The 71,640-nt window shown below is 47.3% G+C and overlaps 1 protein-coding gene across 2 annotated transcripts; it reads right to left on the bottom strand.

The window, feature by feature from the left end:
- Positions 1–46,145: 46,145 nt before the first annotated feature.
- On the bottom strand, positions 46,146–70,345 carry HACD1 (3-hydroxyacyl-CoA dehydratase 1). Of its 2 annotated transcripts, none has more exons than XM_054171390.1 (7): positions 70,072–70,345; positions 62,078–62,195; positions 60,135–60,153; positions 59,965–60,053; positions 54,499–54,620; positions 51,504–51,682; positions 46,146–46,954 (listed from the first exon to the last, which is right to left on the bottom strand). In XM_054171390.1, the coding sequence occupies exons 1-7, from the start codon at positions 70,197–70,199 to the stop codon at positions 46,872–46,874; spliced, it is 738 nt and encodes a 245-aa protein (XP_054027365.1). In that variant the 5' UTR covers positions 70,200–70,345; the 3' UTR covers positions 46,146–46,871. The 2 variants fall into 2 exon arrangements, with proteins under 2 accessions (XP_054027365.1, XP_054027366.1); XM_054171391.1 differs by having other exon boundaries at positions 59,965–60,047.
- Between the last annotated feature and the right edge of the window lie 1,295 nt (positions 70,346–71,640).

Genomic DNA, 71,640 nt, shown 5'->3' with positions numbered 1-71,640 from the left:
CAATAGCTAAAGGGTGGAGGACAAGAGGCTGGCACTGGGCTCTTTCAATGATGCCCAGTGACCCAGCAACTGCCAGTGGGCACAAACTGGAACACAGGTTTAATTTGAATGTAATGAGGAACTTCTCTATTTTGAAGATGCTGGAGCCCCGGAGCAGGTAGCCCAGAGAGGCATCTCCTTCTCTGGAGATTTTCAAAACCTTCCTGGATGTGTTTGTGAGAAATTGTAATATTTGGCTTTCGCAAGGGGGAATTGCTGGGGACCATGGGGTTCGATCTTTGGGCTGATTGGTCGGTCATGGTCTTTGTTGTGTGGGATTCAATCCTGGTGCACTGGGAGAGGAAGGTGAGGCACCGACATGTCTGAAGACTGGCCAGGTCAAAAGTGCAGGTTTTGTCCCAGCCCTGGTGGAGAAGGGTGGGACAGTGCTGGGGAAAGGTACGAATATGTATGAGTATGTAGGTTTGATGTCTATATAAGTTCAACTCGTGTTGTTATGGTGCCTCTAGCAAACCTGCTCTGCACCCAGCACTGTTTTGCCTTTATTTTATGATAAACTGGTTGTATTTAAAATTTAACAGTGAGCTGGTTTCTCACAATTTGGTGACTCCGACGTGATTCCCCTGTCTGCAGCGGCTTTCGGGACCCTTCCGAAGGGTCGCCCCTGCCGATTTCAGAGGCCCAGAAGGAGGACCCTGGAAGCCTCTCAGAACACGGGTAGACAATTCAATGAATATTATAAGCTAAAGGCAAGGGAAAGAGCTCCTGCTTGCTGCGGCTGCCTGTGATTCTAGTGCACAATGATCCACACAAGAAAAGGGCTGTAAGTATTGTTCGGTTGGGCGGGAATTGAGGTCGGTGAGTGTGTGCATGGCCTGTGAGGGACTTGGCCGGTGAGCGGTTGGGAAGAATGGACCTTGGGAAAATGGGGCAGGGGTCGGGTATAGACCAGCCCCAGGAAACATGGGAGCAACAAGGGTACCCAGAAATATACCCCCAGACAGTCCTCTGGGGTTACAATTAGCATATTGAAGGCTTAATCCTAATATGCAGGATAAGGATAAGGCAAAAATGATAATGGAGGAAGGGCCTAGAGACAAAATTAGATTGTGGGAAAGTTGGGCATTTGAAAGGAGACTGCACAAGGAGAAGAGAGATCTCAAGGGTTTTGAGGATATAATATTTAGCTTATATAAGGAAGGAAAGAGAGTGAAACCACCTTATAAAAGTGGGACCTCAAGAAGAAATGTTAAAATGTTTAGTAGATCCAGGAGCTGAACATAGGGTCGGCTGCGGGACGCCCTGGCCACCAGCTGGCAGCAGGGCTGGCCCGGGACAAGGCGGAGCTGAGCCACAGCCTGGCACGGCTGGAGGAGGAACGGGACCGCAGCTGCAACCACGGCCGCACCAGGCAGTTGCTACAGGAGATGGGCCAGCTCCAGGCAGGCCTGGAGTGGGGCCACGGCAGTGGCACTGCAGAACTGGGGCTGGAGAGGGCTCGCAGGGCGGCCAAGGAGGGCCGGCAGGGGCTGTGTGCAGAGCTGCAGGAGCTGCATGGCCAGCACCAGCATCTGCGCCAGCACCTGCGGCAGGCGGTGCAGGATCAGGATGCGGAGGGCAAGGCGCTGGCACAGACACAGGCAGAACACGAGCTGCTGCAGGGGGTAGCTGCAGCGGCTGAGCCGTGCCCGCCAAGGACTGGCCAAGCATCAGGCCCAGGAGGTGGCCAGGCTCAGGTCAGAGAAGGAGGGTTACTCGTGTTACCAAGGTTCCTAGAGGGTGTGTGGAGAGCCAGTTTTAGGGGCAAAGGGGGAAAGGTTTAAAGTCCCAGTAGTTAAGGGTGTTAAACTGGAGACTGAAGCTAGAATTGGGCTAGGGTATATCTTAGTAGTACCAAGTGCAAGACGTAATTTACTAGGGAGAGAGAGTTCAATTGGACATAAGGGTAGTTCTCGAAGAGAGGCAGATGATGGTCAGAATATTAAACATTAAGGATGAGGCAGAGATTAACCCAGAAGTCTGGGCCAGTGAAGAAAATAGAGGAGGGTTAGGTGCAGATAAACTGGTTGTATTTAAAATTTAGCAGTGAGCTCATTTCTCACATGTTCTTGTGTGACCTGCCCTAGTTGATGCTGTTCTGGCAGAGGGGTTGAACTTGATGATCTTCAGAGGTCCCTTGCAACACATTGTGTGATTCTGACTCCCCAGGTAGCTGTTTCCCTGCCCATAGGAATGATCTGCACTCAGCTGCACACTAGCTGTCGGTAGGGAAGCTGAGGGTGGGTGCCGCTGTGCGAGCACTTCACACTTAGAGAATTGTGTTTCCAGCCAGTCCCTGTAGCAACATGATTTTTGTTTGCTTTGTGATCTCACAGTGATCTTGGATTAAATCAAACCAAAAGATATGTTTCTGGACTGTAGCTAATGTGCTCCAACCAGTAATGGCATTAGTAACCTCTGCCATCCTCCTCCGCCCCCTTGCCTCAAATACTGTGGACATTGGATCCTCAGTACCAACTGTTCCACTCCATGGATCATCTCCTATTGCAGGGCACCACTTGCTGGTGTGGGCATCCATTCAGACAGCCCAGTCAGACATGCTGATTTATGCCTCTGCTGATCCTGTCAGCAGGATGAGGTCTCTGCTGCTTCTGATTCAGTTGGAGCATGGCAGCTGACACATCTCCAGCTTTACAGATTGTAAACTTCACAGTCTAAACTCACAGATTGCATGTCAGGGTGTCCACACATTCCTCCTTATATACACCACCCCACCCCAGCCTCCAGCTCCTTCTTTCCTGACTCCCCATAACCTTTCCTTATCACTTCTTTACACTGGTGGATGCACTCAGGTCTATTCCTTCCCAAAATACAATTGGGAATCCTGCAATGTAGCAAAGCACCAAGAAGATAAAGTCCATGGAGTCAGCAGGCTTGAGTGCAGGCGTTATGCCTTAGTGAGTTCTTTCAGATGAGGAATTAATTAATACATGTACCACAGGTGCCGTCAGGTACGACCGTAAAAGGCAGACGAGGGGTCACGGAAACCGAAAGCGAGGCACCGCCCCGCGAGCTACCGCAAGCCGCACGCAGAGCCCAGCCCAAAGCCAAGCGCAGCTACATTCCCGAAGCGCTCAACACGAAACACAGCGATACCGAAGATCGTGGGATGGCCAAGCTGTCCGCTTCTCACCCGGGCGCGCCCCCGCGGAACCAAGGCTGCGCACAGCATCCGGGAAGCGGCAGACCCCGCCACCAGCGATATCCAGTTTAAATGGGGCCGGCGCCCCTGGGCCAAGACGTCCCGGGAGGCTGGGTCTTGGGCTCAAAGCCCCTCCTCCATTTCGCAATCACATCATACACAGTCCGCTCAGGGGTTCCAATGTCCCCCGCCCAGTGCTGGCCTTCTTCCTCTTCATCTTCCTCCAGGTCCACTTGTGCTCTACGAGGTGTTTGAAGGTCAACACATCCAATACATTCCTATCCCCGCTTTGCTTAGATGCCTGCTTAGGTACCTGCTTTGCAGATACCTGCTACTCCTAACTCCTATCAGGCAGCTGGGTACTTCTGATCAAACACCAATTAACCCTTTCCTGTCACACGTTATTACAGTGGAAGGCATTCTGGGTATTGTTCAACAACTCTTTCACCTAATTCAGTTACTCAACATAGTGCAGATGTTCTTCTGTCTTCTGCACTGCATTTTCATTGTTCCCAGAGTGAACAGATTCAGGAGTAGATGGCTTCCTGTAATCTGAGGACTAGCCAAAAGCCCAGATCCAGAAATTGCTCTGTTTCTGACAAGCCATCAAGGTAATACATGGACTTGAAAACTCAGCTATAAGAAGCTGTTCATCTCTTCATGGATGAAGTTCAATAGTACATCTTGCTTCTAAAATTGTCCTGACAGTACTGGGAATGTTGGCTCTGAGCAAAGGCAATGAGCAAAGCCAGCAGCAATGCCGGCCTGGGTGCTACAAGCGCTGCACACCCTGGTGCTGAGGGGAGGCTGATCACTCACCTCAGGCACTGCCAGCCTTCACTGGCCTGCTCCTTTCTCCATGGCATTGCAGTCAGATAGAGAAGGCATGTATCAGAAAGAGCCAGGAGCTGCAGAGAGAGGGGCTATCAGTGACAGGAGATCTTAAGAGCTTTCTGCTTTTCATGCTGAGGACAAGGTTCTCAGATGTTAGCAGGCTGTGGTCACTGCAATGAGAAGGGAATTTGATTGTCAGGTCACATCTCCATGCTGCTGCCTATTTCTTTGCTGCTTCTGCTCCTCAATATAGTTAGGGAGGTGCTAAAAAGACAATCATGTGAAGACAATAATTAGTAATTTGTTAACCAATAAACACTTTAAAATTGTTCTGAGTCAGAACAAAAATCCCTGACAGTACTTTGATGCAAGCTGCTTCTGAGTTTACCAGTGGCAGAAAAGAAGGCAAGAGCCCACCCCTGACTAAGAAATCTGTTTGCAGGTGCATACAAGACACTAAACATATTCTTATTTCCCTTAATAAAACCTACTTTTAAAACCTAACCAGCTCAACAAGTAGGACCATGTAGTTGTGACACTGTTTATCCAAGGGGAGACAGGGCTGCCTGCCTGGAGCCAATGACCCAAATCCAGGTCTGCCAGCAAAGCCTGTAACTTCAGACATTGCCAAAAGCTGTTGCAGCTTCACAGAGTTGTGTTTTTAACTGAACTCTTGGCTTGATGAAAAAAAAATTTGTTCCTCAGACTCAAAAACAAAACATTTTTTCCAACCCTCCACCCAGCACTGCAGGCTCAACACCGAACCACATCCCTAAGCATCAGCTCCACACACTGCTTCAACACCTCCAGGGATGGGGACTCCAGCACTGCCCTGGGCACAACATTCCAAGGCCTCAGAACCCTTCCAGGCATGAAATAGTTCCTAATATTCAGCCTGAATCTCCCCTGGGGCAGCTTGGAACCATTGCCTCTGCTCCTGTGGCTTGACATCAAGGAGCAGAGGCTGTCCCCTCCTCACTGCAACCTCCCTTCAGGGAGCTGTAGAGAGCAGTGAGGTCTCCCTCAGCCTCCTCTTCTCCAGCCTGAACACCCCCAGCTCCCTCAGCCCGTCCTCATAGTCCAGGAGCTCCAGGCCCTTCTCCACTGCACTTCTATAGACACACTCCAGCCCCTCAATTTCCTTCCTGCAATGAGGGTGTGGTATAGGATCAATAAACCCAAAATAAGCCCCCCAAACAAGTCCCCAAATATGTTTCTACCTGTCCAGGCACAAACCCCTTGCCCAGAGTAGGATCTTCAGCGTGAAGCTGAGCAAAAGGCATCAGGAAGCCTGATAAACATGTGTGGTGGTTTGAAAAGACAATCCTCCCTTCCCTCCCACCATGAGCAGGAAAAAAACAACCCTCAGATGGATTGCAGAAGTGGTGGAAAGTTTAAATAGAAAAGCAGTGAATATTTTACAGAGAACGACAAGCACAGTGACAAATGAGATCCCAAAGCATACCCAGAAGCATCCCCTCCCCACCTGAGGGTACATCCAAAATCCCCAGGGTTCCTTCTTCCCCCCCACCCCCCTTCCCCGTTAGGCTAATCTCAGCTGGCCAGATCTGAGACTGCCCTTTCCCCTCTCCTCCCAGTCTTGGGCCTAGCCAGGCCCCAAGAGGCCTTGGAGATGACTCCCCCTCCATTAACAGATAGGGGTCACCTCCATAGGAGTGGTGAGGCAAAAAAGAGGAAGTGCAGGATTCTGAAGGTAGTTTTATAAGGGAGCAGGACATTATGGGATGAAATACGCAGCTTCCTGTGTCCACCCACTGGGCTGGACCCCCGGGATGATGAATAGAAAATTCTCATTAACAGAATAACCAAGTAGATAAGAATTTTCCTCATTAGCTAAAATGCTGGAATGCAGGGAGGAGGAGAGGAGTTGGCAGACAGCCTCTGCATAGATAAGGAATAGCAGGATTTTTAGTGATTTACTTTTGTTAGTCCTAGATAAGATGGTTTTTGTATTAGATAAAGGACACCTGGATGATATGTATACTTCTGCTATTTTTAGATAGATAACCTTTGTATAGATAGGAAGCATCTGGACTTTTCTGTGAAGTATTGACATACCTCTGTCATGACAGACACAGAACTTTTTGTATAAAGGTTTGCCCAAAACTGTCTGAAGACACACAGGCCTTTTGAAATGATTCTACCTGTGTCCGGCGCTGAAATAGAAGCATAACACAAGAAACTTACTGAGTCTCTTGTGTACCTTTCTCTAAGTCAATTTGGCAACCACGGCAGGATGACTCTGTTTGGCTGCAGGACCTGCTGAGGAGCCGGACCTCTCAGGGCCCGCTGAGACATTCTTGAGGAGAGCTCTGCTGCTCACCAGATCGCTGCAGGAACAGAGCAGACTGCCAGCTAAGAGAAGGTTTACTTCTATACAAGAGGTAACTCTGTAAGGTGTGAGGGGACGCCCTGCGCAGGAGAGAGGCATTTATTGCACCCCTAGGGAAAAGAGCTCTTGGGTTGGGACCAGGGGGGTCCCAAAGGGAACTATAAGTATCGTTTAAGTGTGCAAGGGGCCAAGAGGGTCCCTAAAGAACATAAAGTATTAGAAATACTGTTTAGGTTTTGAATGTGTGGCTGAGTGTGTGTGGCCAATACCTGTGTGCTAAGGACCGGTCATTATTGTTGTAATTGTATTTGTATTTGTTTTGTGTTCTGTGTGCTGTAAAAAGACAGTACTGTGTTGTATTGTGTAAGATGGGAGGGAGGCAAAGTAGTGAGATCCCAAGACATAGCCCACTTGGTTGTATAATTGCCCACTGGAGGGAAATTGGAGGCCCCCCAGGAGGGTCAACAAATCAAAAGACTCTAATTAAATATTGTACCCGGTGGTGTCCATTATATAAATTAGACGGTGGAGAGAAATGGCCTGGAAATGGGAGTCTGGAGTATGAGACTTTACTGCAATTGATGTTGTTTTTAAGAAGAGAAAAGAAATGGGATGAGACAATATATGCTGATATGTTTTTCTATCTCTGAGAGCATCCAGAGTTTCAAAGGGACTGTGGTATCAGAGCTCCCTCTGATCCAATGGTTTTGGCCCTTGAAAAAGAATACAAGGCCAAGAATAAGAGGCAGACATGGTTGAAAAGGTGTTGCTCTGTGTGTAGCATAGGGCAGAGGTGTCTTAAACTTGAGGAATTAAAGGACCTGCCCGAATTTTATCAATCTCCAGGAAAATTGCAAGAGATAGTGACAGAGAGTTCGGAAAATAATGCAGGAAGTTCTGGGAGTGGCAGCAATTCAGAGAGTGACACCGGAGTCAGTTCCCAGAGCTATGCTCAGGGAAGCCCAGTGGCAAGAAGGACCCGAGGACAGCAAGCAAATGCCCCGGCTTCCCAGGCACTCATTCAAGCCCCCCTGTGACAAGCTGTAGGGCCTGAGGGGGACCCAGTCTGGATTGAGGTGCCTTTTACAAGTCATGATTTGGATAGTTGGAGAGAAAAGGCTAAAAATTATCGTCACGATCCCACAGGCACGGCTACACATTTTCGATTCATGATCAGGCAGCACAATCCAGACTGGGACGATATCCAGTTACTATTAGAACAAATGACTGAAACAGAGAAACAATTAGTTGAAAAACATGGATTGGAGCTAGCAACAGAAAGAATTCAAACCCGGGGGGGGGGGGGGGGCAAGCATTGGAGATGTATTCCCACTCCAAAATCCGGAATGGAATATGAACAATGCCCTGCAGAGGACTAGACTGGAACAACACCGGGAGTTTGTAGCCAGGGGAACAGAAAAAGCCATTCCGAAAACAATTAACTGGTCTGTGTTATACTCAGTCAGACAAGGACCTGGTGAATCACCCTCGGAATTCTTAGATAAGCTGAGGGAGGTTATGAGGAAAAACACCTCTCTTGACCCCGGATCAGAAGTAGGTATACAACAACTGGTATCACTATTTATTGGGCAATCTGCTAGTGATATCAGAAAGAAGTTGCAAAGGTTGTCACCCCCGCAGGGAAGGGATTTAGAGGCACTTTTGGATGTAGCATGGAGAGCATTCTCTAACAGGGAAGAAGAAAATAGGAGAAAAGAGAAGAGAATGTTGGTAGCAGCATTGCAGGAAAGTAAGGAGACTGAAAGGACTAATAGAGTACGGTTGGAAAAAGATCAGTGTGTGATTTGCAAGAGGAAGGGACACTGGAAAAGAGAATGTCCAGAGAGGAAAAAGAAAAATAGAATTCAGGCACAACTAGAAGAGGATGACTAGGGAGGACCAGAGGGGACTATAAATACCCTAGCAGATCCTCTGGTCATAATGAAGCTAGGGGGACAAGAAAATAAACTGGAATTCTTAGTGGACACCAGAGCAACCTTTTCAGTCTTAAATCAAGCGCTGCTGCCTTTGGATGAGAGCTGTGTTTCTGTGGTAGGGGCTACAGGTCAAACTGAGAAGGCATATTTTTAAAACCTCTTAAATATAAATATGGTAAAACATGGGGCTTACATAAGTTTTTATATACGCTAAATGCCCCCAAGTCATTGTTGGGAAGGGATTTGTTAGAAGCATTGGGAGCTGAAATAAAATTTAATAAGGGGAAGGTAGAATTCAGAGTAAGGGAGGAACAGTTGATTGAGGTTTTAAGTCTTGCATTAATGAGCCCTCGACAAGAGAAAAACAGAATAAGAGAAAGCATAAAAGTTTCAAGATATAAATTACAATTTGTGGAAAAGGAGGTAAAATATTTGGGGCATTAACATAGTCAGGGAAAGAAGAAATTAGTAAGAAAGCACTGCTGCAGCAGAAAACAGTTTCCCCCCTCCCTCCTGCTTTGTGGTTGCAGAGACCTTGCCAGCCCACACTTTCTCCCTGTTATCTTTCTCTTGCTAGCAGCTGTTTGGTTTTTTTTGTAGCTTTGCAGATAGAGTTGTTAGCTAAACTTTGTAGAAATTTTATTATAACCTGTGTCAACAATTAACAATAACTAATAGTTAACAGGAACTGTGGAAACAACTTATTTACAACAATTATTGAGATAACAAAGGATGGCAGTAACAAAAACAAGGATAACAGCACAGATTGAAACACCCAACAGTGAATAAACTAACACCCTAAGCCGCCTTCGACCAACCACCTCAACATCTGGGTGTAGCGTGGTGCGATGTGTGGTGTGAGCCCTCCTCCTAAGAAAAGAAGAAATAACAAAAATCTTTGATTTCTTTTGAATCAACCATGTAGGGTGAGAGAAATTTAGAGCCTTAACAGAACGAACCTCTGTGGTTGTTGCGGAGGGCAAAGAACTGCTCGTCTAGGCCTCTCCTCCCTGGAGGGTGACAGTGGCCTACCAGCCTAATGGTGAGAAAACATTACAGTGTCACAGCCAAGGTAGGAAATACTGTCTGGTTTTTACTAAAATACTGTAGAAAAACATTACCATTGGTGAACTGGCTGGCATCTCAGATGGATCCAGGGTGGTGTCATCCTCTCTGGCGGTGGCCATCTCTCCCAGTTCGAGTGGTAACACCTCCTGATTCGTGTGTGAGGATGCGCAACTCCAACCCTGCGCATGTGCTGTAACCCTCTATGGCTCAGCCATGATGCTGTGACACATGTTGAAATCAAGGCCATAACCAGCAAAAGAGTTTATGTTCTATATGATTGTTTCAATTGTGTTGTATGAATCTTTTAGATCATTCAGTCTCAATGCATAAGCATATTCAAGAACTGGAATAGAGTGTAACACATTTGCAGATTGATAATGAAAGTTGATTTAAAGGATTGTGTAAAGGATGGGAATTCTCTGGTTGGTTTCTTTTGATTGTTAAAACTGGGTTATTAATATTGTTAATTGTGATTGTAATGTTACTGATGTTGCCTTGCCTGATTAGTCTGTTGCTGGGAAATTGTGATGAAGTTGTGGACCCTTTGATGGGCCAAGAAGAGATTGACCTTGAAAGGATTGCTGTGTATCGGTGAGAAAATATTGCCATGTACCCCAGAATATCTGGCAAATCCCTGAAATGAATGTGTAGTTTGTTTAAGGTTGAGAAACTGCAATGAGAATAAATATACCGGTGGTTAAAAGAGTCTGGAATTTAGCAGTTGGAATCTCTTACACTGGTGGGTTTAGTATAATAAATCATTTAGCAGGGGTAAAGTGCAGATATTGTTATTGTAGGGGTATTGTTATAGTGTAGAAAATGTCAGTTGGTATACACTAATTTGTTAGATAAAAGAGGTAAGGAAAACTGGGCAATGAGAGTCAGTTCGGACCAGCTCCTAAGAAGCGGAAGAGGGCAAGGCCAAGGAAGGAACCAGTACCGCGGCTCAAGAAGGTCTGCCGAGGGCTGCAACCACTTAGGGCTGAGACCGCCAGGTACCACGGACCTGACCGGACCTCTTCTGATGGTATATGGAGCCTTGTTGGTCCTGGGACATGCACAAAAGTGCAGGTGTATCATACCATCTGTGACTGCACAGGAAAAATTAAATCCTTGCTCTATAAATCAGACTGAGTATGCCCAGTGTAATGACAGTGGAAAAATAACCTGTTATGATCCTAAAGAAGTACCCTGTCAGTGGTGGGTAGAAGCAAGAACTAATAATGAGAAAGGAAGGTTGATAGGGCAAAGTGGTATTAACACAAATCTCAGTAAACCACTATCTGTTAAATTTGACCTGTCACAAAAAGATTATTGTTCAGTTCTTTTTTTGTCATGGAATTGAAACAAGGACGAAGCATGAGATTCCAACTGCTGCTAAGAATTTATTTGTAAACCTTGCTGAAAATATTGCCAAAGCCTTAAGAGTAACTAACTGTTTTGTTTGTGGAGGTACTAATCAAGGTGATCCTGGGGTTACCGCACTCCTCTCTATATGCTTAACAGAATTATAAAAACCTGAGCATTGTTAACAAGCAGGTGATTGGAACCAGTGTGAGAGGGTTAGACAGACCATTCCATGATGTGGAACCTGGAGATTATGTCTGTGTCAGGTCTCTTTCAGAGAACCCTCTGGAGCCCAAGTGGACCGGACCATACCAGGTGTTACTGACATCCTTCACAGCCATCAAAATCAAGGAACGAGCTGCTTGGATTTACCACACCAGAGTCAAGAAGACCTCAGTGAGAGAATGGAAACTTGAATCCCAGGGACCCCTGAAGCTCAAGTTCTATCAATAATTGTGATTTGTTTGTTGGTTGATACAATTGAGGGATGGAAAGGAACTATGTACTTAAATGTTAGTCAAGAATTGGCTTTGTAAACTAATCTCTCTAACGGTTGGATAATACTACTGTTAGTTTTGATTAAGATAATTATGTGTACTGGGAAGAGTGGTGTAGAATCCTACCAGAAGTATAAAAATTATAAACTCAGACATGAGCTGGAAACAGGACATTATTTGAAGAAAATATAGTATAGGAATATACTCTTGGCTGTAAGAAAGGGGGGAATTGATGAATAGAAAATTCTCATTAACAGAATAACCAAGTAGATAAGAATTTTCCTCGTTAGCTAAAATGCTGGAATGCAGGGAGGGGGAGAGGAGTGGGCAGACAGCCTCTGCATAGATAAGGAATAGCAGGATTTTTCAGTGATTTACTTCTGTTAGTCCTAGACAAGATGGTCTTTTGTATTAGATAAAGGACACCTGGATGATATGTATACTTCTGCTATTTTTAGATAGATACCCTTTGTAGCATCTGGATTTTTCTGTGAAGTATTGACATACCTGTCACGACAGACAGATAACTTTTTGTATAAAGGTTTGCCCAAAACTGTTTGAAGACACACAGGCCTTTTGAAATGATTCTACCTGTGTCCGGTGTCGAAACAGAAGCATAACACAAGAAACTTGCTGAGTCTCTTGTGTATCTTTCTCTAAGTCAGGGACACCAGAGGTGTGTCTTATGTGGCAGCATCGGGGAGGGCACCCAGCCTGAACCACCACAACATGACTGGTCCAGACTTGTTTACCCACGTCCTCACCTTTTGGTGAACAAGAATCACACGCCAAACCTGGGGCTCTCCTTATGCCCCGTGTGTGCATTTGGCTCAATGCCATTCTACAGGTTAATTGCTTTATTTGCTGGTTTTGCCATTGGCCAACATTTATTCTCAGACATTGTTAAATAGAAGCTGTTTTGGTAAACAACTTGCCTTGTTTACCCAGAAAAAGCACAAGCGCCCTTCGCATTGTAGGCAAGCTTTTGACGACAGCGGACCCCAAACCACGGCAGCCTCAGCGCTGCAAGCAGCAGCCGCGGTTGTCGCTGAAGCACTGTCAAACCGGACAGCGGCGCCGGAGCCGACCGAGACGGTGAGAGCTGTTTGTGTTTGCAACACCTTTAGTGGCAAGCAAGAAGCCACCTTGCCGTGCAGAAAGGGCAAAGCTGGGCAGAGCCCAAGCGCCCCAGCAGAGCCCAGCGCCCGGGGAGAGCCTCCGCTGCAAGCACAAAGCTGCAGCCCTGTGAGCAGTAAACCACTGCCAGACTGCGTGCCCGCTTGGCGAAACCGGTGAAGTGCCATGCCGAACCGAGCAGGCCCTGAGGTGGGTGCATTTGCAAACACTGCTAGGAGACAGGCACTGGATTTTGGTCCGGTCAGTCTGAGCCGGTAAGCACGGAAGATACTAAAGGGCTATAATCACATCCAGGAGAGAAAAGTACTCTGGGAAGGTGTCAGCTTTAAAAGAAGAACCATCAGAGGGGAATAACCTCCGACCATGATCAGCAGATGTGTACCTTGCCTCAACTCCAAATACAGCCCAGGCTGTTCTGACAGTCACTGAGTCAGAACAAACTGCAGTGGGGATCAGATATCAAAATCAAGGGCAAAAATCTGAATCAGCAACCCTGAGTGAACCTGTAAAAAAGCAGAGATTACTTAGCATTAGCAAAGCAATTGCAAGTGTCAGAGTGTGGAGGGCAGAAAACTGAAGGACAGAGGAAAATGAAGGGATCTCAGGGTTTCTACAGGCCAAAGACTGAAAAGCATTGAGTCAGTGTGCACCTGCAGCAGTCTGAAAGCCCATGCAAGAAGTGTATTTTAAGTATCCAGGCTCTGGCCAGGAGTGTTATCTTTGTGGGGAAAGACATTGTGTAAAAGCTTGGATTTAACATACCTATAAAGAAACAAGAAGTCTGTCACAGGCTGCAGAGTGAAAAAGAAATCCTCAAAAGGGAATGGTGTGAACAGAACATCACTTTGAACAGTGGAACCCTTGTTAAGTGAAGGTTTGTATGGGCTTGATGCTCGCTTTTGAACTAAGCTGAGATCTCAAAAAGAAAAGCTCATGCTGCTGAGCAGAGCCATGCTGGGCACAGGCAGAGCAGCATGAAACACCTTGAACATCCATCTTCATGCAACAGGACACTGCATCTGCTCCAAGGTGGAGGACAGGTCAAATACCCTAGCTCATTAAAAAATAAAAGAGTCTATGAAGACACAAAGCAAATGAACAGATAAAAAGAATGATGGACACAATAGAGATGCAGAAGTGGCAGACAAAAAGTTGAATTCTGAGCAAGCAAAGAACAGAAATAAAATAACAAAAAAATACTGTTCAAAATGTAAAGAAAAGGGCCAAATGGTTTATGCAAAGTGTTCAACAAAGCACAAAATGAACTTATTTATGCTAAATGCACACATATATATACACACATACTGCATCTGGGTTGTTACTCTCACTGTGCAGAAGCAGCAGTGTGACAATGCAGGACATTATCTCATCCTTGCCTGTTGGCTTCCACCCAGCAGCTACGCTACCAATAAACACTGCCACAGGATTATCATAGAATGACCCAGGTTGGAAGGGACCTCAGAGATCATCTGTGCCATGGGCAGAGGCACCTCTCAACTCAAGCTCATCAGGCTACTCAAGGCCTCATCCAACCTGGCCTTGAACAACTCCAGGGAGGAGACATCCACAACCACTCTGGGAAACTATTCCAGAGTCTCACCAACCTCACACTGAAGAGCTTCTTCCTCAGCTCCAGTCTAACCCTGCTCTGCCTCAGCTTCAAACCATTCCCCCTTGTCCTCAAGAAAAGTCCCTCTGCAGCCTTCCTGTATGTTCACTCCAGGTATTGGAAAGCAACTAGAAGGTCACTACAATTGCCAAGAGGACACCTGAAGAGATGGGGCTAACTCCCCAACAGACTGGAGAGCTGGGACTAGGACTGTGGCTTCTTGCTTCACACAGACACTGCCTCCTTACTGAGCTTAAAAGCAGAGTATTAAAAAGTACTTAAAATGCAATGACAAAATAACATGTCAAACAGAAAACACACATCACAAAAGCCTTTGTAGTTATGGGAAGATGAATATGAATGTCTTTGCTGTGAAGAAAGGCTGAGAGCCCAGGGGCTGTTCAGTCTGGAGAAGAGAAGGCTGAGAGGGGACCTGATCAATATCTACAAATATCTGAGGGCTGGGTGTCAGGATGAAGGTGCCAGGCTCTGCTCAGTGGTGCCCAGTGACAGGACAAGGAACAACAGGTACAAGCTGGAACTCGGGGTTCCACCTCAACATGAGGAGAAACTTCTTTGTTGTGAGGGTGCTGCAGGCCAGGAGCAGGCTGCCCAGAGAGGTTGTGGAGTCTCCTTCTCTGGAGACTTTCAAAATCTACCTGTGTGACCTGCCCTGGGTGATGCAGCTCTGTCAGGGGGGCTCCTTCCAACCTGTCGTAGTTTGGGCTGGGTGCCCTCTGCTACAGCGGTGTTTCCTGTGTCCAGAAGTCCATCCCAGTGGGTGGACTCAGGAAATTAGGTATTTCTACCATAATCCCTTGCACCACTATAAATTTTGTGGTGGGGTCTGGCACTTCCTTTTTCCTTCCCTCTCCGAGACTTGGTAACTGGGGGAGAGATCTCCCAGCCATGGGCCTGACTGGGCCCAAGGCCACAGGGGGATGGGCAGTCTCAGGCCTGGCCAGCTGAGACTAGCCCAGCAGAGGGAGGGGGAAGAAGGAGCCCTGGGGGTTTTGGATGCACCCTCAGGTGGGGTTTGGAGTCTTTCTGGGTTTACTTTGGTTCCTTTCTTGTCACTATGTTTCCTTTTGTGCACACTCACTGTTCTCTATTTAAACTCTCCACTACTTTTGCAATCAGTTTGCCTGAGTCGTTATTTCTGCCTGTGGCGGGGAGGGGATCTGCCCCAACCCATTACATTTTGGCGACCAACGTGGGGCCAACTGCAGCTCGGATTGCAAAAGATGGAGAGTTTAAATTTAGTTCTGGGCGTCGGTTTGGGTTTGGAAAGTTGGGGCTCAGGTTTTGTGTTACCGGGGCGACTGTGTGAGCTCCTGTGGACTGCAGAAGGACACCTGGTGCGTGGCTGATGGCATGGAAGTCCCTCCTGTTGCTTGGGAACAGCGAGGGGTGGTTCTTTCTGTGACTTTCTGCCCAGGGTGGCTTAAGAATGCTCGAGTAGCCTAAGAAGGCAAGACCTGCCTTCTCCTCGTTCTCTGCGGAGCTGCAGGGAGCAGAGGAGGGGCAGTGGCAAGCAGAGCGTGGTCGGCCCGCGGCCGCTGTGGGGGCGGACACCCGTGGCGAGCGGGCAAGCGACTGCTGCCGTAGCCCGAGGGCAAGCGGGGACTTCAGCCGGAAAGCTGTTCTCAAAGGCACTGAGAACACGTTCGTGGCTTTGGCTGAAACGCCTGTTTGGATGCCCAAACGGCTGGAGGTGACTTGGACTCTGCATCGCGGCGACAGAGACGGCGGGGGCCGGGCCGGGCCGCGTTCAAGCGGTGGCGGCGGCACCACCCGAGCCGGGCTGCGTTCAGGCGGCGGCGGCAGCTGTAAATCTTTCCCTGGTGTTTTCGGACGTGTTCCGAAAATGGCGCCGAGCACCTGGCTCCGCCTCCCTGCTTCTTCAGTGGGCTGTGGCGCAGCTCCTCCCTCTTCCGGGGGTGGAGGTTGTGCAGCCGGATGCTGTCCTGCCTCGGTACGCGAGCGCCTAGTGGGGGGTGCGGAGTGCCTCTGACATGCATCCATGTAGCTTTGGTCCGCATGAAAGCGGTTGGCTGTGGCACCCTGGATGGATTGAAGAAGGCAGTCGTGGAGCCAGATTGTTCCGACTGGCCTGCCCCAGAATTTGCCGCTGAATATGAGAGTAAAGGCTTAGCTGAGAAGTTGTGAGGTATTTCCAGGTGACCAGGATGTCCCAAGGAGTCCACAAGGAATTCACACTGCAGGAGAAGGACTGCGTCGCTGGGAGGTTCCATCACATGGGGAAGAACAACTGGAATGGACTGATGCTTGAGCCTGAATGAGAGACTGTTTGAGTGGACGCCCAGATGAAGATATGGACTCCGCCGGACATGTCATCAGAAGTTTTCTGATCTGATGATGTGTTTGGGTGCAGGGATTATGGTATGAAATAAGGGGTGGCTCCTGTCGTAGTTTGGGCTGGGTGCCCTCTGCTACAGGGGTGTTTCCTGTGTCCAGAAGTCCATCCCAGTGGGTAGACTCAGGAAATTAGGTATTTCTACCATAATCCCTTGCACCACTATAAATTTTGCGGTGGGGTCTGGCACTTCCTCTTTCCTTCCCTCTCCGAGACTTGGTAACTGGGGGAGAGATCTCCCGGCCATGGGCCTGATTGGGCCCAAGGCCACAGGGGGATGGGCAGTCTCAGGCCTGGCCAGCTGAGACTAGCCCAGCAGAGGGAGGGGGAAGAAGGAGCCCTGGGGGTTTTGGATGCACCCTCAGGTGGGGTTTGGGGTCTTTCTGGGTTTACTTTGGTTCCTTTCTTGTCACTATGTTTCCTTTTGTGCACACTCACTGTTCTCTATTTAAACTCTCCACTACTTTTGCAATCAGTTTGCCTGAGTCGTTATTTCTGCCTGTGGCAGGGAGGGGATCTACCCCAACCCGTTACACAACCCCTAACATTCTCTGATCCTAATTTATGTACAACAGTGAGCATCTGCTCAGGAAGCTGTTTCTGACCAGTGTGGTGGTTTCTGAGTAACAAAAGACACAGTTATAAGACACCACCATGTTAGTTCCATTCTGACAAAAGGGAAAAAGAAGCATCCCTGGATCATAAAGACTTAAGCAGAAGGTCCAACCAGTTAGTCAACAGAACAGGTGAGAAAGTGAAGTAAGAGTGCAATTATCTTTAGACTTTTGTTTGAGGGGAATACTGAGAGGATTTCACAGTAGGAAACTAGGGCTTGCAGACAAGGAGGCTGCAGGTGAAGGCAAGCCCATTGTTTGCTCTGGTTTCTGCAGTGTGCCCATCTTACCCCTGGTCCTCCTTTGACTTCTGGAAGTTGGAGGTGTTTGTGTTGGTCATGATTGGGAATGACATGTGCAGAACAGTCCTAGCCTGGATTCCTGTGGAGTTTTATCCACCCAGCATTTCACCAAAGACTCAGCTATTGGCTGTGGCTTTTCTGCCTCTGCAGCCTGTTTCTCTCTTACACTCCTAAATCTTTGCCTTCTGTCTGTTTCCTAGGCGCCAGCATGAGGCAGCAGGATGCAGCAGCTTGTCCAAAGCCTGCTGGGACTGCCAGGGCAGCCAGCCTGGGCACCCCACTTCAGCCAGCAGAGGTCAAACCCAGCAGGCACCTGCCCAGCTGCTGCTGCCTTTCTTTCATGAGCATCTCCCTCTCTGGATATATTCAACCCACCTTGGATGCATTCTTGTGTGACCTGCTGCAGTGGTTTGAGCCTTACCTGGAGTTTAAGAGCTCAGATGGTAGCAGAAAACCTGAGAAATCCTCCTGTGCCCCCGAAGAGACTGGAGGTGACTCTACCAAAAAATAACCTGGAGTCAGTTTGGAAGTAGGAGAGGTAAATTTTTAACAAATTATATATAGCAGTACCAGGGAGGGGCTACAAGGGCAAGGAATGAAGAGAAATAGGAAAATAGACAAAACCACATTTGGATGCCTTGTATCTCCCTCGGGGTGTGTGCGTTCAGCCCTTTAGAGAAGCCTGGATGCAGCAGAGAGAGGCCAGGCCTGGCCACGTGGCAGAGCCGGGAGGCCAGCAGCAGCTGTTGGTCCTTTCGAGCAGGCGAGGCAGGAGCAAAGATAGCAAATGGCCACAGCATCTTCCTTTTGATAGGCTTGCTGGACAGAAAGGGGGAGTGAGACAGACCAGCTGCTACCCAGGGGGACCCCACCTGCTGGGAGGGGGAAGCCAAGTCCCTCTCCGTTCACCTGGATCAGGTTTCTTTTGTCCCCTGGGGAAGCAGGGCTCTTGCAACCCTCCCCCAGGATGGTTGTAACCCAGCTCACCTGCCCTAGGTGATTCTGCTCTGCAGGGGGTGGGATCTTTCAAGGTCCCTCGAAGCCCCTAAAATTCTGTGACTGTGATACTGACCTGGCTATTCCTTCTCTATTCACCCACCAATCTTCTAAAAGACTTTCAGGAACACAGTGTCTGTGGCTGAGATTCTCAACTGGGTTGAAAAGCCCTTGGAGACAGGGCAGGAACAGGCACAAACTGAATGTACAGCCACATGTGCCTCGCTCCTCTAAGAGATACAGGACTTTTCACTACTTCATAGACAAACCTTCAAAATATGGCATTGATTCGCCCCTTTAGAGATCATCTGCAGTGTTCTCCTCTGTTTGCTTCAAGTGGGGCTTCTAAGAGATCTCTCTTGGAGAATTTCTGCAATAAATAAATACATAACTAACTAACTAACTAACTAACTAACTAACTAACTAACTAACTAACTAACTAAATGTGTTATCCAGCAGGCAACCAGTCCTCTGATGGGCCAGCCTGTGAGCAGTGCAGATCCAGGAGGCCTTTGTCACTGTACCTGTAGGGATAGTGCCTGCAGAGCCAGGTATGATCCTTACAGCAAAAGGGCCCACGGTAGGATTCATCTCAACTCAAATCAGATGTCTACAAAAGGTTAAATGAACCAAGACCTCCCAGAGCCCATTTCTCCCCCCTCACTCTGAAGGGAAAACTTGCTGCAAACAGCAGCAGCATGAAAAGTTAGGTGAAAGGAATCTCACCTCACTGTCCAGCCAGTAATCTCCCTCTTATTTTGCTTCCAAGCAGCAGTACTCCCAAACAGAAGAGCAGAAGCAAACACAAAGCAACATGGCCAGGCACTTTTCTTTAATGCACCATCTTTCTCTAAAATGCATGGGTGCCAAATAAACACCTGTCCTCCAGGTGACAAAGCTTTCAGCATTATCTGGACACAATGCTCTCCTTCAGCCTGTGAATGTTGAAGTTCCAGCAGAGCCAGAGAACTGCACTTCATGAAACCCATTCCTAAGCACAGCTGCTGCCCACACCATGAGCTGGCTCTGCAGTTAAGACAGGGTAACCTGATCCCCTGAGGAGCAGGGTACAGGAGCCATGAAGGAGCAGAGTCAGGCCCAACTGTAAGCCAGCAAATACGTTTCTTTTTACAGCTTCCCAGAAGGGACATGGCAGGGGACATGAACAGACAATGGAGCACAACAAATTGGTGAAGGCTTTAGCATGAGCCTGCTGCTCTGTTAGGCTGAACTGATTTCACTGAGCTGTGCTCCACAAGAAGAGATCTGATGCTTATCTATGGATGTCTTACATAGAGATTAATATGGCTACATAGAAATGAAATCATTTCCTTCCAAATCACTGGGGCCACTCTTGCAACAGCCACTGCTGTCAGGAATGACCACTCCTGCCTCTGCCTGACAAAAGTGTTATAGAATTTTATTAAACACAATACATCACCGAATAGAAAATTTTGGCAATTTATTAAGTAGCAAGGCAGGAGCAAACACAGCGCTGGGGGACAGGGGAGTCTCCGCTCCGCCAACTGCCGCACTTAACACGAGTTCTCGTCCCCTTTTATAATTTTTCCTCCTTTGATTGATGCCCTCCTTCTCGAAACTTCGTGGCTCTACTCTGCGCATGTGCACCCAGTCTCTTCCAGGTCTCCCCCGCCTCCCGCTGGTCGCAGCGACAAAGATCGGCAGTCCCCCTCCAGCCGCTCCTCAGATGACAGCCCCGGTCCCGCCCCGTGGGCGTGCCCAGGCACGCCCATACACACAGAGTAAGGTTTTATGGACAAAACTAATCAGATGGACAAAACCAATCAGGATGTACATCCCATTCTATCACAATTCCCCCTCTGTCTTCATCCTGATTTGTTTTGTCCATTATATCTTCAAATTCTTCCTTATCAGGTAACTCCAATAGCCTCATAAAATGGTGGCCTAATATAATAACATAATCAGCACCCTTCAAACCAGGGCACATATAAAATCCCGTCGGGTTTAACATCTGATTACAATGGTCAGTATTAGTCATAAAACAGTTGATAACCAAAACCACTTGTAAGGACTATAAGGGTCTACAACATCAAAAATCCACTCCATGGTCCTGCTTTAAATGATTATTAGGGGTTCTTGATCTCCACTATTTTCTACTCCTCTGCCTCGCTCATCGACTCGGGTGCCTCGAGCCACGAGGGGTGTCATCTTCTCGGCAGCAAGAGTATTCTTCAGGAGTCCCCAGAATAACTGTCTCTGTTATTTGTTACAGAGGTTTGAGGATTATGGAGGGATTTTCTGGTTCTCTCACCCTTTGCCCTTTACAAAATATTTGATTTCAATGTTTTAACAAATACAGATGGGATTTGACTCAGGTCAGTTCTTTTTCTTATGTATAGTAAGCCTCAAGTCCCCTGGTCCTCGGGTTACTTGCCACTCTGGTCCTGAATCAAAGGCTTCCTTTTGGTCTGGTCCCCGCACTGGTCCTTTGATTCTGCTAGCATGTGTCCATCCCTTTTCCACTGTCCGAACTGTGGTTTCTGTGGTTAACAGCACAAGGTAAGGTCCCTCCCATCGTGGAGCTAGGGTAGTTTCTTTCCAAATCTTAATCAGTATCCAATCTCCTGGTTGGATGCGGTGCAGTTTTAGGTCCAATGGGGCCCTTTGTGCCAAAGCCCCATTCTTCCACAATTGTTCTCTATACCTCATCAAATTTGTTATATAAATGTTTAAGTCTTGTTCTTTTAGTACTGGATGATCCAGAGGTCTCTCAATATTATAGGGCATCCCATACAGCATTTCAAAGGGGGAAAGTCCCATATCAGTTCTAGGCTGTGTTCTAATGTTCAGCAGGGCCAGAGGCAGACACTTTAGCCATGACAATTTGGTTTCCATCATTAATTTTGTCAATTGTTTCTTTATTTCCCCATTCATTCTCTCTACTCGTCCCGAACTCTGTGGGTGCCATGGGGTGTGGTGACACCATCGAATTCCCAAAGCAGCCATCGTTTCCGTAATGATTTTGGACACAAAATGCGGACCTCTGTCTGAATCAATAGATTCCACCACACCATACAGGGGAATGATTTGTTCTAAAAGAATTTTTATGACCGCCTGGGCAGTGGCTTTTACTGTAGGAAATGCCTCCACATAGTTAGTAAGGTGATCTACTAACACCAGCAAGTACTTGTATTGCCCACTCTTTGGTAGTTCAGTGAAATCTACCTGTATCTTTTTGCTGCTGGCCGCCCTCCCTTCAGGGGTTGTCTAAGGCCAGCCTTATTAACCTTCAGACAGGTGATACATCCCCGTACTATTTGTTTTGCCAAATCATCCGCCCCAAAGCACATATATTTTATAGTAAATTGATCAACAAGTGCCTGTGACCCCCAAGGAGTTTTGCTGTGTATCTTCCTCATAATATCCATAGCAACTGGTTTGGGTAAAACTATCCTGTCACTACCCAGAAGCCTCCATTCCCCTTTTAGGTTTTCTCGTAAACCCATTTTATGCATCTTCTCTTTTTCTTGTGTGGTAAAACTGTATAATGTCCATGGAGGAGGTTTCTCTGTCTCCGGGGGCCAATCCTCATATCCTGGATCCTTGCATACACAGTCTACAACATACATCCTGTCTCCTCTCTTATGGATATAACAAGGCTTCTTCAAATAAATTCTCCCACAGTCCCCGCACTTTATTCCCTGCTGTACGTGTAGAGTTAGAAGAGCCGCTCTTTTTGCTTCCTGATCAGCTATGTTATTTCCTCTGCTTTTAGAATCCATTCCTCTCTGATGCCCTCTTACATGAACTACAGCAATTCTCTTAGGTTCTCTCAGAGCCTTCAATACTGCCTGTATCAATTCCCGATGTATTAAGCCCTTTCCTTGTGAATTTCTCAGTCCTCTTTCCTCCCAAATCTTTCCAAACGTATGTACTACCCCATAGGCATATTTGGAATCAGTATAGATGGTACCCTCTTTATCGGACAGCATCTGTAATGCTCGTAGCACAGCATACAATTCACACGCCTCTGCTGACCGAGACTTATTTAGTGGTCCTGACTCTATTACGGTTAACTCTTTCCCTTCAATTATAGCGTATCCTGACACACGCTTTCCATCCACCACTCGAGATGATCCATCAACAAATAGTTTTTCCCCTTCCCCTAATTCTTCCTCCTCCAAGTCTGGGCGGATTTTTGTCTGTTCTTCTATAACTGACAAGCACTCGTGTTAGGTTCCCTTCCCCGGGTGTCCCATACAAAAATTGATCTAGGTTCTGTAGGGCGGTTACCTCCAAAGATAATTTGGGGGAGTCAAGCAGTATTCCTTCATATTTTAGAAGGCAGGAGTCCGTAATCCATTTTTCTGCCTTTTGCCGCAATATCCCTTGGATATTGTGGTGGGATAGTACTCTCAACTCTCCATTCAAGGTAATCTTATTAGCCTCTTCAACAAGTAACGCACATGCCACTATGGCCTGTAAACAAGTAGGCCATCCTGGACTCACTGGATCCAATAATTTAGATAGGTACCCCACAGGTTTCTTTCTCCCCGCCCAATCCTGGGTTAGTACCCCATAAGCAGTTCCATCTTCTATATTTACAAACAAGTAAAAGGGTCTCTTTGTATCTGGTGAGCTCAATACCAGTGCATTGACCAAATCCTGCTTCAATTCATCCAAACTGTTTTCATCTTCTTTACTCCATTTCAATAATCCTTCCTGACTTAATTTGTTATACAAAAACTTTACCTTTGCACTATAATTTGCAATCCATTGTCGGCAGTATCCAACAAGCCCTAACAATTGCCTCACCTGCCTTTTATTTCTGGGAGCTGGCATCTCTAAAATTCCTTTTACCCTTTCGGGGTCTATCTTCTTCTCCCCCTTTCTAAGGTAATGCCCTAGATACTTCACCTCTTCCTCAACAAACTGTAATTTGGCCTTTGACACCTTTAATCCCTTTATACTCAAAAAATTCAATAACTGAATACTTTCCTCCTGGACTTCTTCTTCTGTGTCACCGGCAAGGAGTAAATCATCTACATACTGGATAAGAACCACCCCTTCCCTGGTCTGGTATTCCTGTAAGATTTGCTCCAAAGCTTGTCCAAACAAATTTGGGGATTCTGTAAACCCCTGGGGAAGCACCGTCCACCTCAACTGCTGCCTTCGGTGTGAGATAGGGTCTTCCCATTCAAAGGCAAAATAATCCCTACTTCTTTCATCTAGGGGACATGCCCAAAAGGCATCTTTCAAGTCTATGACACTATAATATTGTTTTTCTGGACCCAGTCTACTCAACAAAGTATATGGATTAGCTACCACTGGAAAACGAGCAATGGTTCTTTTATTAATTTCCCTTAAATCATGCACTAATCTGTATGACCCATCCGCCTTCTTCACAGGCAAGATGGGGGTATTGAAAGGGGACATACAGGGTTCTAAAAGACCCTTGTCCAAAAGTCTCTCTATCTCCGGTTGCAATCCTGCCTTTCCCTCAGGGGAAATGGGGTATTGCTTTATACGCACAGGAACTTCTGGATCCTTAATAATAACTGAAAAAGGGGTTATATTCAATTTTCCAACACTTTCAGGGGTGTACCAGACCTCTGGGTTAATCCTCGCCTCATCCTCCACCCTTAAGGGGCAAAGTCTAATCTTTATTTCCTTATTCACTACCTCTATGTTAATACCTAACTCAATAATTAAATCTCTACCTAGCAGATTAAAATCCGCTTCTGGAACTAGCAAAAAGTTTCCTACTCCTATCCTGGAGTCCGTCTCTATTAACACATCCTTTATTACTGGGACCATAACGGGTTCGCCCTTAGCTCCCACTACTTGAGCCATTTCCTTAGATAAACTACAACCTTTTGGTAATTTTTGCACAGTTGATCTTTCAGCCCCAGTGTCCACTAAGCACTCAACCTCCTGTTGCTGGGGACCAATCTTCAATTTTATCAAGGGCTCCTGATGTCTCTGGGTCCCCAGCAAATAGAGCCCCTGACCCCTCTAATCTTCCTGAAACTCTTTTTCATCCTTTAATCTTTTCCTGCACTCCCTCTTAAAATGCCCTTTTTTCCCACAGTAATAACACACAAAAACTTCTCTCCTTTCTGCCGACATTTCCTTTTCCCGCCTTTGTCCCCCACCTGATCTTGTCCTGTAAGAAGCTCCAGCCTTCTCAGCCTCTTTCACCACCGCTACCATAATCCTAGCCTGCCTGTGCTGACTCTCCTCATCCTGTCTTACGTATACCTTCTGTGCTTCTCGCAGTAACTCATCCAAACCTCTGTCCTGCCAATTGTCCATCTTTTCCAAGTTCTTACGAATATCTTCCCATGATTTAGCTACAAACTGTGTTTTTAAGAGGGCCTGTCCCAGTTGGGTCTCGGGGTCCAAACCTGAGTACATCTGCAGGTTTTTCCTGAGACGTTCCAGCCACTCAGTAGGTGATTCATCCTTCTTTTGACTCTCTTTGAATGCTTTGTTAATATTTTGTCCCCTAGGTACCGACTCCCGAACTCCCTGTATTATTATTGTCCTAAGATCTTGCATGTGGATTCGGTGTTCTAATTGTTGAGGATTCCAGTTTGGATTTTGTAAGGGCCATTTGGTATACGCCAGTGGCCCCTGGGCATGCTGAGCATCCCAAATTCGCATACCCGCTCTTCTAATCATGTTTCGTTCTTCTGCCGTGAATAGAATACTAAGGATGGATTGCAGTTCTTCCCAAGTATAAATGCTAGGTCCTAGGAATTGATCCAACTTCTCCGAGACCCCTAAAGGATCTTCTAACAATTTTCCCATTTCTTTCTTAAAGTCCCTGACGTCCCCGGAATTCAAGGGAATCGATACGAACCCTATTATTGGGTTCGGACCCTGCCCTCCAATAGGCATTTCCCGGAGTGGATACAGGTTTTGGTATCGTTGTGCCCGTCTCCGAGTTATAGGTCCCTCCGGTGTCTCTTCAGAACTGCTACCTGGATTATAAGTTTCCACTAAAGGTATCCCCTTAGGAGGCAAGTCATAGCCCTCCAGAGAAGCACTTGGATGGGCTTCTGCTGGAGGTCTAGTGGGGAAGGGGTTAATCCCCTTAGGAGACAAGCCATAGCCCTCCAGAGAAGCACTTGGATGGGCTTCTGCTGGAGGTCTAGTGGGGAAGGGGTTAATCCCCTTAGGAGACAAGCCATAGCCCTCCCGAGAAGCACTTGGGACCAAGTTATGGGCTTCTGCTGGAGGTCTATTGAGGAAGGGGTTACAGCCCTCCAGAGGAGCACTTGGATGGGCTTCTGCTGAAGGTCTATTGGGGAGGGGATTATTTGGGGGAGGAGGAATATATGGTGGTAATGACTCCTCCTCCTCCTTTCTATGTTTCCCTTTCTCTTTTAATGGGTACAATGAAGCGCCAACTGCTGGTTGTGTTGCCCAAATACCTGCATAATCTCTCTCCTCCTGATTTACAGGAGTTTTATCATTCACCCACAGATTAAGTTTCTGTCTCAACCAGTCTTCTGAGGACCCAAATATTGGCCAGAAAACATTTGGGAAGATTTCTCTCCCTCCCCAAATAATTAGAATACATAGAATACATAGAATACATAGAATAAACCAGGTTGGAAGAGACCTTCAAGATCATCGCGTCCAACCCATCAACCAATCCAACACCGCCCAAGCAACTAACCCACAGCACCAAGTACCCCGTCAAGTCTTCTCCTAAAAACCTCCAGTGATGGCGACTCCACCACCTCCCCAGGCAGCCCATTCCAATGTGCAATCACTCTTTCTGTATAGAACTTTTTTCTAACATCCAGCCTGAACCTCCCCTGGCGCAGCCTGAGACTGTGTCCTCTTGTTCTGGTACTGCTTGCCTGGGAGAAGAGACCAACATCCGTCTGTCTACAACCTCCCTTCAGGTAGTTGTAGAGAGTAATAAGGTCACCCCTGAGTCTCCTCTTCTCCAGGCTAAGCAACCCCAGCTCCCTCAGCCTCTCCTCGTAGGGCTTATGTTCCAAACCCCTCACCAACTTTGTTGCTCTTCTCTGGACTCGTTCCAGCAAGTCAACATCCTTCCTAAACTGAGGGGCCCAGAACTGGACACAGTACTCGAGGTGCGGCCTAACCAGTGCAGTGTACAGGGGCAGAATGACCTCCCTGCTCCTGCTGGCCACACTGTTCCTGATGCAGGCCAGGATGCCATTGGCCCTCTTAGCTGCCTGGGCACACTGCAGGCTCATGTTCAGTCTACCGTCGACCAGCACCCCCAGGTCCCTCTCAGCCTGACTGCTCTCCAGCCACTCTGACCCCAGCCTGTAGCTCTGCATGGGGTTGCTGTGGCCAATGTGCAGAACCCGGCACTTGGATGTGTTAAATCTCATGCCGTTGGACTCTGCCCAGTAGTGAACCATTTTTTCCTTCGTCTTGTTTTTAATATTCGGATAATGTTCCCAATTTTCCAACATGAATCCTAACGGACTGTCCCTGGGTATCGGGGGAAGTTCTATAAGGGTTAAGGACTTGCTCCTCCCCTGTCCCATCTTCTGGAGTGCCTCTCAATCACCCGATGTTCACTCGCTTCCCCTGTTTCGTGGCTCACGCTCTCGCGAGCAATGAGAACCGCACTACTGAGGGTCCACACTCGCTTGGGGAATCCGAGCTGCCGGTTCCCCTCTCACACTCACACACAGTCACTGCAACTCCAGGATCCCTGACCCAGACCGAACGGTTCCCGCAATTACTCACGCGTCCCGTGTCTTCGTCCGGACCTTTGTGCACAGAGTTTATAGGGTCTGCCGGCTTCCCTTTGCTCCTGTACCTTGAATTTAGGTTCGTCAGTACAACCAGGGTGAGATTGGACCACCAAGGCCACTAAAAAATCAAGTGGGGCGCCCCCTTGTGTTAAAAGGGTTAAAAAAATGTTTGTTATAGCCTTATTGTATGCAGGAATTTGCTGTGTTGCCAAATGTCAAACCACAGTATTGTGGCCATGCTAGCGAAACTAAGAAGAGCTTGATAAGGTCGTTGTGTAACCTTAAGATATCAGCTTTAAGCAAAAAAACTGCCCATAGATGGTAATGTATAGCTAGGGTTGAAGGAGAGGACACAGAGGAAGACTACTTGCTTCAGCCTCACCGACCACCAGAAGGCAGAAGATGACCCCCTATCAACAGTTGGAATATGCGCATCTCGAACTCTGAAGAGACACGAACGCGGAAGAGCTACCACATAAAAGACTGATGAACTCAAGGGTGGGGTACGGCAGTTGATGGAGCGGTGACTCCCCTGTCGTCCAGCGCTGCATTTGCTTTATTGTTCATTGCCTTGTGTAAGTTGCATTAAATCAAATCAAATTTAAATTGGTTTTTTGTAAATACTTTATAACAATTTGGTGCCGTGACTCGGATAAGGAATAGAGAGTGGGACGAGAATAACGGAGAGGCACCCCGCTGACCCCAGCGGCTCCGCTGTTCATACTCCTACCTCATCCTTACCGACAATAAATATTGAACAATAAAGTAAAAGAATAACCGGTTGACCCCATAAATTTTGTGCACAAAAGTCCGGACGAAGACGCGGGACGCGTAAGTATCTGCCTTTTTGTGCAGGGTTCCGTACGGTCGGGGTCGGGTTTCCCAGAGTGGACTGTGTGGTGTATGCATGAGAGGGGGCTGGTAGCTCAGACTAACCGAAGCGAGTGCGGACCCTTAAGTAGTGTGGTTCTCATTGCTATCCCAAGCGTGAGCCACGAATGAGGGGAAGCGAGTGAGCAAAGTTGCGTGTAAATACTCTGGAAGATGGGACAGGGGAAAAGTAAGGTGCCTGTTCCCGTTAAGCGTCCTTCTATACCGAAGGACTCCCCCTTAGCGTTGAACATATGAATGGAGAATTGAAGAAGCAACTAGCAAAATTAACCTTAGAGACAAAAATGTCATGGATAAAATGTTTACCATTGGCTCTTTTGAACATCAGAGCCCAACCCAGGGCAGACATAGGAATTTCCCCTTTTGAAATGTTATATGGTATGCCTTATGATGCCGGGGTTCCAGCGGACCATCCCAAGATAGTAGACACACATCTTGCCGCTTATATCAGTGAACTAATGAGGTTTAGGCAGGAACTTTGGGAAAAAGGACAAATAACTCAAAGACCCCCTTTAAATATTGTTTTACATCAGATAAAGCCTGGTGACTGGGTCCTGATATGGTCCTGGAAAGAATCCACTCTGCAGCCTCGTTGGGAGGGCCCTTACTTAGTCCTCCTTACTACGAACACATCTGTCAGAACTGCAGAAAAGGGCTGGACTCACGCCAGCAGGATTAAAGGACCCATAGATCATAAAGAATGGAAGGTCATCAGTTCCAAGGGGGATCTAAAGCTCAAACTGGCTCGAAAAACAAAGGGAACTCTTTAGAAACCGTCCAAGACGATGAAAGTAGTCCCTCGCAGAGACGAATTTGGCAGCTACAACGCAAGATTGCCCCACTGTTGTATAATATAGAACTGGTATTTGGGGTAAAATTCACTGTGGGGCATGAAGAAGATCTTGAATTTATTATTCCATGGATCCGCAGAAACTTTGTGAACTATCCAAGCAGAAATCCTGTTTGTCTGTGTTGTGGGTCAAACTTCCATTTAGCATAGGTTAAAATAACCTGTGGGGGTTGTTGGGATGTTTGTTGGGTGTATCAACATCATTTTGCTTTGTGTCACAAATGTAGAACATGTTCACATGAGTTAGATGTGCCAAGCTATCATGATGCTCTTTCTGAAGAAACAGGAGAAATGGATTATCAGAAAGCAAAAGAGTTAGTAGAAAACCAAGAAGATCTTGAGCTTAGGCTATTGTACTGGAGGCTGAATCAAGCTGTAAGACTTGCAATTGCTGATCATGAGACAATAATTTTGCAATCAATTTGTGGTCCACAGGTGCCTTTGCATCACGCACTGCAAGTTTCATCTAAAAATTGGGATGCAATATGTAGAAAGTTTTCAATCAGCCTTAAAATATGATGTTTTCTTGTTCCTTAGATAATAAGAAGACGGACCTGCTTTGGATAAAGCTGGGTTTTTCTACATGAATTGGGTTTGGTTTGAACAACTACCCTTTGTTGTACAGTGTATTATAGGGTTTATTGTAGCAATTATTGGTTCATTAATCGTGTATTGGATGTGGAAGATTTTAAAGTGTGGAAAAGGAATCTGTAACGACTAAAATATTTTGTTTGAAGCAGACCACTATTTAGGAGCCTCTTGGACACTTCCTGTAATGGGTGACCTGCTGCCGAGAAGAAAAATGCACCTCGTAGCTTGCTGCAACCAAGTTGACGAGCGAGGCAGAGGAAACCTTGTGAGGAATGTTCATAAACACCAGTTGAAGTGGTGGCTCATGATTTTTTATTTTACCAACCAAGCACTAGTGGTCTGGACTTTTGAAAGCTATAATCCACACCGACCTGTGATTTGGGAATTGATTAATGTGGAAGAATCAAAGGTGGTAGACAAATATGCAGGAGTAGGGAGTGATTGGAATTTTACCGCAAAATTAGCGTCATTATGCGTTGGACAGGATTGTCATCGCATAATAACCAAACCCTATTATATATGTCCTGCTTCAAACCCAGGGAAGGGGTATTGCCATTCACCGGGGCATTATTATTGTGCTTATTGGGGATGTGAAACAATAGCATCAAGTTGGAAAACAGGGGACGATCCTTTTATAAATGTAACATGGGGGCCTCCTGGATGTAAGGTTCCTAAATATGATTCTGTTGTGGGTCAGCGTACTAGTTCTATGGGACAAAACCAATGTTGGAGGATAGAAATCACAGTAAAAAGGCCTGAAGACCCTTCTTGGGAAATTGGGCGTACCTGGGGAATAAGATATTGGGAACCAGGTACCGATAGAGGCAGTAACTTAAGTAGAATCGAACAATCAATTGACAACCTGGCCACATCTGTCAAATCTCTGTCTGAGGTAGCCTTACCGAATAGAAGAGGTTTAGACCTGGTATTGTTGAAAGAAGGAGGATTGTGTGTAGCCCTACAGGAAGAGTGTTGTTCCTTTATTGATCATACAGGAATGGTTAAAAATTCAATGGCTGAATTACAAAAAAGATTGGAACAACGCAAGAAAGAAAGGGAATCTGGGAGAACTTGGTATGAAGGATGGTTCAATATATCACCTTGGTTGACTACATTATTATCTGCTGTAGCAGGTCCAGTTATTTTAATATTTTTAGGCTTGATGTTAGGGCCATGTATGATCAGAAGGCTTATACAGTTTGTTGAAAAAAGGTTTGAAACTGCAAAATTGTTGATTTTAACTGTGCCACGAAATGGAGGGCATAAAATTGAACAAAGAGATCATGAGGTGTATCAGGAAGAGGTATTGTGATTAAATAAAAGAACAAACATTTAAGGGTAACAAGAAGAAGGGGGGAATTGTTAAAAGGGTTAAAAAAATGTTTGTTATAGCCTTATTGTATGCAGGAATTTGCTGTGTTGCCAAATGTCAAACCACAGTATTGTGGCCATGCTAGCGAAACTAAGAAGAGCTTGATAAGGATGTTGTGTAACCTTAAGATATCAGCTTTAAGCAAAAAAACTGCCCATAGCTAGGGTTGAAGGAGAGGACACAGAGGAAGACTACTTGCTTCAGCCTCACCAACCACCAGAAGGTAGAAGACGACCCCCTATCAACAGTTGGAATATGCGCATCTCGAACTCTGAAGAGACACGAACGCGGAAGAGCTACCACATAAAAGACTGATGAACTCAAGGGTGGGGTACGGCAGTTGATGGAGCGGTGACTCCCCTGTCGTCCAGCGCTGCATTTGCTTTATTGTTCATTGCCTTGTGTAAGTTGCATTAAATCAAATCAAATTTAAATTGGTTTTTTGTAAATACTTTATAACACTTGGAATGGTCACAAGCCCAACCACTTAAGTTGTATCCGAGTCACAGCACCAAATTTTTTATAGAATTTTATTAAACACAATACATCACCGAATAGAAAATTTTGGCAATTTATTAAGTAACAAGGCAGGAGCAAACACAGCGCTGGGCGACAGGGGAGTCTCTGCTCCGCCAACTGCCGCACTTAACACGAGTTCCCGTCCCCTTTTATAATTTTTCCTCCTTTGATTGACGCCCTCCTTCTCGAAACTTCGTGGCTCTACTCTGCGCATGTGCACCCAGTCTCTTCCAGGTCTCCCCCGCCTCCCGCTGGTCGCAGCGACAAAGATCGGCAGTCCCCCTCCAGCCGCTCCTCAGATGACAGCCCCGGTCCCGCCCCGTGGGCGTGCCCAGGCACACCCATACACACAGAGTAAGGCTTTATGGACAAAACTAATCAGATGGACAAAACCAATCAGGATGTACATCCCATTCTATCACAAGAAGGACCTGAGCAAAGCCTTCAACACTGTCCCACACCACATCCTGGTCTCCAGGCTGGTGACACAGGGGTGTGATGGGTGACCACCAGATGGATACAGAACTGGCTTGAGGGCTGCACCCAAAGAGTGGCTGTCAATGGGCCCATGTCCCAGTGGAGGCCAGGGACAAGCAGAGTCACTCAGGGATCAGTCCTGGGACCAGGCTTGTTCAACATCTTTGTGGGTGCTATGGACAGTGGCATTGAGTGCACCCTCAGCAGGGCTGCTGATGACACCAAGCTGTGTGGTGCTGCTGACAGCTGGAGGGAAGGATCCATCCAGAGGGACCTGGACAGGCTGGAGAGGTGGGCACAAGCCAACCTCAGGAGGTTCAACAAGACCAAGGGCAGGGTCCTGCAGCTGGGTGGAGGCAATCCCAGGCACAAATGCAGGCTGGGCAGGGACTGGCTGGAAAGCAGCCCTGAGGAGAGAGACTTGGGGGTGCTGGGGGAGGAGAAGCTCAGCAGGAGCTCTCAGTGTGCACTTGCAGCCCAGAGAGCCAAGCAGAGCCTGGGCTGCAGCAAGAGAAGTGCAAGGGAGGGGATTCTCCCCCTCTGCTCAGCTCTGCTGAGACCCCACCTGGAGTACTTTGGCCTGTTCAGGAGACTGACAAGTCCCTTGGGAGGCTGCCCAGAAGGCCACAGGTGTCCAGGAAGGCTGGGGGTGCCTCGAGAGGGAGCAGGCTGTCCCTGTGTGCTGACAAACGACTCGGCGGGAAAGGTGTCCGGCCTGCCTGAACAGGGACCTCTGGCTGGAGCTCAAGGACAAAAGGAGAGTCTGTGGCCTCTGGAAGAGGGGACAGGTCTCTCATCAGGACTATAAAGATGTAGTAAAGCTATGCAGGGAGAAAAATAGGAGAGCTAAAGCACAGGTGGAGCTCAAACTAGCTACAGCCATTAAGGATAATAAAAAATGTTTCTAAAAATTCATTAACAACACAAGGAGGCCTGGGGGGGGATCTCCACCCTTTGCTGATGCAGAGGGAAATAGAGTGACTAAGGGTGAGGAGAAGGCCAGGGTACTCAATGCCTACTTTGCCTCAGTTTTAGCAGCTCCCTGGACACCCAGCCTCAAGAACCAGGAGTCAGGGAGAGGAATCAGAATGAGGTCATCACAACAAATGAGGCAGCGGTCAGGGATCTGTTACACTGCTTAGACGCACAGGGGTCTATGGGGCTGGAGGGGCTACACCCAAGGGTGCTGAGGGAGTTGGCAAAGGTGCTCCCCAATCCATTATTTACCTGAAGTCCTGGCTACCTAGGGAGGTCCTAATGGACTGGAGGGTAGCAAATCACAAAATCACAGAATGTTAGGGGCTGGAAGGGACCTCAAAAGCTCATCCAGTCCAACCCCCTGCCAGAGCAGGAGCACCCAGGGCAGCTCACACAGGGACACATCCAGGCAGGTCTTGAATCTCTCCAGAGAAGGAGACTCCACAACCCCCCTGGGCAGCCTGTTCCAATATTCTGTCACCCTCATAGCGACAGAATTCTTCCTCCTGTTTCCATGGCACTTCCTCTGCCTCAGCTTCCACCACTGCCCCTGGTGCTGGCATTGGGCAGCACCCAGCAGAGCCTGGCTCCAGCCTCTGGGCACTCCCCCTGCACATCCTTATGAATAGCAAGGAGGTCACCCTCAGGCTCCTCCTCTCCAAGCTACAGAGCCCTCAGCTCCCTCAGGCTCTCCTCATGAGGAAGATCTTCCACTGCCTTCATCATTTTCATGGCTCTGTGCTGGACTTTTTCAAGCAGTTTCCTGTCCCTATTGACTTGAGGGGCCCAGAACTGGACACAATATTCCAGATGTGGCCTCAGCAGGGCACAGTAGAGGGGAAGAGAACCTCTCTCAATCTACTCACCACAGCTCTTCTAATCCAGCCCAGGATGACCTTAGCCTTCTTGGCCACAGGAGCACATTCATGGCTCATGGTCAACCTTCCACCCACCAGGACCCCCAGGTCCTTTTCTCCTTCACTGCTTTCCATCAGGTCAGTCCCCAGCCTATCCTGCTCCATGAGGTTGTTCTTTCCCCTTGCCCTTGTTGCACTTAATTAAGTTTCTCCCTGCCCAGCTCTCAGCCTGTCCAGGTCTGGCTGAATGGCAGCACAACCCTCCTGTGGCAGCCCCTCCACCCAGCTTGGTGTCATCAGCAAACTTGCTGACAGTGTCTCTGTGCCCTCATCCAGGTCATCGATGAGTATGTTGAGCAGCTCTGGTCCCAGTACTGACCCCTCATGGACTCCACTAGACACAGGCCTCCAACTAGACCCTGTCCCATTGACCACAACTCTCTGACTTCTTTCCTTCAACCAGTTCTCAATCCACCTCACTCCCTTACCGGGATTGAGAGATGGGACAAAGCTTGATGCAAGCAAAGTGTCTCTTTATTGTACAAACCCTTTTCTTTCTCTAGGCTAACATAATCAAAAGCAGCTCCTGACTGGTGATTAGATGTGTCCCTGCGACAGGTACAGGCTCGTGACTGGCTGCCGAGGAAATGCCAGGGAGCACACAGCGGCCGGGCAAGGCTCAGACAGGTGTTAGACAAAAGGCAAACGATCAGGCATCTCTTATCTGAGTTCAGAGAGAAGACAAAAGACTCTCTTGCAATGTTTACCAGCTCTTATTCTCAGGTCGTTGTGTGGCTTCCCTGAGTCACAACGGCCGTTGGTAATCAGCTAAATGCTTTTTCCTCTCTACACAGCTGCAGTTTGTTCCCAGGCCTTGTGGCCCACAAGAGCTAAAACATTTCCTTCTATCAGCTGAGTATTGCTTGAGGTTCTACTCCCTGAATTCAGTCCATCACTCCCTGATCATCCAGACCACACTGCCTCAGCTTAGCTGCAAGGATGCTGTGGCAGACAGTGTCAAATGCCTTACTGAAATGAAGATAAATCACATCCACTGCTCTACCATCATCTATCCACCTGGCTATGTCTTCATCAAAGGCTCTCAGGTTGATCAGACATCACTCCCCCTTGGTAAAACCATGCTGACTGCTGCCTATGGACAGCGCCAAGGATAAGTTGCTCTATCACCTTTCCAAGGATGGAGTTGATGCTGACTGGTCTAGAGTTACTTGGGCCCTCCTTCTTTTCCTGTTTGAAGACTGGAGTGATATTTGCCCTCCTCCAGTCCCCAGGCACCTCTCCTGTCTGCCATGACTTACCAAAGATGATGGAGGATGGTCTGGAAATGACCTCTGCCAGCTCCCTCAGTGCATCCCATCAGCACCCATGGATTTATGGATGTCCAGATGACTTCACTAACCCAGTCCTCATCAACCAAGGAAAATTTCTCCTTTGTCCTGCCTTTCTCTGGGGCCTTGGGCCCCTGGGGACAGCCTCCAGCAGTATAGATGGAGACAAAGAAGGCATTTACCAACTCCGCCTTCCCTGTGTCCTCTGTCACCAAGGCACCACCTCACTCAGCACTGGGCCTGCATTGCCTCTGGTCTTAGCTTTTCTTGCAATGGATTTGAAGAAGCCTTTTTTGTTGTCCTTGACCTCCCTTCACAAGGCTGAATTCCAAGGAGGCCTTAGCCTTCCTAGTAGCCTCCCTCCATCCTCTGACAACCGTCTTAGACTCTCCCAAGTGCCAGACCCACCTTCCATGATCTGTGGGCTCTCTTCTTCCACCTGAGTTTGCTCAGCAGCTCCCTACTCAACCATGCAGGTCTCCTGGCTCCCTTTCTCCATTTCCTATTCTTTGGGATGCTCTGATCCTGAAGCTTGGAAGAAGAGGTCCTTGAATGTTAATCAACTGTCTTGGGCCCCTTTGGCTTCTGGTACCCTGTCCCTTGAGATTGCCCTTAGCAACTGCCTGAAAAGGCCGAAGTTAGCCCTGCTCAAATCCAAGTTGTAATCCTTCTTGACCCTTCGTTCCTACCACACAAGATCCTGAACTCGACCATCTGGTGGTCACTGCAGCCAAGGCTGCCCTCAACCTTCCCCGCTTCAACCTCCTTGTAGCTGAGTATCAGGTCCAGTAGTGCTCCTCTCCTACTTGGTTCCTCCACCACTTGCATCAAGAAATTATCATCAATGCACTGGAGGAACCTCCTGGACTGTGGATGGCTGCCTGAGGAGGCCTTCCAGCAAATGTCTGAGTAGTTAAAGTCCCCCATGGCAACCAGGGGCTGTGATTGTGAGGCTGCTGTCAGCTGTCTATAGAAGACCTCAGCAACCTCATTCTCCTGATCAGGTGGTCTGTAATAAACACCCATAACAGTGTCACCCATGCCAGCCTGCCCCTTCATCTGTACCCACAAACTCTCACCCTGCCCCTCAGCCACCCCTGGGCTGCACTCAACACATTCCAGCTGCTCCCTCACATAGAGAGCAAATCCACGACCTGGCTTAGCTGATCTGTCTCTCCTGCAAAGGACACAGCCAGGGGATCAGGCCCACTCAGCATGGGTTTGTGAAGGGCAGGTTCTGCCTGACCAACCTGATCTCCTTCCATGACAAGATAATCAACTATTGGATGAGGGAAAAGCTGTGGATATTGTTCACCTAGACTTTGGAAAAGCCTTTGACACTGTTTTCCACAGAATTCTTGTGGACAAAGTGGCTGATCATGGCTTGGCTGAGCAATGCTCTGCTGGATAAAGCTCTGGCTGACTGGGCCCAAAGAGCGGTGCTCAATGGAGTTAAATCCAGCTGGCAGCCAGGCACAAGTGGTGTTCCTCAGGGCTCAATGCTGGGACTGCTTCTGTTTAACATCTTTATTGATGACCCTGGTGTAGACACAGAGTGTGTCAGCAGTAAGTATGCAGATGACACCAAGTTAGGTGGAAAGTTGATCTGCACCAGGGCAGGGAGGCTCTACAGAGGGGCTTGGATAGATTGGATCCACGGCCAATGTTACCAAGAGGAGCTTCAACAAGGCCAAGTGCCAGGTCCTGCACTTGGATTACAACAACCCCAGGCAATGCTGCAGGCTTGGGGCAGTATGGCTTGTGGCAATGCCAGCGACGAGCAGTGTGAGCAATCTGGCAGTGCAGGCCTAGAGCCTGACATGGTGGTAGGCCATGCTCAGCATAAGTGCAGAGCCAGCTAGCAGTGTACCAAAACAGTGCTGTGCCTGCAGCATGTAACTAAAGCAAGGCAGTGGTAGCTATGAACACAGCAAGTTCTCTTGGGACAGCAGGACATGCACCTGCATCAACAAACCTTGCGTGTCAGCAGTAGTTGGACCAATAATCTATAATAGTGTGATGTGTGGTCACTCACAGGGAACCAATGAGGCCATGCCAACAAGGCACTCCCAGTTTATATAAGTTGTAGCAGTTCCCTTGCTAGGCACTTCTGCCTTTCCTATCCCCACTTCTTCCATGCTTTACTGTGCTATACTCACACCTTAGGCCTGTGTCATAGGGCTGCAATACTGGAACAACAAAGGATCAATACTCGATCATATTGGTCAGCCATATTGATTCCAGCCTCTGTCGTCAATGGCTGGGAAGCTGCCTGGCAGAAAGGGACCTAGGGGTGCTGATGGACAAGCAGCTGAACATGAGCCCATGTGGCCAAGAAAGCCAGTGGCATCCTAGCTGGGATCAGCAATGCTACATCCAGCAGGAGCAGGGCAGGGATTGTCCCCTTGTACTCAGCACTGGTGAGCCACACAACACCAGAGTGTTGTGTCCAGTTTTGGGCACCTCAGTACAAGAGAGCTGTGGAGGTGCTGGAGCCAGGGCAGAGCAGGGCAAGGAAGCTGTGAAGGGCCTGGAGAAGAAATCTTGTGACAAGAGACTGAAGGAGCTGGGGATAGTTAGTTTGGAGAAGAGGAGCCTGAGGGGAGACCTCCTGGCTGTCTACAGCTCCCTGAAAGGAGGTTGTGGAGAGCTTGGTGCTGGTCTCTTCTCCCAGGTAATCAGTGACACAACAAGAGGGAATGGCCTCAAGCTGCAGCAGGGCAGGGTTAGACTGGACAGTAGGAAACATTTGTTCCCATCAAGAGTGGTCAGAGATTGGCACAGGCTGCCCAGGGAGGTGGTGGAGTCCCCAACCCTGAAGGTGTTTAAAGGTGGTTTAGATTTGGTGCTTCAGGATATGGTTTAGGGGTGAACCTTACAGAGTAGGGTCAGTGGTTGGACTTAGTGATGCTGAGGGTCTTTTCCAAGCTGAATGTTTCTGTGATGCTGTGAAATGCAAGGAAATTGCTGTCAGCTTTCCAAGGAATGCCCTAGAGAGGTGTACTTTAGAAAACATGGAGCAATATAGGGAAGAGAAACACAGTGATGTTCTTTATCAACAGGAAGGGCCACCAGCAGCTTACCTTTCATGGCACTACCACCAAACGACCACTGGTCCACTTCAGGTGTCAGAATAATCTGGTAAACATGGAAACCTTCTCAGTTTACCTCAGATATGCAAGATCAGCATTTCTACTTTGGAACCAGCTTGGGTTTACTGTGTATCGTTATTAAATCCCATGTTTCCATCACTCTAAACAGTTCTTTCTGACACTTCTTCCTCTATTTTCTCACCCAGTTTCTTGTCTGTCATGACATTAGGCCCCTTCCTAAGCTTTTGAGAACAAAATATTGTTCTTTCAGACAGTCACAGTGGTAAAACAGGAGATGGGTGCAATGTTACAGCAGGGATCACTGTAACTGCACCTAGATGCTCAGCCTGAAAGCAATGAGCCACTACCAGAGCTCAGGCTGAGGGCAGTGGCTGGCTTTCCTCTGACAATCTGCCCCTGTACTGGAAGGGGATTTGAGGCTCCCCAAGTCTGAAGCCACGTCCTCTTGGCTCCTCTGTCCTGCAGAATGCATGCCCTCAGCAGAGGTAGATCTCAAACCACTGGATTGCTCTCAAAACTGTGGTAACATCAGGGATTTCCACAAGCTTCAGAGCAATGGTTGTGCAGGCACTTCAGAGCCCAGAGAACTGCCTCGCCACAGGGCTAAGGTACAGCAGGGTTAAACTCCTGCAGTGCAGAGCAAACCAAGCACTCCTTTGGGGATATACAGCACAAACACAAACTGGGCAACCTGTTCCAGTGTTCCACCACCCTCCTGGTGCAGAACTTGCTCCTCACATCCAATCTCAATCTGTTCTGCTCTAGTTTGAAGCCATTGCCCCTGGTCCTGTCCCTGCAGGCCTTTGGGAACAGTTTTTCTGCAGCCTTCTTGTAGCCCCCTTCAGGTACTGGCAGGCAGCTCTGAGGTCTCCCTGGAGCCTTTTCTTCTCCAGGCTGGACACCCCCAGTTCCCTCGTAGCAGAGCTGCTCCAACCCCCTGATCATTTTTGTGGCCTTCCTCTGGATCCTCTCCATCAGGTCCAGGTCCTTCCTGCATTGAGGGCTCCAGAACTGGACACAACCCTGCAGGTGAGGTTTCCCCAGAGCAGAGGGGCAGGATCCCCTCTCTCCATCTCTGGCCACATTGCTTTGCCATTGGCCTTCTGTGCTGCAAGCTCACACTGCCTGTTCAGCTTCTCACCCACCAGCACCTCTGTAAGAAACTAAATCTTGTCTCTCTTGATGCGAATCAACAAAGATTCACCTTTGCTCCTCACCCAGACAACAGCTGCCCAGGGAGGGGACAGTGAAAAGACTCTCTGGAATGCCCAACAAAAAGGTAAGATTGTTGTGTACAACCTGCCTGCTGGGCCAGCTCCGCCCACTGATAGCACACCTGGCAGCTGCAGGGGCAGTAATGTGATGGGGGTGTGGGCCAGGGGAGTTGCCATTAACTGAATAAAAGACACGGAGCCTTAGCAGCTCAGACAGAGAGAAATGGACAGAGAGAAAAAGACATCACCATGCAGCCTGGAAGCAGCAGAACAGAAATCATCTCTCTGTGCCCTAAGTTTTGCCTGCTGTAAGAAAAGAAGAACCCATGGAGGAGAGAAAAGACATCTTTACTGAAGACATCCCACATTGGAGGCCGCTCAGAGAAAGACTTGGACTTGGCCTTTGGGATCTCTCTCTCCCCTCCTCCAGGGAGGACAGCACAAGCCAACAAGGATGACATCTCCTCCAAGCCAAAGTGGCAGCACCCTTCCTTGGACCTAAATCATCGTGGTGGGGAGGGTGGCAATATAATTCCTTGCCTGCTCTCTCTCCCTTCTGTTCCATCCACTTTAGTCTGTTAATAAATAGCCTGGGTTTTGGTATTTGGCCTTATTTGTGCGTTTCATTTCACAACACAGGCATTTTCAAAAACAGAGCTGAGTCTCTGTCTCCCTCTGCACCCAGACAACCCCCAAGTCCTTTTCCACAGGGCTGCTTTCCCCTCATCCCCCAGCCTGCACTGACAGTGAGGGTTGTACCAGCTTTCAATGTCCTGCACGTGCTGGCTGCAAGCTGCAGAGTTCTGCTTCTGACTTGTCACCAGGTGAATCCTGGTCATAATGGTGTTCCCCAATTGTAAGCTGCTACTTTCCACACTCAGAGTTGCCTCTTTCCTTCAGGAGTTGAAGGTTACTCTATTGTACAACACAGCTTCAGTATGCAACAACTGAAGAGGCACAAACTTCGGACTGCACCCACAGGAGTGCTTGGCACATGATGTTCTACACCCATCTTAATCTTCTCTTACTCATAATTTGCAACTTGTTCTACTAAACCTGGAACACTTAAGGGCAGGCAAAGTGCCATTTTATGGGCCTGGTATTTGCACAGCCCACTAAGACACTATGTATGAAAACCAAAGTTGCTCAGTGACAGCAGCACTCCAGCCCAGAAATGTCTGAGAGGGTTGCCCTGCCCTGTTTTCACTGGGATGTGTCAGGGGGCCTAGATTCATTGCAGAAAGAAAAGGTGCATCTGCAGAGCTGTGGAGGGAGTTTCTGTGCCTATTGTACTCAGATTAGCACAATGCAAAAGCATTGCAAGGCTGGAGCTCTCCTGGCTTTTGGCGTGTTCCACAGGGAGCAGTTCTGGGCACGGCTGCAGCAGGAAGCTGGGAAGCAGGTGAGCTACCATGCCAGACCTGATACACCACAAGCACATGATCTCTGCCAGGCAGCACTAACAGGAGGGCCTCAGCTTATCCTTTTCCTGGTAAATCCAGATTTACACAGAACAGAATACAAGCTGGGCTCTGGTTTCTCCATGAGATCCCTGCAAATTCTTCCACTAGTCCCTACAAAAATCTAACTGGCTTAATGCTGGAAGATGGCCAGAACAACTAAATCCTGTCCTGTAAATTTTGTTAGATCAGAAGCCCACTTCTAAAACTCCCCAAGATCTACATCTCCATTCTATCACTTCTGACTAACAGGATTCAGCCTGTGTATGCAGCTCAACTCCTTGAGGTTACAACCACTTGGTTCCTAGTTCAGAAGGAGGTGTGAACGCCCCCAGACTGCTCTGCCCTACTGTCATGGCATTGTTACTCATGGAGCAAAGGACGCCAGAGGATGTTCTCTGCCTCCACATCCTTCAAAGGTGGATACCACAACAACACCCTGTTCCACAACACTGAAGTATCCGCTGCTGTAAGACCTCTTCCAGGACCCCTGTAATGGAATTGTCTTCACACACGCTGAGAGCTCTTAGCCACCCTCTTTAGCGCCCTGTTTTTCCCTCTTGTCCGGCAACTCATTACAGCTGTTCAAACCTGCTGCTTTTTAATGCAATACAGTTTAAGAAATACAAAAGGGAAGACTGGATGATAGTGCCTGGGACACAAAGACTTCATGATTCATTTGTGAAGTCATTCCCAATAAAGAGTAGATTATTTGTAAACAGACACAGCTGGTGTGACATGCTGAACATCTGCAGGAACCCACTTTTACATGCCACACAAAAAATCCACTCAAATCCAACAGACTTTAGAACGTCTTTTAATTGAGGAAGAATTGCTACAGTGCTACAGTATTAACAATCTCTAAAACAAGTATCTGACTCAAGAGCTCAACAGATCTTACCAGCTTTGCAAATAAGTCAGCCATTAAGGGATCATATTGTGGTATTTTCCTGGCTGTGTAAACTGCTGCTGAGAAGGCGTTTCAGAAAACAGAGCAAGGCTGAGCAGCTGTGCTGCACTTACAGCACAGAGAACCTTTAAGCACAATTCCATACATGATACACTCAATAGGTATTTCTGTACTCACACTTTACAGAACCATCAGCTGAGAGGACAATAGAGTCAAGACGCTGTGAATAAGAAGGCACATTTCATGTGATACAACATGAAGCATTGTACACTTTACAGCTCCAAGGCCACTACCAGCTGCAGGCCTGTTGCCATGACCCAACACCCAGGTTCTCCACTTTGCCTTGGTATAGCCTTAAGTTCACTCATCAGACTTCTGTGATCTGAAGTAGGACAGGTCTTCTTGATCTGCCAGGTCAGCAGGATGAATAATTTTTTTGGCAGTAATTAATCATCTTCCACCTGTAAAGCTTTCAGAGCTACTGGAAGCACTCAGGACCCTTACCACAGCATCAGTGGCATGTGGTAACAGACCCCGTCCCAGGAGTACCCCCACTGTTAATGTGTGGTGTCACAAGAGCAAACTGGATGAGCTACCCCTAGCCAGGGAGCTGCCATTGGCCAGTGGCAATCCGTAGCGCCCTGCAAAGCTCAGCAGGCACTGCCAACACTGCAGTTCCCCTGAGCAAGAGAGCGCAGAGCTTGGCAGAAACGTGAGGGACTTGTTTCTTAAGCAGTCACTGAAACAAACATAGAATACAGCATTTTAATGGGCTACAAAAAGTGGATGTTCAGCATGAAATGAAACTGCAAGCTGGTAATAAATAATCCAGGATCTCTGAGCACACTGCAAAGCACACATTAGGAAATAAAATCGGATTTTCAGCAAAGCTTTCCAGTTTTTTGTTCAAAACCATATTCAACCCTTTATAAGCAACTGCAGCCACCTTGCCTGACTGAAAGTTTTGATTTATGAAGCTCTCCTACCTAATGCAGAATACTGACTTGTATCAACTCTCTTTTCTTTTTCCTAAGGCAGGTAAGTAAGAGCTGTATTCACAGAAACTGGCAATGTAGTGGCTACCTTAAATTCTAATGTATTTTAAGGATTGTGATTTGTTTTCATGGTAGTTTATTTAGTAATAATATAAAGATGCAAACAGCCACTCAAGCAAGCTACTGCGAAGTCTGCAAGTACTAGAGCCAGAGCAGTGGCTCGACATGCACCTGTTTCTTTCTGGAGAAGAAAAGGCAGATTCCCTCTGATGACATAAAAGGTCCCCACATACCTCTCTGTTAACCAGTCCTTGCCATCTGTCCAGTAGCATGAACCTGGCTAAATGCTGTGTACAATGGGAATCAGAAGCAGCACACTGCACCATGCAGTGAATCATAGGATGGTTCCAGTTGGAAAGAACATTAGAGACCACCCAGCTCCAACCCCCTGCCATGGGCAAGGACACCTCCTACTAGAGCAAGATGCTTAAGGCCCCTAGGTTAGCTAGGCTAACCTAGCTTTTAATGCTGCCAGGGTTGCACCCTCCAGCTTCTCTGGGCAACCTGTTCCAGTGCCCTGCCACACCATGGGGAAGAATTTCCTCCTCATGTCTAATCTAAGCCATTTCTCCAAGGCTGTTAATTTTGAACCACAGTCTCTCTCTGTACAGAGCACTGTGGCTGAGCTCTCTTGGCATGCCAGTATTAAAAATAAAAAAAAGCAGGTTTACAGTGGTAAGATAGCTGAGCAGAGCAGAAAAGCCCTTTACTGAAACACATCCTTTGTGCAGAGATCCTCCAGCTGATCTCAGGAGCTCCCTATGCAGAAGGGATGACAGTACGTTAAGCTTTCATTCTCATATGCTCCATAGTGAGAAGTGAGAGATATGACATCTGCTACTGCTCACAATGGCCTCAGTGACACTCTTGGCAGCTAATGCTCAGCACCATTTCCCTTTGTACTGCTCATGCCCTGATGTCAGGATCTGGCATTCTGGGCTGAACTGTGAAACAACCTGTCCTGGAACAGCCCTTTCCAGTGGCAGAAGCATGTGGGTGTTGGGGAAAACCTCAAGAAGTCTAGTTGCTTTCAGCTGCAGTTTGTAAGAAGGACCATGTGTGTTTATGCTCCTACCAACAGTATTCCCCTGATGAGCAGGAATCTCCTGCCAAATGCCTATTCCTATGTAGCGTCATCAAAATGCTTCCCAGGGTCATACCCTGTATGAATCCACTCCAGAAGGCATACACAGCACAAGCAAGAGAATGTCTTTATACAAACAATTAGTGAAAGCCCACACAAATCCAGTAAAGGTGCTGATGGTTGAATGCATTCCTAACTTGGCATCAACACAAGGACTTCAAGGCTTTAGAAAACCAGCAGTATTGCAGAGGGGAAGACAATAAAAGCAGGTGTCAAAAAGAAGTTGGAAAGAGAGCACCATATGAAAATCATACTTCACTTTTTATCTCCATTTCCCAAGCTAAGCAGATGTTTCACTAGATTAAGTAAGCTGCCTTGGATAATATCCTGGCCCATATAAGTTGATGTGAGAGGATTTTACCTGCAATTCTCATTGCATTTGAGAAGATATTAAAGCTAATACATAAAGATATACACCGAGGCTTCTGTCAAAGGCTTCAGTCAGAAGAAAGAAGAGGGAGACAAGAATGTTCCTTATTTCTGTAATGCATGCCATGGCAACTGATCTACATAGCAATCTCTCCCCATCACCAAACACTGAATGCAATACTCTGAATTTTTATTTCTTTATGGTTTAGCAAGGATCTTCTGTAGCTGTAAATCACTTTTTAAATTGTACCATTACCTTGTACTCTGCTACTCTGGAGAAGTGCAAACCCCAGCTTGTGGCTAACAGCGCTGTATGTTTTGTATGCCACACGTACAAAAGGGTGTGGAAATAGCTCCTTGACTGACACAGGACAATATCCCCAGGACACAGCGGGAAGAAAGAGAATGCAGCATTATAGCACAGGTACTGCTCTGGTTACAGAAACAGTACCTCTGGGATACACTCCTCCAATCAAGGATTTCAAATTCCCATCCTTGAAGTACCCAGTGCTTTTTCAATTAACGGATTGCTGTGGAATTCAGTGAGCTGCCCTGACAGTAAAAAAGACACAGAACTACTTCTTGCTAACTGAGAAGTATTGCAACAGACTGCCACGACATTCCTCAAGGATCGAAAGGCAAGTGAAGTTTATAAAACAGCACTCTAAGAACAGACACAACTGCTGGTCTGACCATGTGGAACAAAACTGCTTTGTAATTCAGTGTTGCTAGTGTAGTTTGGATGTTAAAATGTTAACAATTTTAGCTGCATGTGAAACAAATAACAAATTATAGCACCCTGTGTGATTCCTTTGCTTCACTAAAACCCACAAAGATTACAGCTTTGAAAACGGTGAGCAGTGCAACTCTTCGAAGTCTCAAGCCCACTGTGCACCCAGCATTGCAAGGGCAACCAAGGTACATGTAATGAAGGCATGCATAAATATCACAGATATAAGGCACAAAATTTGGAAGTGAGTGACATAATAAATCCTTGCTTTTTCACCAAATTGCTTGGTACACCAGATAAAGGTATAGCCACAGTCTTCAAAAGAGTCCTTGAAGCTAAACATGGGGACTGCCTATCCAAGGCTGCAGTTTGACTTGCCTGAGGAAGATTCTTTTCCAGCACTGCATTCATCTCACTTCAAACCTTCCAAGAAGCTCTGTGCATGGGCAAGCACTGCTGTGGCCTTCCATATCCCAAGGGAGCATGCAGGCAGGAGCTGGCTCCTGACATTCATTGGAGATTTCCCTTCTTTCACATTGATGTTGTCAGTTCTAGTCATGCCTCCACATTCAGCAAACCTCTTCCTCCACTTCTTCCTTTTCATATAACAAATAGTAATACATTCTTAAGGACTCAATCTATCAGACTTCTTTCTCACTTCCACTAATTTTGTTACTTTTGTCTGATTTTTCAGTAGACTGACTCAACTCTTCACCCAAAACAGAAGCCTGTACTCCTGAAATGACCTCAGCAATCAGAAGGAGCATTCTAATGTTCAGCTGCCTGCATACACACCCTATGACAATCTTCTTTTGAAGTGAGCAATGCCAGAATCAACTTTGCCGCCTGCATTATCAAGGCTTCTTACTGTATTGTTACATTTCAGTCTTCTCTCTATGTATGCACATTTCCTCAAGTGCATTGCCTCTTATCTGAATCTCTTAGGCTGTACCTAATGCCCTGGACCTCTCCCCCTCAGGTACCACATAGTGTCGCTTCTACCACATCTATTAATACCACATCTGTCACTTCTATTAATACACTGCAGATCTCTCTTGCAGATTATTGAAGACATTAAATAGAATTAGGTCAACACAGTATAAACAATTAATGGGGAGGCAGTAATTAAAATTGCACAATGGGGTGACTCAAAGCACGATTTGTATTTTAAGACACTATTTAATATGTATTTTATCCCACTTAGCTATTTATAAGAAGTCACTATGTCATCTTTCTGCACAGGTGATAAAATGCAGAACAGGAGAGAATGACAACCAATCTCCTTCCACTCCAGCCACTGATCAGAGAAAGGTAGGCACATCAAGCCCACTCCTCAGAACAAACTTTCAACCATTTAATGTTGTATCTGTTACTCTACACAGCTTTAAATTTACAAATGAAAATACAGAGACAATCTAAACTTGCACTGACAAGCATTCAGATTCTTTCAAAAGTCCTTCTGGAATTCTGTGGTGTGATCCTGTAATGTAAAGAATCATGAACAAGGTGCTAACTCAGAACTGGAAAGTCAATCATATAAAGCTTTGATAACATTTGAGCCACCTAGCCTATAAAAGACCACCATTAGCTCCTTTATGCTCTGCTTTCCAGAAGACTCACTTTCAGTACAACTTAGCAGCTCTACTTCTCTTCTTGCTGACGACTACAGGTCAGAACAGTACTTTCAGAACAGAAAGCACAGCAGCCAACTATTTCAATTCCTAAGGCTATTTCTCAACCTAATGAAAATAAGAAAACAATTTGTTTGAAGAAATCAACAGTTCAAAACCAGAGAGAAACAAAAGATGAAGAGCTAAGTCTGAAGATATATTCATGGTAAAAATATTACAGTCCATGCTATTTTATGCACAGTTGTTTATTCTTGTTCCATGTTTTAAAGCTTGGACTCAGATAAATCACAGTAAGGTTTGGGTTTTTACCCTCTTTCCTTTCCATTAGAAGCACCATAGTTACACAGCTTGACTCAGTCGTCCTTTTCCACAACCACCTCTCCATGAAGCACCCTTCTTCTCTGCCGCAGCATGTGGAAGTAGAGTTGTGGAAATACTTGAGCAAAGCACAGAACAAAGCAAATTAGATGTAAAAAGTCAACAGATCACATGACAGAAAAATTCAATTATGCAGAGCAATGAACTGAGGGCAAACTACAGCAGACAGTGGTGCAGTTGGTTAAATAGCAGCAAGCCATGAATGCTGCAGTGAACTGCAAAGCAGTGATTGCCCAAAAGGCAGACAAAGCCCCCTGCATGTACACTCTCAACTCCAGGAACATCAGTCCAGCTCTTTCTTTGTAATAAACAGGACTTAACCACTTCCTGGCAATGCCTAAGTCTAAGAAAAACGTGTATGAATTAAGACTTTGAGAAGGATTCTAATTTACCCTACTTGTTCAAGTCTCTCCTGGCCCTCCGAGATCTATTCTATTACTATCTTGCTGATACATTTGATCCTTATATTTAATGGACAGAAAATCTGATCGCCACCTCGGGCGATGTGTCATCTGCCCGAGGCTCCATCTCAGCCCGGGTCCTCTCTCGGGAACACACCGGGACCAGAGCCTAGGAGGAGGACTAACTGAGGACCGCCAGCGGCACCTCGGCATTGAGCTGGAGATCAGGGACGATCGGGTTGAGTGCTTGTGGGTGAGAATTAGAGGGAAGACCGGCAGGGCAGACATCCTGGTTGGAGTCTGTTATAGACCACCAACCAGGAAGAAGATGTTGATGAAGTATTCTATAGGCAGCTCAAGGCTGTCTCAAGATCTCCAGACCTTGTTCTCATGGGTGACTTCAACCTGCCTGACATCTGCTGGGATCTCAACACAGCAGAGAGGAGACAGTCTAGGAGGTTCTTAGACTGCATGGAGGACAGATTCTTATCCCAGGTGCTGCGTGAGCCTACCAGGGGCAAGGCTATGCTTGACCTCCTCTTCACCAACAGGGAAGGGCTGGTGGGTGATGTGGTGGTTGGAGGCTGTTTAGGGGGCAGTGACCAGGAGAGAATTGAATTTGCAGTGTTTGGGCAAGCTAAGAGGGGCAGCAAGAAGACCTCCACTCTGGACTTCCGGAGGGCAGACTTCAGGTTACTCAAGGAACTAACTCAGAGGCTTCCTTGGGAGAAAGCCCTTAAAAATAAAGGGGTCCAGGAGGGCTGGACCTGCTCCAAGGAAGAATTGTTGAAGGCGCAGGAACAGGCTGTGCCAATGCGCCGGAAGATGAGCCGCCGGGGCAGACGGCCTGGTTGGGTAATGAGCTTCTAAAAGAACTAAGGGAAAAACAGAGGGTGTATCATCTTTGGAAGAAAGGGGAAGCAACCCATGGAATGTTTAAGGATGTTGCCAAATCATGCATGAAGAAAATTAGGGAGGCAAAAGCACATTTGGAGCTTAGACTGGCCTCTGCTGTGAAGGACAACAAAAAGTCCTTCTATAAATACATTAATAGCAAGAGGAAGGGCAAGGACAACCTCCACTCCTTGGTGGACATGGAGGGGAACGTAGTGACAAAGGATGAGGAAAAGGCAGAGGTACTTAACAACTTCTTTGCCTCAATTTTTACTAGCAGGACAGAATGTCTTCCAGACAGCTGGCCTGCAGAGCTGGCAGAAGGAGCCAGCCAGCACAGTTTCCCTATGTTCCATGAGCAGGTGATTGGAACTCTCCTCAGCAGCTTGGAGCCCCACAACTCCATGGGACCATGGGATGGGATCCATCCTAGGGTGCTGAGAGAGCTGGCAGATGAGCTGGCCAAGCTACTCTCCATCATTTTTCAGCAGTCCTGGCTCACTGGAGAGGTCCCAGAGGACTGGAAGCTGGCCAACGTTGTGCCCATCCACAAGAAGGGCCGGTTGGATGAGCCAGGGAATTATAGGCGTGTCAGCCTGACCTCAGTGCCAGGCAAGATTATGGAACAGGTCATCCTGAGTGCAATCACACAGCACTTAGAGGATGGCCAAGGGATCAGACCCAGCCAGCATGGATTTAGGAAGGGCAGGTCATGCCTGACCAACCTGATCTCCTCCTATGATCAGGTGACTGCCTGGTGGATGTGGGGAGGCCTGTTGATGTGGTCTACCTGGACCTCAGCAAGGCCTTTGACACTGTCCCCCACAGCAAACTCCTGGCCAAGCTGTCAGCCCCTGGCTTGGATGGGAGCACACTGCATTGGGTTAGGAACTGGCTGGAGGGCCGAGCCCGTAGAGTGGTGGTGAATGGTGCCACATCCAGCTGGCAGCCAGGCACCAGTGGTGTGCCCCAGGGATCAGTGCTGGGCCCCATGCTCTTTAACATCTTTATTGATGATCTGGATGAGGACATTGAGTCCATCATCAGTAAATTTGCAGATAACACCAAGCTGGGGGCAGGAGTTGATCTGCTGGAGGGTAGAGAGGCTCTGCAGAGGGACCTCGACAGGCTGGGCAGATGGGCAGAGTCCAAGGGCAAGAGATTGAACACATCCAAGTGCCAGGTTCTGCACATTGGCCACAGCAACCCCATGCAGAGCTACAGGCTGGGGTCAGAGTGGCTGAGAGCAGCCAGGCAGAGAGGGACCTGGGGGTGCTGGTCAATGGTAGGCTGAACATGAGCCTGCAGTGTGCCCAGGCAGCCAAGAGGGCCAATGGCATCCTGGCCTGCATCAGGAACAGTGTGGTCAGCAGGAGCAGGGAGGTCATTCTGCCCCTGTACACTGCACTGGTTAGGCCGCACCTCGAGTACTGTGTCCAGTTCTGGGCCCCTCAGGTTAGGAAGGAGGTTGACTTGCTGGAACGAGTCCAGAGAAGGGCAACAAAGTTGGTGAGGGGCTTGGAACACAAGCCCTGTGAGGAGAGGCTGAGGGAGCTGGGGTTGCTTAGCTTGGAGAGAAGGAGTCTCAGGGGTGACCTTATTGTTCTCTACAACTCCCTGAAGGGAGGTTGTAGACAGACGGATGTTGGTCTCTTCTCCCAGGCAGCCAGTACCAGAACAAGAGCACACAGTCTCAGACTGCACCAGGGGAGGTTTAGGTTGGATGTGAGGAAGAAGTTCTATACAGAGAGTGATTGCCCATTGGAATGGGCTGCCTGGGGAGGTGGTGGAGTCGCCGTCATTGGTGGTTTTCAGGAGGAGACTTGATGGGGTGCTTGGTGCCATGGGTTAGTTGTTGAGGTGGCGTTGGATTGGTTGACAGGTTGGACACGATGATCTTGAAGGTCTCTTCCAACCTGGTTTGTTCTATTCTATTTTATTCTTATTCACACAACATTAAGTTACATAAACAACTGTAAGACTGTTAGTAACTTATGATTGCTTAGGCCTTTTTTTATTTACAAGTCTCTCTCATTGGCCTTCATGATTCTTTGACTAAAAAGATTTCACAAGCTGTGCATGTAGTGAAAATCCATGTTTAAGGTCAACTTCTTAAATACCTTTTATAGGTGCAGACTAAATCATAGAACATTAGGGGTTGGAAGGGAGCTCCAGAGACCATCTAGTCCAGCCCCCCTGCCCAAGCAGGAGCACTCAAGGCAGGAACACAGGAACACTTCCAAGCAGGTTTTGAATGTCTCCAGAGAAGGAGTCTCCACAACCTCTCTTGGCAGCTTGCTCCAGGGCCCTCCAGCTTTCTCTTCTGTTTCCATGGCATCTCCTCTGCTCCACCTGGCACCCAGTGCCCTTTGTGCTGTCCTTGGACATCCCTAAGCAGAGCCGACACTGCCCTGTATATCTTTATCAACATGAATGAGGGCACCCCTCAGGCTCCTCTTCCCAAAGCCAAAGAGACCCGGCTGCCTCAGCCTGTCCTCCTCAGGGAGATGTTCCACTCCCTTTTAACCTCAGATTCCCTAATTCTCAATCCCTCAATCCCTCTGCCTATCACTTGCCTTGTTTCCAGCCTCCAGATTACCTAAAATATTCTATTTGCCTTGTTTAGTCCAGCCCCATTCATGGTGCTGTATCCAAATTGGGTTGTTTTCTCCGTATCTACACCACTTAACATCCACTGGAAATAACACTGGAAGAGAAAGACAGACAGTGCCTCTGATCTTAGCTCTGGTTAGCCAGTTATCTGTGGGTCCTGGTATCCAGAAGGGCCAGGACACTCTGATTAAACCAGAGACTGAAGTCTGTGAAGAGAGGCTCAGGGGCTGGTTATCTGTGAAAATGAAATCTTGGAAAGCATTGCTTCAAGTTTCTCCAGAGCATGCTCAAATGGTGATGACCAAGAGGTAACACATAAGTAATTTTTAAAAGTGTGAACAACAAGGCAAATCTCTGGCACAATTTGCAGGGCAGTTTTTAAGCCATTGCTTCCAAGTAGCAGAGGGACCAGAAATTCTCAGCAACAGTTACAGACATTTCTGTGTGTAACTCAAACTAGGTTTTTGGATTTGTCCCACTCTTACAAGTATTTGCTAGCATTTTCCCTGAAGATTTTGATACAGCTTCTGTTCTGAGGATGGAAAACTGCAGTCTCACTAATTAAAGCATAGCAAAACTTGAAACAAGGGAGAGCAGGCTTCTAGAGTAGGGAGTGTTCAGTACTGCTAGCAGTGCTTCTGGCATGGCTGGTAACTGATTACAATGTTGTTAGCATCACTAGAGCTAAGGAATACTTACATGGCACGTAGGAGAACATGACAATAATGAGAAAATAATAGTAGTCAAAGGAGACGTTGTATTTGTTGGGAAGTCTCAGTGAAAACATTCCTGTTTTCTTCACATAGGGTAAAGCAGCATATATGGTTAGCAGTTCACCTGCGACTCCAGCAGGATAGAGAATGATAAAAAAGTTGTACCTGCATTAAAAGCAAAACAAAACAAAACACAAAAATAACCTTGTGAGAATCACTCCATGAATTTAGTATTTCCTCTTGCTATTAGTGGCACAGCAATGTGTGACAGTAGTTCCAGCAACAAAATGAAGCAGCACATCCTGACCCGGCAGAAGCACATCCTGACCCGGTTACTCTGGAGAGTGGTGCTTAGGTTACATCGCTCAGTGCTTTTCCTCAGAAACAGGGAGCTTTCAGGACACTGGGGTGGCTGCTCCAAAGAGCAGGGAAACCTGAACATTTTTTGTCCCCAGTAAAGACTTCTAAAAAAAATTTACTGATCCTATTGGCACTGTCAGGATTCAGACCAGGACCACATCCCAAATTCAGATGCTGTTGCTGTCTTTGTCACAGGGCTTGCACACTGGGTCAGATCTACCTATTAGAATGTCTCTGAAGACAATGAAAACTTTGAAAGACATCAGAAGCCTGTTCTATGTGTCCAGAGAAGGGCATCGAGGCTTGTGAGAGGCCTCGAGCACAAGCCCTGTGAGGAGAGACTGAGGGAGCTGGGGGTGTTTAGCCTGGAGAAGAGGAGGCTCAGGGGAGACCTCCTTGCTCTCTACAACTACCTGAAGGGAGGTTGTAGCCAGGTGGGGGTTGGTCTCTTCTCCCAGGCAGTCAGCACCAGAACAAGAGTCTCTCAAGCTGTGCCAGGGGAAGTTTAGCCTGGAGGTGAGGAGAAAGTTCCCTGAAGGTGTTCAAGAAGCTGTAGATGTGACACTTCAGGATATAGTTTAGTGGTCATGGTAGTTGGACTTGATGATCTTAAAGGTTTTTTTCCTGTGATTTACCACTAATGGAAATAAATAAAATGAGAGCACCAAAACCTTATCAGATCCATTTTAAAATGGGGGGAGATTTTCAAGTAAAAGATGAAGGCATTTATTTTAAAGAAAACAGGACTTGATGCCATAGACCACAGAGATGTAACAAAATGACAAACATTTGTGCTGTCCTTACATGTAGTGCATCATGCAGGTGTAGCTTCTCCTACGAAACAGCTCTAGAGTTTATGCAGAGAACAGCAGTTGACTGCTGCATGGAAAAGTACAGTGTGCACCCTAAGACCAACAGAGATGAAATCCAAACTAGCAGCAACCAAACACAGAATCATAGAATGGGCTGGGTGAATGGGTTGGGCTGGAAGGGACTTTGAAGATCACCCAGTTCCAATACCCCTGCCATGGGCACAGACGCCTCCTACTGAACAGGTTGATCAAGGCCTCATCCAACCGGGATTTGAACACTACCAGGCTTGAAGCCTCCACAGCTTCTCCAGGCAACTTGTTCCAGTGCCTCACCACCCTCATGGGGAAGAATTTCCTCCTCATGTCTAATCTGAACCCAGCTTCCTCCAGTAGGTATCCTGCCCCTATAGGCCTTTGTCAAAAGTCCCTCCCCAGCTCTCCTGTAGCCCCTTTCAGATACTGAAAGGCTGCTTGAAGATCTCCCTAGAGCTTTCTCCTCTCCAGGCTGAACAATCCCACTGTGAAATCCTCCTGGGTCTTGGAGGACTCACAGGTCAGCGAATGGACTAAAGGAGGTATTAGAAGGAACTGATGCCATGACCCAGCTGCAGTTTGTCTCTATCCAGTGGAGAAAAGGCCAAAGTAAAAATTCTGAACAAAAATGTAGAGCACACTTATTCCATTACCAACAAACAGACCAACCTTTTACAGCTATCAGCTAAAGAGCAGGAATTTCCATCTCCTTTGGAGTACTGAATTTATGCCCAGTTGTGCTGTTTGATTATCCACATTTAGCCTCTATGAAAAGATAATACCTTTGCAAATATTTCCTTTACAGTTTATATCAGTAAATCTCTCTGCTGTGAGAATGACAGTTTTCCCTCCTATTATCTATTATAGGGAAACATAAAATCTGTCACTCAAGACACACTGCCACAATGGCACAAAGCATATGCCAGTGTAGTACTTTGTGAATACATTTCTCTTTCTGAAGCCTACATAAAAAAATAATGAAATCAGACCTGAATATTTTTAAGTTTGTGATTTAGGGCTTAAACACAACCAAACCTTAGGTATTAGCAAAAAGAGAATGTGGAAGAATGGCCACAAGTATCAGACATACCAGAGATGTGCATTAAAAGCATCACAGCTGCATTATCTCTATGACAAACAGAAAGGAAAATGAAACCCCGCTTTTAAGTTCTTTAAAGAGAGGGCTGCCTGTGCAGAAGGGAGGTTATTTTCTTTCAGAGTGTGGAAGTCTGTCTGTCTTACAAGTACTCTGCAGATGACTACAGAGGATACTGCTCTTCCAGTTAAGTCACCTGATAAAAGAGGCAGTCTCTAACACACATGCTCCGGTGGCCAACCGTGAGTACACTCACATGCATATAAGCCACTACCTGGGTTTACAAAGCAGAACTTATCAGGTAATACTATGTGTGTAGACTGAGTGACAACAACTGCCACAGTTTCAAAGATCTGGCTAGCACAGGTGTTTCATTCTGTCCAAAGCATCTTAAAGAGTCATCCTGCAAGTTAAAAGACTGCTCCAAAGATTAAAAAGCTGAAGGAAAGAAGAGTTCAAACCGTGAGACGGGAAGCAAGGAACACATCACCCCCCAAAATCTCAGCTAAAATATGGTTAACATTTTAAACCAAGCAGCAATGATCTCAGGGTACAGAAAGCAACACTTTGCACTCTGCTGACACATCAGCCAGGCTCAAGCATAGGCTGTGTGTTAGCTCAACATGCATGAAACCAGCATGCACAGAACCATGAGGAACTGAAGTGCAAGACATCTCCACCTGGCCCATTTAATGAAGTATGGCAAATGGTTGAGCAGGTTGAATGTGTAGAAGGAATATCGAGTGATCTCTGTCACAGTCCATACAACCAGAAAAAGAACAACACTCTCCTCATTCTGGATCTGCAGAAGCACAAAGAACCAACACTTTCTTCAGCCAAAAGCTCCTTTGATGTGCAGACTGCAACAGACGTCAAACGTTTAAGACAGGTGGAACAGAACTAACGTCTCATAAAGAAGAGAATTCTGCAACGGAAGGGATATTCTGAAGCCCTTCCCATGCACACTTCCTTAGCACACAGATTTACTAATACAGTTTGCAAGCTGAGCAATCTTTACCTGTTATACAAATCTCAAAATCCAAAGCCCTACAACCAAGCTTATTCCTCCTCTTTATTCTCTAGCTGCACCTTTGTTACGCTGCCTGTCTCCCTCTTTTTAGCTGTGCTTGATTTAATTGCTTATTTTCTTACTCCTCAAAACAGCAAGATTAAAACCAGGATGCACAAGATGTGTTCCTTTCACAATTAGCTTTGACTGACTCTGCATTTCACTACTCTGTCTCCTAGATCCCCTCTCACTTTATCTTGCTTCTTCGTCCCCATATAATGCATGTCTCCAGCAAGCTTTGGAGAAAAGCGATTGCTTAGTATAATCACTAATGGAAACTTGGTTGCAGAAGATGAAATTTGCCTCTTCAGACAGCTGGAAGCTAGGTAAGGAGCTGGATGGATCATTACATGAAGAGTAGCTGGTAGGTCAGGAGCTTTGGGTACACTCACTCAGCAATCACCTGTAAGATCTGAGTCATTAAACTGCCTCATCAGCAGGTAGCATATCTCTGCTGTTTCAAAACACCATTTCTTTTTCACTCTAAGTGAACAAATAAACAGAAGTGCCCAAAGGCAAAGGCAGCACGTGGGGATCTCTACCTTCTGAGAAGCACCATTACAGGCAAGTAAGTTTCTTTTCTTTAAAAGGGGAAGAATTTTGTAATACACTTCCATGCCTGAAGGCTGAAAAGCTCCAGGGATGTCTGTGAAATAAAATAAAGTAACACAAGTTTTGTTAAAATTACAAAAAAGGGAAATGATATTTTAAAATCAAAGGCAACATGGTGACAAAGCTTAAGACATCTCCAAGATGCTGAAAATCCAGAACTCTGCCAAGAGGCCTGAAAAATTCAGTGCTCAGCATCTCATAAAGAGGGGCCCTCAATGCATCAATCAAGGAAGGTGTGCTTTTAGTGAAGGGACCTCACCAACATCACAAAAGAAAAGGAACTCTAAATACCCCCCGAACTCACAAACAAACAGCAACAACTAAGTGCAAAGGCACCCAAACAAATAAGCAAAGGTAAGGACAGATAAATATTCATAACCCAAGCTTGGATTTATGTCATAGTGCTACATCCAAGCAGAAGAGCTTTAATTAAGTATGCAGAGAATTCCTATCTGCTGCTTTGCAAATCTCCAGTCAAGTAAGGAGATCTAGGTCTGGCTGTTACCACAAACATACCTCCCACCACATAAAGGGACCCTGAACATTCATGCCTGCTAAGCAGTAACAGTGTGAAATACAATCAGACATACATTCAGCCGGCTTAGGGTTTTTTGACACAGCTCAACCTACTGTACTGAAGGAATCAGAAAAAATGACTGGATAGGCTAAAGATTTCATCCACCAGAGGGGAGAACAAAATGGCAAAATGCAGTGCTATAGTCCAGCATTTATGTCAACATTTCATGAAAAACAGACTTGGCAATTCCTGAGACATTTCCCTTATGGAAAAAGGGCAGCAAGAAGACCTCCACTCTGGGCTTCCGGAGGGCGGACTTCAGGTTGCTCAAGGAAATAATTCAGAGGGTTCCTTGGGAGAAAGCCCTTAAAAATAAAGGGGTCCAGGAGGGCTGGACCTGCTTCAAGAAAGAGCTGATGAAGGCTCAGGAGCAGGCTGTGCCAGTGTGCCGGAAGAGGAGCCGCCGGGGCAGACGGCCAGCCTGGTTGTGTAATGAACTTTTAATACAACTAAGGGAAAAAAAGAGGGTGTATAATCTTTGGAAGAAAGGTGAGGCAACCCATGGAATGTTTAAAGAGGTTGCTAGGGCATGTAGGAGGAAAATTAGGGAGGCAAAAGCATATTTGGAACTTAAACTGGCCTCTGATGTGAAGGACAACAAAAAGTCCTTCTATAAATATATTAATAGCAAGAGGAAGGGCAGGGACAACCTCCACTCCTTGGTTGACATGGAAGGAAATGTTGTAACACAGGATGAGGAAAAGGCAGAGGTACTTAACACCTTCTTTACCTCAGTTTTTACTAGCTGGAAAGAACGTCTACCAGACAGCTGGCCTGCAGAACTGCAGAGGGAGCCAGGGAGCTGCATGGTTTCCCTGTGTTCCATGAGCAAGTGATAGGAGCTCTCCTCAGCAGCTTGGACCCCCACAAGTCCATGGGACCAGATGGGATCCATCCTAGGGTGCTGAGAGAGCTGGAAGATGAGCTGGCCAAGCCACTCTCCATTATTTTTCATCAGTCCTGGCTCACTGTAGAGATCCCAGCTGACTGGAAGCTGGCCAACGTGGTACCCATCCACAAGAAGGGACGGTTGGATGAGCCAGGGAATTCCAGGCCTGTCAGCCTGACCTCAGTGCCAGGAAAGATTATGGAGCAGGTCATCCTGAGTGCAATCACACAACACTTAGAGGATGGCCAAGGGATCAGGCCCAGCCAGCATGGGTTTAGGAAGGGCAGGTCCTGCCTGACCAACCTGATCTCCTTCTATGATCAGGTGACCCGTCTGGTGGATGTGGGGAGGCCTGTGGATGTAGTCTACCTGGACCTCAGCAAGGCCTTTGACACCGTTCCCCATAGCAAACTCCTGGCCAAGCTGTCAGCCCATGGCTTGGATGGGAGCACACTGCGATGGGTTAGGAACTGGCTGGAGGGCCGAGCCCATAGAGTGGTGGTGAATGGTGCCACATCCAGCTGGCAGCCAGGCACCAGTGGTGTGCCCCAGGGATCAGTACTGGGCCCCATGCTCTTTAACATCTTTATTGATGATCTGGACGAGGGCATCGAGTCCATCATCAGTAAATTTGCTGACGACACCAAGCTGGGGGCAGGAGTTGATCTGCTGGAGGGTAGAGAGGCTCTGCAGAGGGACCTCGACAGGCTGGGCAGATGGGCAGAGTCCAACGGCATGAGATTTAACACATCCAAGTGCCGGGTTCTGCACATTGGCCACAGCAACCCCATGCAGAGCTACAGGCTGGGGTCAGAGTGGCTGGAGAGCAGTCAGGCTGAGAGGGACCTGGGGGTGCTGGTTGACGGTAGACTGAACATGAGCCTGCAGTGTGCCCAGGCAGCTAAGAGGGCCAATGGCATCCTGGCCTGCATCAGGAACAGTGTGGCCAGCAGGAGCAGGGAGGTCATTCTGCCCCTGTACACTGCACTGGTTAGGCCGCACCTCGAGTACTGTGTCCAGTTCTGGGCCCCTCAGGTTAGGAAGGAGGTTGACTTGCTGGAACGAGTCCAGAGAAGAGCAACAAAGTTGGTGAGGGGTTTGGAACATAAGCCCTACGAGGAGAGGCTGAGGGAGCTGGGGTTGCTTAGCCTGGAGAAGAGGAGACTCAGGGGTGACCTTATTACTCTCTACAACTACCTGAAGGGAGGTTGTAGACAGACGGATGTTGGTCTCTTCTCCCAGGCAAGCAGTACCAGAACAAGAGGACACAGTCTCAGGCTGCGCCAGGGGAGATTCAGGCTGGATGTTAGAAAAAAGTTCTATACAGAAAGAGTGATTGCCCATTGGAATGGGCTGCCTGGGAGGTGGTGGAGTCGCCATCACTGGAGGTTTTTAGGAGAAGACTTGACGGGGTACTTGGTGCTGTGTGTTAGTTGCTTGGGCGGTGTTGGATTGGTTGATGGGTTGGACGCGATGATCTTGAAGGTCTCTTCCAACCTGGTTTATTCTATGTATTCTATGTATTTATTCTATGTATTCTACACAAACAAAATAAATCAAAGCTCTGAAAAGCCTGTTTCATTTGTATTGGGTTGAACTGAGCTGGAGTTAATTCTCCTCACAGTATTGTTCTAGTGCTGTGGTGTTTTGTTTCTTTTTTCAGCAGTAGTTGATAACACAGCAATGTTTTGGCTACAGCTAAATCCAGTATTCAAGCTGTGTCCTTTCAACATTTCCCTGCCCCAGGAGTACATTGAGGGGTGGGCAAAATCTTGGGAGGGGACACAGCTGAGCCAGCTGACTCAGACTGGCCAAAGAGGTATTCCATACCATATGACATCAGCTCAGGTATAAGTAGGAAGTGAAAGAAGGAAGTGGGGGGGATTCGTCTATGGCGTTTATCCTCCCGAGGAACCATCAAGCTTAGAGAGCCCTGCTTCCCGAGACCGACCACCGTCCTGCCGATGGGAAGTAGAGACTAACATCTCTCTCTCTCTGCTTTCTTTGCTTCCGCGCGGTCTATTGCTGTTTGCTCATTAGTGTTATTAAATTGCTCCTATCTTATCCCCGGCTTCTGTTATATTTTCTTTTCCCTTCTTCCCCTCTTCACTTAAGAGGGGGAGTGATAGAGCGGCTTGGTGGGTATCTGGCCTCCAGGCCAGGGCCAAACCACCACAGTCATGTTAAGAAAAACGACAGTAAAGTAAAAGAAGTGCAGAAAACAAGCTGTCCATGACTGAAACACAGGGATGTGACAAGTGAGGCAGGTGCCAGGGTCCCCAGCAGCAGGAAGGCAAATGCCATCTGCTGGTGAGACAGTTTAATGGCTCAGCCTCTTCTGGTGCAACAAATCCAAGAGCACAGACTCAAAATCCATCACTAAATTCTTAGCACATCCCATCCACTAGCTGTAGACAGACTGCTTGTTTCATTCTGCTAACAAACCACCAGGCTTACAATAACCACTCCTGGCCAGGCAAATACACTACAGGACCTGAAGCATCCCTGTGGCAGGCTGGATGACTTGGTGTCCATGCAAGGTACAGCATGCGTGCCACCAAAATCATCACAACATTACAATCCTGGGAATCTTCCTAAAATAAATTGCAAACTCACAACCATGTTTAGCCAAGTAAATGCAATGTAAGACATTTTTTCATTTAGATTGATTCAGTGAGTGCTAATTGAAGGCTCTGAAAGTGAAGAGGCGACACTGTGGAAGCTTTGCCGCTCAACAACAGCAAGCGATCTCACCTAGGCTGACCACAGCTGGCACGACACCAAAGACAGTGCTGGTTCACAGCTAAGATCCAGACTCAGTCTCCTAAGTAGAAGTGCATAAATTCCATCCTGTAACCCCAGCTTCCAAAATCACTCAAGTATGTCAGCATTCTCTGTAGGAACATCAGTGATTTTGCACTTGGTCTTCCCTGTGCAATGAGAACTGGATTAGTAGCTTCTCCTAAAGAAACTCCAGCATGGGTTACTCGGGCACGTACCTGTTTAATGCTGTGTGCAATGAACCACACCATGAAGATTCTTGAACTCACTTGGACCCCAGTCACAAGCACAGATGTGCGAACTATTCCTTAAAAAGAGAAACATGTTACCTCTGTTCCACCAGTCAGCTTTTCATTAGTTACAAGAGAAACTGAAACAAATCACTCACCAACTGCACAGTGGACTACCTGTAAATAAAAATAAGTTAGAGGTTACTGATGGGGAGCATGTGACTGCTTACCCTATCAACAACAGCAATACAAACCTAGACCTAACTGTGAAGGCTTTTTGTCTCCAGCTAACAGTGTTTAAAAGCAGCACAGATCAGAGCCCTGCCCGCCAGTGCGGTGATGGGCTCCGTATCTGATCCGCACACACCAAAGCGATCTCTTTTCCTGACAGCCTGTATGCGTTACCCGTGCAGAGGAAAAGCATGGATTTTTTTCAGCTACTAAGCTTCTCTTCCATTACCTCATTCAAAGAAGAATTTTGCAGGACAGTGTGGAGGGAGGCATGTAAGGGATGCTCTGTATTCATTGCAGATTAATAGCACTGTTACATTTTGTCAATGAAGCATCAGATTTATTGTACTTTCTGCTCAGGAATGCTCAGCTACTCAGTGCTTTTCATTATCTGGCAGTTTTAGGCTATGCCTAGAAAATTTTCCACAGATCTTGAACAGAAAGTGATAGAATGTCAATAAATTACCATTGGATGTGAAAGGGAGACAATGATAAGGTCTAAACCTTCCCATTGGTCTGGTATGTAACATGAGGTTAGTTGGGTAAACTAACTTTCTGTCTTTGGGCTTCCTTTGCCCTAGCAGGCACTAACTGTTGCTTCTGCTGGCTTTGCTGACCTTGACTGAGTACTCTGTTGTGGCTAAGTACTCACAGCCTGCTGTCTCCTTTTACTCCTTTTTCCTCTTGTCACCTGTATAGGGGGGAAGGAGAAGGAAGACGAGGAAGCTGTTGGCAACCCCCTGGTTTTGTGCTGTTTAAAAACTGTAAATATATGTAAATATTGTGTATTTTGTACATATTCGTTGCATTCCATATTCCTTGATTGTAGTTTTGTTGGTAAATGCAGGTTGGTTTGCTTTCAGCTGAGCTGGTCTGGCAATTTTATGTTGGGGACTAACTTCAAACCACACATTATTTTGGCAGATTTGAGTAGAATTACTTATTGGGAAAATGTAACAGCATAAAAGCCTATTTACAGACAGCCACATGATTCTAATAGTTGTCTGAACTACAAATCATAGAATAGTTTGGGTTGGAAGGGACCTTAAAGATCATCCAGCTCCAAACCCCCTGCCATGGTCAGGAACACCTCCCAGTAGACCAGGTTGTTCAAGGCCCCATACAGTCTGGCTTTCAACACTGTGAAGGCTTGGAGCCATCACAACTTCTCTGGGCAACCTTTTTCAGCGCCTCATCACCCTTGTGCTAAAGAGTTTCTTCCTAATGTCTGATATAAACCCAGCTTCTTCCAGTTGTAGGCAGACTGAGAAATTAAAATGTAGATAGACACTCTTTGCTGTGCCTAGGAAAGATCTCTTAAGTGGTCAATAAACCCAGCTTCATTCCAGAGATGTGCCATAAACTGAGCTCGTTGCGTGACAAAGGTCCTATTATGTAATGAATACTTTGCACAGCTTCCACAGCCTCTGTCACAACAGACTGAGTGGGGCATACACATCCGAGCTGGAGGTCAGCAGCAGCGGTGGTGGCGCAGAAGGACAGTGAGCCCAGTACAAAGTTTCAGAGGGAAGCCATCCTCTCCAGATATGAAGATGAAGTACCTGCTGTGCTGGAGGGTTAATCTGCTGGCTGGAGTGCCTCTAGAGATTTTGCCTTTTGAGTTGAAAACTTTCAAATGAAAGCAAGTCCCAGGCAGCATTTGATTTAGCAAAATACCAGAATCATGTTTGAAAACAGTGTGCTGAGGTGTTTCAACTGATCACCATGTTTTGGCAACCACCTTCATTAAGCCATAAAGTTAAAAGGGCCTTCAGCATTAACATAGTATTTTGATATTAAATTCAGGTTAACAGTGTGTTCTGCCTGTGGTATGCAGCATGCAGGAAAGCAAACTCATTTCAATATTTACCTCAAGCAAAGCAAATGTCTGGAAAAATTTAAGCGTCCTCTGAACGTTTCTGAATAAGCCTCTATGTGTTCCTTTCTGTACATAAAACCGCACCATGGCAATACCTAACACCAGCCACCTACAAGAGAAAGAGAAGGGATGCAGTTCAAATCAGCACTCCACAGATACCATCCACCAGAAAGAATACAGCAGAACAGGGCAACTTTGCTTCTTCACCCTCCAGTATTTTTAGGACATTATTACAAATATCTTCAGAGATAAATGTTGTCTGAAGTTACGTAAACGTTGCATGGGATCACAGAGTGCTAGGGGCTGGAAGGGGCCTCTGGAGATCACTGAGTCCAACCCCCCTTTAAAGCTGGATCACCTAGGGCAGGTCACACAGGAACACATCCAGGTGGGGTTGGAGTCTCCAGAGAAGGAGACTCCACAACCTCTCTGGGCAGCCTGTTCCAGGGCTCCAGCACCCTTGCACCAAAGAAGTTTCCCCCCATGTTCAGGTGGAACTTCCTTTGTTTGCAAAAGCCATCAACACCACCTTATCTGAAAAGCTGCAATTCAGATCTAAACATGCACACACACAATCTGAATTACTTGACACCGCCTCAATTACTAATTACCTTCAGAGGACTGACTTGAACTGAGGAGATCTCCCTAAAACCATGGCTCCATCAGACTTTTCCCTAGCAGTGCCTACACATTTTCACTATGAAATTCTCCCACACCTTTACAGTGAATTGCTGATACCTGACGACATGATGAACACGGCACTGAAGTAACCATTTTTGGTAAGTAAAGGACCAGAATCAGTGCACATCATTTTAATGACTTTTTGTGGGCCCTCAGTTCACAATTTGCATCTGTGACAATCTGTCATGGATTGAGTTGAACCTGCTGCTGTTATCCATACCATGCTGCAGCCATGCCAGCTTCAAAAATGAAACTGGAGCAAAGTATGATGGGGCTTGAAGTGCAGATTACAACATGGAAGGCTTCCTGTTCTGCTTGCTGCTACTGGGTTCAAGGTTCTTGGGTGTTGGCTCTTTTCTGCAGGCATGGTGGTGGATGCATGGCAGTCAGGTAGCTGCTGGGTTGGGTCTTCTGTTTTATGCTGGTTTTTCACTGTGTTTCTTCTACAAATAGGCTAAGATAAGGTCATCATGCATTGTATTATTAGATTATTAGACATGAATTCTAACACAGATTATTAATTAGATTATTGGCTCAGGTAACGATGCATTGTTCATGATATCTCATGTTATATTAAACTCTTATCTCTTTATCTCAACCCTGAGTTTTTGTGTGTTACTCTTCCCCTCACTTTTGTATTGGGGGAGCAGGCAGGTTAGCCCTTGTGCTAAACCATTGCAGTTGCATTTGAATACTTCTGTTTGTGACTGTCCAACTAAAGTTACTGTTACAACTCAGCTCTCAAAAGTTTGGCACTTCAACATGAGGCAGTCAATTTTGGCAGGAGACATAAGGGTTGAGATAACTGAGAAGAGGATTCAGTTACAGCTTGAAGCTTGTTAAGAAAGTTTTGTGCAAGTTGCCCTTTTTTCTTTTTCCTTTTCTGTCATGTGCTGTATTTCCCTTCCAGGGACCAATGTGCTGGGGTCCTGTATGTGCTTGCAGTGGGCAAGGAAAAAGAAGCACAAAGCAGTTTGCAAAAGATAAGGATGAATCAGGGAACAAGAGAAAGAGTGAGCTTTTTGCTTGCTCAGCTCTTATGCTTATAAGGCTTTGGAAGACGGCCTAGATGGATGGACCTAGCAAAGGCCTCAGGGAGGTGAGAAAAGTCTCTCTTCCTCTGTCCAGGCCTGTGTTTCAGCCATGAGGAACAGATGTTCCCCTATGTGGGAGAGAATGTGGGAGGTACGCACCCCGGCGTACCCTGTGGTTTTACTTGTGTGGCCAAAGGGAGGACATGAGGCAGTGGGAGGTAAAACCCACTGCAGTCCTAGCTTCATGAGTACCTGATTTACAGGGGAATTCTCCCCCAAAGAATGCTGCCACAGCGTCCAGTGGAAAATCACCCAAGGAAAGCAGACAAGCTGATACTGCTGCTGATCCTTCTGAAAGGGCTCCCAGAGCATCTTCACAAGATGCAGGTGATTCTAGCCAGAATTAGAGGAGCCCTGATTCCAGGCAGATGGTGGGAGGGCTTGGTAGGCTGATGAGGTAGAACCCATCTGCTTTTCTGGTGTGACAGAGGGATGTCTGCTCCTGTATAGGTTGGAAGTTGAGCATCACAATGAAGCTTTCACTTGGAAGGGATGGAAGGAGTCACTGGACTCCACTGCCCCAGGGGTGGAAACACAGCCTCACTATTTGGACTGGTCATGGACTGATCCAGACTATACTGGAAGAGAGTGGAGCTTCAGAGCATCTTCAGTGAGCAGTCTTCTGTGTACTGCAAAGCAATCTTGCTTTGAGTAAGAATGGACGGTGACTGACCTGTGATGTCTGTTGTTTGATGCTGATTGCTGCTGGGCATGATGCAGATGGTGTAAAACAAGGGGTGGAGAATGTCATGGATTCAGTTAAACCTGCTGCTGTGTGTTTGGGCTGGGTGCCCTCTGCTCCGGGGGCGTTTCCTGTGTCCAGCACCCAGCCCAGTGGGTGGGCACAGGCAGTTCTGGGTTTCTGCCATAATCCCTTGCACCACTATAAGTTTTACGTCGGGGTCTGGCACTGCCTTTTCCCTTCCCTTCTGCCACCTGGTACCTGGGGGAGAGATCTCCCAGCCTGGGCCTGGCTCGGCAGCCTCTGATCTGGCCAGCTGAGACTAGCCTAGCAGTGGGGGTGGGAAGGAGGAGCCCTGGGGGTTTTGGGTGCACCCTCAGGTGGGGATGGGATCTTTCTGGGACTGTTTTGGGGTCTCCCTTGTCACCGTGTTCCTAGCTTTCTGCACCCACTCACTGCTCTCTATTTAAACTCTCCATCACCTTTGCAATCTGTTTGTCTGAGTCGCTATTTCTGTGTGTGGTGGGGAGGGGGTTTGCCCCAACCCATTACATGCTGTTATCCATACCATGCTGCAGCCATGCCAGCTTCAAAAATGAAAGTGCCAACTGGAGCACAGTATTATGGGGCTTGAAGTTCACATTGCAACATGAAAGGCTTCCTGTTCCACTTGCTGCTTCTGGGTGCCTGCTTCTTGGGTGTTGGCTTTTATTCTGCAGGTATGGTGGTGGAAAGGGTGGCAGTCAGGTAGCTGCTGGGCTTGGTTTTATGTTTTATGCTGTTTTTTTCCTATGTGCATTTCACTGCTCTTCTGCAAATAGGCTAGGCTAAGGTAATCACGTATTTTTAGATTAATTGGATTATTGGGTAAGGTTATTACGCATTGTGCTCATGATATCTCATGCTATATTAAACTCTTATCTCTTTCCTTCAACCCTGAGTTGTCTGTGTTACTCTTTCCCTCACTTTTGTGTTGGGGGAGTAGGCAGGTTAGCCCTTGTGCTAACCATTATACCTGCATCTGAATGCTTCTGTTTGTGACTGTCCAATTGAAGTTACCATTACAACTCAGCTCTCAAAAGTGTAGAGAAGTCACCTTTGAAAATCAGGCTCCAAAGTGCTGAAGGATAGGTGTTGTGTACTCATGAAGGTATATTTAAGTAGCACTTTTGCTGATCATAGAATCATTAAGGTTGGAAAAGACTTTTAAGATCATCAAGTCCAACTACCATGACCACTAAACTATATCCTGCAATACCACATCCTCAAATTCTTGAACACCTCCAGGGACAGTGATTCCAGCACTTCCCCGGGCAGCCTGTTCCAACACCTCACCATTCTTCCAGTAAAGAAATCTAACCCTCCCCTGACACAGCTTAAGCTCATTTCCTCTCACCTGATCTCTGATTACTTGGGAGAAGAGACCAACACCAGTTTCACTCCAGCCTCCTTTCAGGTACCTGTAGAGAGCAATGAGGTTTGCCCTCAGCCTTCTCTTCTCCAGACTAAACAAGCCCAGGATGGTAGCTATTCTTTTGGGGGGTTTTAAGGAAACTGAACAGTAACACTGAATGCTAACCCTTCCAATCTGAAAGAGAGTATCGTTTAACCTAAGAGGAATTTCATACAAAACCTAATATCTCAAATGGAAAATTAGACAAAATTAATTCCTAAACTGTGGTGATCCTCAGTACCCAGCCCAGCACCAAGACAGTAACCCAAGGCATGGACAATTCTTGCTACAAGATTAGCCCCTTCCATTTATTTAGAATTTTCAAACTCCTGTGCCATGTGTTCCACCCTTAATGAAAGAGCTGTGGCACATGCTTAGGAACATCATGCTAGCAAGATGATTTGAAGCTTCAGGTCCACAAAGACTAAAAAAGTATAAAAATTCTTTAATATAGACCTAGAGGCACAACCAGAGCTACAGATGGCTATTCTGAGAGTTGAAAATACAAAAATCATGATAACTTCAGCTTAACTGCTTGTTTGATGGTATTTGGAACAGTTACTCAAGTCCTTTCGTTCCACATAAAGCCACAGCAAGCACGTACAACAAGGTAAGATCTTGCTCAGGAAGGGTCCAAGTGACAAGGCAGAAGGGTCTGAGAAATGCTCAGAGGATGTTTAAACATTTGGAGAAATATTTATATAATCATTTGCATAAATATTTAGCACATCTCCTGTCCTTACACTCTTTCCTAAGCAGAAGGTACTGGCTAACACTTGACGCAGGTCAGACCTGTTGTGCTTTAAGGGCATGTGAGTCCATGGATGGTGACAGCTCTCTGCTCACCTCAGGTGGCATGTGCTTCACTGTCAGCCCCTTAGCAATTCTCACACACAGTCACTTGGTGTGGCCCATTCCAGCACTTCAGGATGGCATTTCAAACTCAGGCTTCCCCACACAGTAGGGATGATTCCTTGATCCCTTCTACTTTAAGCCCATGAATCCGATCTGCCAGAGCTCCAGAATCTGCCCCCACAAGTGTTACTCAGATTTTGTATGGGGTTTGAAATCTCAGTGCATTAATTTGAAGTTGTCTCCCATCACTGTGGAAACATGGAATTACTGGAGTGTCGCTACTAGGACTTCTCAGTCCTGTTTTATAGTGACGTGTCTGACAGGAGGAAGGTGATAGTGCCCTTACATCCATCTGGCAGCAGGAATGGTGACAGCAACAGCTCTGTCCTAGCTCTCAGCTGAGAAGTTACAACACATCTAACACAACAAGGCATTTTCTGCACCTCATTCCGTAACAAAAAGGTTGCAGAGAGAAGTAATCTTGGACTGCACTCAGAAGTAAAGACTGCAAATACATTTTTATTTGGACATGCATTTCTGTAGATTGAATTATTTAGTGGTCAGTGGCTTTTTATTTTGGATCTCAAGAAAGCGCTTGTATTGAGCACTGAAAATCACTAGGAAGTGGAAAATACTTTCCATGATACAGGGTAACTTTTCATAATATTGGGTACTAACCTGTCACTTCAGGTTCTGTTGCAGGTTCTGATGCACCTCCATCTGTGGAGGTTTGAATAGGGGAAGACAAAGGCACGAAATTGCCTTCCCTTCCTCCTGGACTTGAGCAAGAAATGATAAAAGAGGCACCTTTCTTCCCGCCCGTGGCTGAAGTCCCTCATGTGTATTCGTACAAGTATTCACCTACGCTGGGATTTGGAATTGGGACCGGCTGGGTTCTTAGCGCCCAGTATATATTGGCACTGGACACATTGCCTAGAGAAAAATAGAGTGACCAGAAAGCAGTCTCGGACTCGCTCTGGACTCGGCTCCCTGGGATTCGTGCTGGGACTTAGTAGATTGGCGGCGACATCAGCCAGTAGCACCCGGACCTGCCTACCCTGGTGTCTTGCTCCCTGCCCTGTGCTGAAGCAACCCTGCCTGCCGTAACCTGCGGCTGTTGGCTGTTTTCACAGGCCGGCAGTGCGGCTTCTCTTGCGCTGCTCAGACAGTGCTGCTCCACGAGATTTACCTAAGGACACTGTAACTTTGGCGAGTCCCTTTTCCTTTGGGTTTATGCCGCATGACCTACAAATTGGATTATTAAGCTTGGGGTTCTGGAGGCTGTTAACACAGAGATCCAGGGACCATCTCCAAACTCCTACTCCGTCCTCGTGAGTAAAACCCAACTCATCGGCCTTCCCTAGCGTCCTGGCTTGCCTCTGATTTTGTAAGTTGGGTAAAGCTATTTTGTGGCTTAGTCTTTTCCATTTTCTACATTCTCTATATTGTACTAAAGTTGCCCATAAGCATCCTGGTAGCATTCGCGACTGAACAGAACCTGTAAATAAATTTCATCAGTTTTGTGCAACACTTTAGGGTGGGGGTTTTGGGAAAATAAAGATAGAACTGTTTTTATAAGTCCCACCTTGTTAATTTAATCCCAATCAAAACAGTTTCCTAAACCTCTGTTAGAAAAAGCAGCAATTTTTTATTAGAATAGTTATCATGCAATTGTTCGTTAAAACTCTTGAAACACTCTACTATATTGCAGACAATACACTGCTCCTGTTACTTACCCTGTGCAGTGCCCCTGTTAAGCACTGCTTTATTTCAAATGTTTAATTTTCTCTTAAACTGTATCCATAAAAAATGCTAAGGATCTATTCTTATTTTCTGTTTCCACATAAAATATGGCATTTTGCATGCCTTGGTCCCTTTTGTATTAATGGAAGATGGAAGCAAAGGAAGTGGGAGATACTGAATCAGCAGCTAAGGTCAAAACTAATACAGTTTGATAATCTGCTACAGACACAAAAAAGAGGCAGAAGTCAGTGTTCATTAGCAAATTGACACGTGGAGCGTGAGGCTGTAACATTTCTGCCAGCTAGAAACAAATTTCACTCAGTAAAAGCACTTTTGAGAAGGTGTTGCTGCAGTATAGGAAACAGCCCTGAGCACATGCTCAAGGTTCAGAGATGCTGCTGAGAAAAAAAGCAGCTCCGATCATATTCCTGGCTTCCTGCACCACTCCCTGTGATCCTGCTTCAAGCACAGCCAAGCAGTTTTGCTCTGCAGGATTCAAAGGGCAGAGTTCACCCGCTGGTAACACGGTGAAATGGTTCTCATGATGGATATCATCCTAGGATTTTATAAAAGCACTCCTTCATTCTATTAATTCATTGGGAATTCCTAGGGGTTGGGTTTTCTATTTCCCCAAGTCAATGAACAGGACAATTTTTCAAGAAGTGAAAATACGTACTTTAAGCGCTAGCAACAGAAACCTGCCTGCTCTTATAATCTGTTACTCAAAATAAACATCCCCTTTCCTCAAAGCAAAGCATCGCGGTACGGAGGAGCAGCTCAAACGAGCCCCGTCCCGTTCCACCCAGACCCCGCTCCTCACCACACGCCGCTGGCGCTGGGACCGCGCTCGGCTCTGCCAGTTTCTAACGCGCAGGGCGCCGGGGGAAGCTCTGCTCGCTTAGACCACGGGCTCCGGGCCCTGAACCTGCTGTTCCACAGGGTAACTCGGGTCGGGAGCACACAGAGCCAGCCGCAGGCGAGACCAGCCGCCCGGACAGCTCTCCCCGGCGCCCCTACGCCAGTCACAGCTCGAGCCCCCTGGCGGCACCGAGGCCACTTTCTCTTGCCCGCGGCCGGTCGGCTGCTCCCTCCCGCAAGGAGCGGGGACCGCGGCGGCCGCCCCGGAGACGGTGGAGGGGAGGCGGTTGTGCGAAGAGGGCGGCCTGCGCGGCACTCTCGCTCGGCATTCCTGTCCCGGCTATACTTAACCTCTGCGGCGGGATCGGGGTGACGCGCTGGCGGCCGGCAGCGCTGCACCGTATTAGGCAATGCCCAGCAGGCGAGGGCTAGCTCCGCTCCCCGCGGCTCCCCTGCACCCCCGGCTCTCGCCCCTTGCTCTCCCACGGCGAATGCCAGCCTGCCGGGGCCCCGGGACCCTGCCTCTCCTCGACCGCGCCGCACCCGACTCCCGCCACTCTGCGCTGCCGCTCCGCGTCCTGCTGAGGCGCCGGCCCGCGGCGCACCCGCGCCCGCTTACCCCGCGGTCATGGCGACGTTGTAAAAGATGAGCCAGGCCGTAGCCAAGGCGCCCAGCCTCCTCTTCTTGCCATTCTCCTTCTCCTCCACCGTGCCGTTACCGCCTCCGTCCTCCTCGCTGGACGCCATGGCTCCCCCGGCCAGGCAGCGAGTGTAGCACCGCCGCGGGGAGGAGGGGCTCGCCCGGCGGCTCGGCTGAGGCCGCGCTGACAGCCGCTGCCCGCTGTCCCTCACGCCATCCGCCTTCCCCGCCGCCCGCTGCTGGCACGCCGCTGCGCGCCCCTCCCTCCCCCCCGCGGGGCTCCCCGGGCCACGGCAGGCACTCCGGGGGCGGGACGGTGGAGCTTGGCCCCGGCCCTCGGGGAGGTCCCCGGGCGGGACGGGTGAGCTCTCACTTTGGTCGCAGCCCCCAGATGTGGCCCGCGGGCATTGCACCGCTTCGCCCTCCCGCATCGGGAAGCTCCCCGTGGGTTGGCACCGCGTTTCCTGCCTTGCTGGTGACTGTCAGGCAACAACAAAAGCGACTCCAAACTCCGCCGTTCTCGCAAACACAGGTGTGCCTGGGGCTGAACATCAGGGAGTCTGCTCAGAGACTGGCTGGTGGGAATATGCCCAGGTTCCCACCTGCCCAGGGTCACCTTGGGGAAAGGATGTTCTCCAGTCTCTAGGTCTTCATGAACACACAACCTTGGGCTCCTCCTTTCCACAGGTAAGCATGGTCACCATGGCCACTCAGCCCAAACACCTCAAATGCAAACATATACAGACAGAATTCCCAAAGTGCATCAGTGTGGACCTTCCAGTGAAAGGTGAGTAGATAGAATCATACAATCATTAAAGTTGGAAAAGACCTTTAAGATCATCAAGCCCAACTGTAACCCAACTGCCATGACCACTAAACTATATCCTGAAGCACCACATCTACTGCTTCTTGGACACCACCAGGGATGGTGACTCCACTACCTCCCTGGGCAACCTCTCCCAACACTTCAGTACTCTTTCAGTGAAGAAATTTTTCCTAATCTCCAAGTGAACCCTCTCCTGGCACAATTTAAAATCATTTCCTTTCAACCCTTTGCTGATTACTTGGGAGTAGAGATCAAGACTGGCTTCACTCCAGCCTCCTTTCAGGTAGCTGTAGAGAGCAATGAGGTCTCTCCTCAGCCTTTTTCAGACTAAACTGTCCTGGTTCCCTCAGCCACTCCTTTTCAAGCCCTCCAGACCCCTCACTAGCTTTGGTACTCTTCTCTGGGCATGCTCCCTCTGCTCACCAGTGCACCCAAGCAGGTGTGCAGCTTTCAGTCTCAAAATACACATCCACTGGTAACAGCAAGAGTTTAACGTGTGCAGGCAAAATGAGTAGTTGGCAAAACAGCACCATATGCATGCCACTAAGATTATAGCAAGTCCTGATATTATATGTAAACAGATGCCTTTCGCATGTTCAAGCAGTCATAAATATAACCCAATTTGCAGCACCTATAGTCAATAAACCTAGACAAAACACTTTACACACAGGGTTGAACAACCCAATTCAGAATTGTTTTTGCCAGCTTTGGGCTTCAGAGGA

This window comes from Dryobates pubescens, chromosome 21 (assembly GCF_014839835.1).
Source record: "Dryobates pubescens isolate bDryPub1 chromosome 21, bDryPub1.pri, whole genome shotgun sequence".
Lineage (NCBI taxonomy): Eukaryota > Metazoa > Chordata > Aves > Piciformes > Picidae > Dryobates > Dryobates pubescens.
This window is presented reverse-complemented; position numbering and strand designations above follow the sequence as displayed.

Coding starts and splice junctions, on each gene's coding strand:
- HACD1 (XM_054171390.1), bottom strand. CDS start 70,199: ATGGCGTCCAGCGAGGAGGACGGAGGCGGTAACGGCACGGTGGAGGAG. Junction 62,196..70,071: donor AACGTCGCCATGACCGCGGG/GTAAGCGGGCGC, acceptor TTTCTCTTGTAG/GTGGCTGGTGTTAGGTATTG. Junction 51,683..54,498: donor TACTTCATTAAATGGGCCAG/GTGGAGATGTCT, acceptor CTTTTAATGCAG/GTACAACTTTTTTATCATTC.